At 50.9% G+C, this 68,047-nt stretch overlaps 1 protein-coding gene across 1 annotated transcript; it reads left to right on the top strand.

The window, feature by feature from the left end:
• The first annotated feature begins 12,500 nt into the window (after positions 1 to 12,500).
• On the top strand, positions 12,501 to 45,776 carry LOC122691324 (proto-oncogene tyrosine-protein kinase receptor Ret-like). Its single transcript, XM_043897939.1, has 19 exons — positions 12,501 to 12,641; positions 18,727 to 18,853; positions 20,658 to 20,945; positions 23,309 to 23,550; positions 24,840 to 25,035; positions 26,316 to 26,515; positions 28,642 to 28,900; positions 29,615 to 29,740; positions 31,260 to 31,370; positions 32,187 to 32,309; positions 33,253 to 33,518; positions 35,998 to 36,145; positions 37,566 to 37,673; positions 38,863 to 39,077; positions 39,160 to 39,282; positions 41,402 to 41,472; positions 42,743 to 42,880; positions 43,928 to 44,031; positions 45,505 to 45,776. The coding sequence occupies exons 1-18, from the start codon at positions 12,501 to 12,503 to the stop codon at positions 44,010 to 44,012; spliced, it is 2,967 nt and encodes a 988-aa protein (XP_043753874.1). The 3' UTR covers positions 44,013 to 44,031; positions 45,505 to 45,776.
• The last annotated feature ends 22,271 nt before the right edge of the window (positions 45,777 to 68,047 follow it).

Genomic DNA, 68,047 nt, shown 5'->3' with positions numbered 1-68,047 from the left:
TCTGCAAGCAGAGAGCAAATGGGGAAGTTTATTGAGACCATTGCAAAATTGCCTTTATTCTGCAGAATTGCATTAAGGATGGCTAAGTAAATCACTGTTTCCTTGGTGGTGTGAAGAAAATGGGATTCTTTTACCTAATGGGGTGCTAATGGCCTTTTAGCCAGGGGAGGAGAAAACAAATGAAAAATTATGGGATCTGTTAACCTGAAGTATGGGGTGCCAAGCGGAAGTGGGGGGGGGGCAGGAAACTGCTGCCTTGCCTGAGGGCTTCTCCCCCTGTGACCCAAAAGAGGTGCCCTCTGCCTATTGGTCTTAACTGGATAAGGTGATGCCAGCAACAGCCACCCCAGGGGGCCCACAGCATGCTGATCCTGTGCTCAGCACCGCCTGTCTGCTACTCACTGTATCCTCCTGAAACCCTGAGGGATGTGGCCTTGTATTCCCATTTCATAGGTAAGAAAACTGAGGCTCCCACAGCCCGTGTACCTGAGCCCGTGAAGAGGACTTCATGACTCTGTGGCCCTGGTCCTCTGGTTTTCAGCAAGCCCCTCCTCTGGGCCAGCGGTGGTGGGGACCTGCAACAGGGCTCAGGAGGAGTCCGGGGATGGGTGTGGGGAAGGTGGCCCTGAGTCTGCTCACCCACTGGTCACCCTCTGGTGGGGTGCTCCAGGGGCCCGAGGGACAGCCTGGCCTGGGTCTGGGACGGAAGTGTGCTGCCATGCTCCCCAACACCTGAGTCAGGAGCCCGCAGGACTCTGGCTGATTCTCAGATGGGACTGCTACTGTAGCTGATGTCTGGGAGTCCTACAGGTCCAGGAACTGCCTCCAGGTGGGATCCTGTCATAACTGGCCCCAGGGGAGGGAGCGTGCTAGTGGTGTAGGCTGAGAGTGTGACCCTTGTACCCGCCTCTGCCTGGGGACCTAGAACCTGACAGAAGCCACTGTGCTGAGGAGTGGGGGAGGGCAGGGGCTGGGCTTCAGGGCACATGGGTATGACTGTGTCTCCTTACCTGGACTCCAGGACATTCTGGGAGAAGAAAGTGCCCACTGGGCTCCCCAGGAAAGAGGCAGAGCTGGAGAAGTGCCCCCCAACAGCGGTATTGCTTCCTTCTATCCTGAAGAAGTGGCTAGTCTCCACTCTGGAGACCCACCCCCTTCCTGTGGATGTGGGGGAGGACACTTCCTCCTGTGGGGGTTGTGTTCAGGCTCCAGTCCCTCATCTTCTCCTCTTCATTTCTTTCTCTTCTTCCTCCTGGTTTCTGCAATTGTTTTTCTGAGAGAGTGACTTAATAGTAACAATAACAGTACTGGTGAGCAGCCCACATACACGCTCCGAGGGACCACCTGCCACCCAGGCAGCTTCTCCAGGACTAGGGGTGCACCCGGGGAGAATGCAGAAGGTGACTTTGACCTCAGAGCTATCTCCATGTAGGAGAAATGGGCAGTAAAGGAAGCGCCAAGCTGTCATTTATCTCAAATGTGTGTGTGTGATATCAAATGGAAGTGCATGGCAGAAGGCAGGCTGTGGGGCCGGGTGGAAGCAGGGATGGTGGGCTGCCAGGCAGGAAAGGGGCCCTTCTGGGCTTGGGCCACAGGGTGTGAAGGCGGTGGAGGACATCCCCCTCCCTCCCTCCCTCCTGCCTTCTCACTTGCTTCCCCTGGGTCTTCAAGGGCAGAGTGCTATGCTTTATGGGTGGGCATGCTTCAGCTCCTGGAAGACTGGGGGGTTGGTGTGACTCAGAGAGATCACCCAGGGCCATGACCTGGGTAGTCTCAGAGGGGCTTGAAGGGGTATGAAGACTCAGGCCTCCAGAGCCCACATGGCTTTCCCTCCCTACCCCAGAGCAGCGGACTGGCAGCGCAGGTCCCCCTCCCTGACCCCCGTGTTCCCATGCTCAAGGGAGGCTGTGGCTCCCAAGACAGAGCTCCGCCATACCTGAGAGGACCTGAGGGTATTGTCCTCTTTGGGCTGAAGCCCTGGGAGCCCCTGTGGACGGGGCCCACTTCCTGCCTGGCTTCACCTCCCAATCCTCCCACCATCCGCCTTCCCAAGCTCTGGACCAGACGAGACCTGGGCTTCCATCAAGCTCTGGCCTCACAGCTGGGTAATTGTGGGAGCCCCTGGCACCTGTCCCTGAGGCTGGAGCCTGAAAGCCAGTGGCCCTATCAGCTGTCCACTGCAAGACCCTGGGCAAGGTAGGGTGGGGCGAGAGAGAGCAGGGAGGTAGAACTGATACCCCCTAGAAAGCGTGGTTGTGGGTGTGATGACGCCAGCAGGAGCTTGGGGAAGGCAGATCAGGCACCACCTGGGCCCTCAAGGAGAGCAGGTGGCCAGCCCTGAGCAAACACCTCTGTTTGCTTTTGCCTGGTGAGTGGCTCCACAGAGTATAGCAGCCAAGGCACCACTGTAGAAAGGTCACCTGTGCACCTGGACAGGTGTGTGCCCACCTGTTGGTCCGGCCGATGCAGGCTCTCCATGACATCAAGGATACCTAGTGGGACTGGGGGCCTCTGTGGCAGGCAGGGATCAGTTCTGGGACCCACTCAGGGAAGACACCCCTGCCCCTGCAGACCCACGTCCTGGGGGCCCCAGCCCACTGCCCCCAGATTCAGGTACTGGGACTTTACTTTATCCCCATCTTAAGCCTTCACTCTTCTGACCTGGGAGCTACTGTCTGGGTTCCACAGGGCCCTGGGCTCCAGAGAAGTATCTAAGGGGCAGGGTGGCCGGGAGAGGGAGGCAGAGCTCCAAGCTGTGCCCTGATTACCAGCTCTGACTGCCCTGTGATTGAAGAAACAATTTGGCTTCTGAAACAGTCAGAACCTCTCTGGTGAGATAATGGACATCAGAACTGGTTCTAGTCCCCCATTCCTGCCTATGGGATTGCCAGAAAACTCCAGTGGTTCTTAGTCTTAGCAAAAGGGGGAAAGAAACCATGTAAGTTCCTAAGCTTTAATTAACAAAAAAAAAAAAAAAAAAAAAGGAAAAGAAAAACTATAAGTTCCTAAGCTTTAACTAACAGCCTGGAAAATGCTTGGGAAGATATATGTTCTGTGTGCCAGAACCTGAGAGTGAGACAGGTGTGGGGGTGGGGGGCGATCTGGGGTGCACAGCGTGGTGGTGGGAGTCCGAGTGGAGGGAAAGAGTTTATGGAGTTTCTTTCTCAAGTTTTTCTACCCCTGAAACAGTCAAAGACACAGATACGGTGAAACAGGGAAAGACCCAGAAGCTGGGGGGCTGGTTCAGAGTGTGCTTTCTCCTTCCCTCCTCCCCTATCCTGCCTTTCCAGCATTGCCCATGGTGCATCTGATGCTCTTTTTTTTTCTTTCTGGGAAGGAGAAAGGATGGAATCAGCACTCCATTCCACCACCTCTTGGCCATGACATGGGTGCAAGGTGACCGTGTACTCTGTGCTGTGAGCACATGCTTTGCCACTGGGTTGAGCCTCCTCATCAGATTGGCACCTGCAGGGGATCTTTACAGGAGATCACACATGTGACTCCACAGAGCCTTGAGAAGTTTCCGCTGGGACCCTCTTGAATCTTCTTCTGCAGCCACCTATCCCCTGTACCTATGTGAGCAGGAAAGACTATGAACTTGGGGGTGACAGAAACCCCCAGTCTCAACGTCTCAACACTGTTCATTTGTCTCCTGCTCCCCGCCCCCTGCCCTTGGCAGCCACTCCACACCTGACTGTGTGCACAAGAGGGGCCCAGAGCTCTGAGGAGTCGGGTTTCTAGGGCCCTGGGCTCTTTGCCCATTTCCACAGGCTGGAATCCCATCACAGGGTCCTTTTCTCTGCAAGAGAAGCCAGTGTGCAGAGGAGAGCATGGTGGTTTGGTGGGATGCACACTGGGGCACCTGTGCAGGCTCCTGGGGTCCGCTCTGGACTTGTGCCCCTGCCTCTTCCAGGGTGGTCTCTCCTGCGGAGATGGGGGGAAGAACAGGGTGGTAAACAATTAAAATTCACTTCTTTTGAGGTATGAAATTCACATAACAAAATTAGAGTGAACAGTTGAGTGGGATTTAGTACATTCACAGCATTGCATATTCATCACCCCTGTGTAGTTCCAGAACATTATTGTTAACCCCCCAAAGAAAACCCCATACCCATTAGGCAGTGCGCCTAGTCCCCCCACACTAGCCCCTGGTAACTGCCACTCTGCACCTGTCTCTATGGGCTTGTCTATTTTGGATATTTAAAATAAATTGACCTTTCATTTGTATCAGGCTCCTTTTACTTGGTTGGAGGTATATCCGTGTTGTAGCATGTATTGGTATTTCATTCCTTTTTAAGGGTGAGTAATATTACATTGCATGTATTGGGTTGGCCAGGAAGTTTGTTTGGGTTTATGAACTTTAGGGCCAATGCAACATGTATCACATTTATTTATTCATTCATCTCTTGGTGGACATTTGGGTTGTTTACATCTTTTGACTTTTGTGAATAATGCTGCTGTGGATATTTTTGTGTGAGTATCTGTTTGAATCCCTGTTTTCAGTTCTCTTAGGTGTTTATTTTGGAGTAGAATTGCTGGGTCATGTGATAATTTCAACTTTTCTGAGGAACTGCCAAGCTCTTTTCTGAGGAACTGCCAAGCTATTTTCTGATAACAACTGAAACATTTTACAATTTTACCAGCTGTGTGTGAGAGTTCTAGTTTTACCACATCCTCACCAACACATGTTAGTTTCTGTTTATATTTTTAAATTGTATCAATTTTCTTGGATACAAGCAGTGTCCTCACCTATGGTTTTGATTTGCTTTTTCTTAATTATCAGTGATGCTGAGAGTCTTTTTACTTCCTTCTCGGCCATTTGTATCTTTTTTGGGGAAGCAACTATTTTGCCCCTGTTTCAATTGGGTGGACCTTCTTTTGTTGTTGAGTTTACTTTGCTTTATCAAATTTCCACCAGGTGTTCCCACCTGCTCAGGGTGGGAAGATCTTGACTAGGGGGTTATCAGGAAGCCTTTGTGGGCCCAAGGAGGTCTCATTCAGGAGTCAGGGAGGAGGCGGCTCCTTGCCAGGCTGTCCTGTGGATGCTTCTGGGACTTTGTATGCTTCCCTTTTTCTTCCTCTTCCCACACAGTATCTGGAAGATTTTTGCTCTTTATTCGGACTCCTGGTTATTTATTGCGGGTTGGCAAGTGCTTGGTTTGGAAATGAAGGGTAAGGCTGGAAAGGAGGAAGCAGGTTGGAGACATGGTCTTCCTGACCTTCCAGAGTCAGTCAGCATCCTCTCTCCCTGCCTTCTGGGACCTTCTTGGTTTTCCAGAAGGTCCTGGCTGGGGGAGCTCTGAGCTCTGTGGTAGAACTGAGTGTAAGGGAGAACTAGTGTGTAAAGACACCACACCAGTATGAGGCAGAAACACACATCCTCCCAGCAGCCTGGGTCACCCTTGTACCAGAACTCGTCTGCTGGTGGTCAGCCCCTGCGTGATCCCTTCACAGCCCGAGGCTGGGGCCGCAGCCTGTGACCCAGCAGACACTGACCAGGACCCCAGTGCATTCCCTCTCGCCTGTCCCTCTGCCCTCCTCTTTCCTGGGACCATCCTGCATCACTGCATCTGATTTGCCTCAGTGGCAGACCTGGGTCCAGTGTCCTCTCCTTGACTTTGTGATGAAGGTCAAAAGAGCACAGGGACCATACCCAGGTTAGACTGAACTCCTCCAAAGGGAAGAATTACCCTTGGCAATTTCCACGCCCCCACCCCCCGGCAAGACTCTCAAGGGAGGTGCCAAGAGACCCCGAGACTCCAAGGCTTCCTCCTTGGGAAGCTGCCCCTAGGACTCTGGACACTGGGCTGAATGAATTCAGTTAGTCTCACTCTAAGGGTCAGAATGTTAGTCTGCTTTTATTTTTTCATTTGTTTTGTTCGTTGAATAAATGCTGCTGACGACAAGTTGTCTTTAATAAACCACAAGTTCTTTGCAAAAAAAAAAAAAAAGAGAGAGGGAGAAAAGAGGAGAAGTGGCTCTGGCTCCCACCAGTAGGTGCTTGGTCCCAGCAGCCCTTCCAGGGAGGGTCCCTGTCCCTGTTCACAGCTGGGAACAGACGCAGAGAGGCTGAGCACTGAGTGGGCCATGCAGGAAGACAGAGAAGGAGCGTGGCCTGGGCCTGGCTCTGCACTTGTCTCTCTGCTTTCACGAGTCACACTGAAATCTCTCCTTTGTATCTAGACTCACTTCTGAAGGTGAAATGTGTGTGTGTACGTGCATGCATGTGCACGTGTGCACGCACACATGCTCAGTTGTATCCTACTCTTTGCAACCACATGGACTCTAGCCCTCCAGGCTCCTCTGTCCATGGGATTCTCCAGGCAAGAATACTGGCGTGGGTTGCCATTTCCTCCTCCAGGGGATCTTCCCAACCCAGGTATCGAATAGTAGGATCTAACAGCAGCAAAGAAAAGGACCCCTCAAGGCTCAGTCCTGTGTCCAGGGGGCATGGGCACATCAGGCCCCCAGCATCCCCAGGTACCTGCACACTCAGCAGCCTTGACCATGTCTGTCCCTGTTGGACAGCGCTGGCCGAGCAAACTCCCCCCTGTTCATGCCTTCCTGGGCCTTTGCTCTGTTTCACTGAGATATGAAAGAGCAAATTTCCACGAGGAGACTTTTAAGGGCACCTGCATTTTTGAGGAGACTGAAGAAGACTATGGAGGATTATTTAGGTTGCATTTTCCACCTGGTCAGCAAGCAGGTGGATGGGTGGCCTGGAGTCCCAGGTCATGGTGCCCTGGCTTTTCCACATGTGTGTGCACAGCCGTCACCGAGCAGAGGAGCCTGGTGGCCATGTATACCTAAGAGTAGAACCCTTAAGTCCTGGCTCACTCACTCTGTACAGCCTTGGGCAAGGTAGCCTCTCTCTGCCTTGGTTTCCTTGCTCTAAGACAGGAACCAGAAGTTGTCCTTACCTCTGGCAGTTGTCGTGTCCATTAGTAGGGTGATGCACGTGAAGCATTTGGAATAGAGCCTCTCGGGAAGAATGCATTGGCTTGCCAAAAAGTTCGTTTGGGTTTTTCTGTAATATCATGCATTAAAAACTCAAACGACCTTTTTGGCCAACCCAATAAAGAAGTCTCACTCTTGCTGAGTTAAATCCAACTCTTTGCAACGCCATAGACTGTAGCCCATCAGACTCCTCTGTCCATGGGATTCTCCAGGCAAGAATACTGGAGTAGGTTGCCATTTCCTCCTCCAGGGGATCTTCCCGAGCCAAGGATCGAACCTGTGTCTCCTGCATCGCAGGCAGATTCTTTACCTGATGAACCTTCGGGGAAGCCCTTGCTGGTTAATGGTAAACCTGGGCTGGGCGAGACCGGTGCTGGGGGGAGGGGCAGAAAGGGGCAGGACCATGGCTGTTCAAGGAGGTCCAATGAGGTGACACATTTGTTGAGATCTGAGTCATAGTGCCCTGCTGGGTGAGAGGGGGACAGTTGCTGGGCAGCAGCAGCAGAGTCAAAGCCTGGGATGTCCTGGCCAGTCGCCAGGGCTGACCTGACCAGGCCGGGGCTGATACACCTGCCGTTGGCTGGGGTTACAAAGCACAGGAACCCCAGAGCCAAGGGAGCCTGGTGACCTGCAGAACAGTCATCATCAGGCCACTTGGGTGGCCAGTCTTTTTCCAGTCAGGCTTTGCCCTGGGTAAAGAAATTAATTGTAACCTAATTCGCAGTTTCCTTTGCATAGAAGCTGGAAGGAACTGCTAGTGAGGCTGGTGAGTAACTCAGTGGCAGCTGGGAAATCACATTTGGGCATGAGTGTCCATCATCTGAGCGAAGCTGTTGCAGCTGGTCCGGGTGGTTGGGGATGTGGGTGGTGGCCACGGGTGCCTGCTAGGTGCAGCCTGGCCCTCAGGCCTCTGGGAACAGAAGGTTGGGGCCTGGGCACAAGGGAGGAATTTGGGCTGCTGGCTCCATGCAGCTGGGCTGCAGATCTCGTCTGCACACCTCACTACCCCAAACTTCAGCCACACCCTGACCCCTTCCTGCCCATCAGCAGAGGACTACGTAGATGGCATGGCAGAGGAGGGGGTTGTCAGGAGACCTAGGCCTGGTTGCAGTTCCATTCTGAGAGCAAGAAGTGAATTCTCTTCCTCAGAATTGGGAAACAGACGGGGAGACTGAGGTCTACAGTAAGAGCTCGGGTAAGGTGGGCAAGTCAGAGCTTTTCACGTGTGGAGGAATGTACCTGTACGTACAGGTCTGTGGTGCCTCTGAGGCAAGGCCTGGTCCTCGGGTTTCTCCTCCTCTCTCCAGGCCACCAGCCACCCTGTCCAGGCAGGGCCCACGCAGACAGGTGTGTGGGGAGACACAGTACCCCTGCATGTGATCGCCTGCCCTGCCCACCGTGGACCACACGATGAGGCTCAGTCTGAAGGGATGATGGAGGGAAAGCCTGCAGAGCTGGGCTATGTGTGAAGTCCCTGACCAGACAGGCAGGCAGGTGCCTGGGCTCTGCACTAGACAGAATCCTCAGGAGCGTGGAGAGCCCCAGGCATCCAGGGTGTGCCAGGGTGGCTGCTCACTCCTCCTTGTGTGCCAGGCCTTTGTGCCAGCTGGCCTTTGTTGTGTGCCCAGTCCGGGCCAGGAAGGCCACTCAGCCTTGTGGCCACAGTGGCACACAGGCTGTCCACTGAGGGCTGCTGGCAGCATTTGGGAAGAGGGAATTTAAGACTGGAATTGAGGCTGCTCTCATGGTGATTAGTGTCCTCACTGGGCACCAAGTAAAGTAGCTAGCCCTGGCTTGTATTCACCACCCATGTATGCACTTAGCTGTTCAGCTTTGGGTACACCTGCACAGGCCAGAGTTTTCTTGATGATTTTGTAGAGAGGCTTCAGTTCCCAGCATGAGGACTGGGGCAAGCTGTCATATTCCCTGCAAGGAGGCACTGGCTTGTGACATCTAAGCTGAGCCCAGGACCCGTGAACAGAGGTGGCTGGCTCTCAAAGGGCCACCCAGGCCTTCCCTTCTCGCCTGCTCTGTGCCAGGCATCAGGCAAGGTTCTGGGAATGCAGCAGTGAACAGGACAGGCCCGGGCTGGCTTTGTGGGTCTTTCCAGTCCAGCTTTCTTCCCACATCTTATGTGGGTCAAACCTGGCAAAGCTGCTTCATTTGGAAGCCTCTGGATGCCTAGCAGAGTGATGATGGTGGCGATGGTTGGAGGGTGGAGTGATGGTGGGTGGTGATGGTGTAGGCATGGTCAGCAGTAGTGGTGAAGCTGGTGGGTGAAGGTGTGAGGTGATGGTTGTGGGGAGGGTGGTGATGGTGTCAGTAGTGGTTAGGGTGTGGGGATGATAATATAGTGGGGGGCTGGAGTTCAGGTGAAGTTAGTGATGGTGGTAGTGATGCTGTGTAGGTGAGGGGGGTGAAGGTGATGGTGCTTGTGGGGAGAGTGGTGATCATGGTAGTGGTAATGGTGTAGCTGGGGGTGGTGATTGTGGTTGGGTAATGGTGGTGATGGTGGTGATGGTTTTATGGCCACACACAGGAGGTACTGAGCATACCATCAGCCCCATTTATGGCCAAAGTGGGGCTGGCCTGCAGGGCCCTCTCTGCGCTCATAGGCACTGGTTCTCCTGACCTGTGCTTTTTTCCTAAAAAGCCAAAATTACATTACAATCCCTTGCAAAACCAGCCTCCATCTGGGACAAAAAATGGAGATCGTGGGGTGTGTGGAGCATCCTACAGGGTGACCCTGCCTGAGAGTGCACATGAGTGTGTGTGCATGTGTATGTCATTCTGCCTAATGTCTCCCAGTTGGCAGTGTTCCTCAGTTACCAGGCCATCATTTCCTGAGCCGTGGTCAGTGATTTTGTTCTTAGGTGTCCTCAGGGTTTCTTTGCTCAATGCCAACTCTGGCCTCACCCAGGCAGGTCGTGCACTAGAGAGTGCTGTGTGCCCCACGTGAGCCTCATGGGGTGGGGAGGGGCATCCGTGAGGCTCCATTGCACTCATCCTGCCACTGGCCACCCACCTGTGGCTCCCTGTGCCTGTCAGACCAAGCCAGGGGGTCTTGACCAAGGTGATATCACCCATCTCTCTGATACCCTGCCCCCTCTCCTATCCCAAAGTCTCACTGTTTTCCAAATGTGCCCAGCTGTTAACCTCCCGCCCACCTTCCCCCCGCCACTCTGTGCTTAAAACCATTTATGTATTAGTTTGTTCCTTCCTGGATTCCTTTGTTGTTTCACTCACTAGTTTGTTGTTTCAGACAGATTGTGACATGATCTGACTGACCCTGGCTGCTCTGGGGCAAGTGGCCTATGGGGTCAAGAGTGGTCTCAAGGAGGGACTTCCCTGGTGGTCCAGTGACTAAGACTCTGTGCTCCCAAAGCAGGGGGCCTGGCTTCAGTCCTGGTCCAGGAACTTAAATCTTGCATGCCACAACTAAGATCCAGTACAGCCAAAAAAAAAAAAAAGAGTGGGCTCAGGGAGGCTAGGTGGTCCTCTAAGCTGAACTGAGATGAGGGAGAGGATGGAGCGAGTTGGTACGGATGTCTCTGGTACTTGGGTGGAGGTCAGGGCTGGTGAACGTGGCATTCCTTGGCCCAGAGGCAGCCATTCGAGCTGTGGGACTGGCTGCCATTTGCTTAAGGACGCTCTGGAGAGAACACCTAGAAGATAAGCTGAGACGGAGGAAACCCACATGGGGGTGAGCAGGCTGGCTCATCAGAATGAAATAGGAAAGCACCAAACACAGGAGGTCCTGAAGCAACCAGAGAGAAGAGAGAACCAAGAAGGGAATCATCAGAATTGAGTACAGACCTCTCAGAAGCAGGACAGCAGAATCACGCTTTTGAAGGACAGAATAACTGTCCTGTAGAAGTCTCAGGGCTTCCCAAGTGGGCTTCCCAGTTGGCACAGTTGATAAAGGGTCTGCTTGCCAATGCAGGAGATGCAGATTCAATCCCTGGGTCGGGAAAATCCCCTGGAGGAGAAAATGGCAACTCCCTCCAGATATTCTTGCCTGGAAAATTCCATGGACAGAGGAGCCTGGCAGGCTACAGTCCATGGGGTCACAAAAGAGTTGGACATGACTGAACACTCACACACACAGAATTCTCTGCCCAGCAGAAGTGCCTTTCAAGAATAAGGTAAAAGTGTTTTAAAAAGAGGGGCAAGGGAAACAAAGACCCAGATTCATGTTTCTGTGAGTGTATGAGGTGGAAGGGGCGTGTGGGAGGGGCAGCACTGTTGCTAAACGTCCAGTTAAGTTGGCCACAGGTTCATGAGTGTTTGTTGCAGAACACTATTTTGACATAAATGTTCTGCAAAATATACTGCTTGTACATGTCAAATATTCAACTAGAATAAAGAGAAAATGTGAACAGGATATGAGAGGAGGGGCATGGGGTGGACGAGGAGAGGATAATGGTGCCAAAAGTTGCTGTCTGGGCGGTGGGGCTAGGGGGACCCTCCACAGGGACAGCTGGCCCTCAGGGAGAGGGGCAGTCCCTGGGGAGGAGTCCATGAGGTCTGCTTCCTGTTCCTGCAGAAGTGATGGCATTAGGAAACCACCGTCTGTTAAGGAGATTGTGCTGGGCCATAATAAAGCTGTCATCTGCAGGATCTGGTGCTCGTCACAGGCAGGAGCAGGGCTGCCCGGTGAGTGGATTCTGCGGGAAGGTACTGCCTTGCACACACATGTGGGCACTATTGTCACCCCACTCAGTTCTTAGATCAGACCATCTTGCCATGTGTTTTTTTCTTGAGAGCCCCAAATTCTGGCTTTTACATTGCAGTCCTAGGACATTGGTTGTCTGGGGCCTTGTGTGGGATGACCACGGTGACTGCCACTCACTCTAGTCAAGGGTGCCCAGTTAGGAAGCACCTGCCTGGATCTGGGTTGGTATGGTCAGACTGGCAGCACATCCTCAGTCGAGGGTAGCAAGGAGGTCAAAGGAACCTCAGGGGAGTTGTGCATGGCCTCTCATGGCCAGGGCTGACCAGGGGGCACTGGTGAGGTGAGCCTGCAGTTAGGACTGGGTAGGCTCGGTATGTCTCACTAAATGAGCAAGAAGATGGGGGAGGTGGGGGTGGGTCTGCAACAGTGTGAGAGAATGTGCATGTGACATGCTAAGTGTAAGAGAGATGTGTGTATCAGTCTGGGTCCAATCCAGAGACACCCACACAGCGACTGGACCAGAGGAGGTTAACATAAGAGTTGATCGGCAGTGATGAGTGTAAGAGAGCTGTGGGCCACCCTGAGGCAGAGGGCAGGAGCTTGGGGAAGGGGCTCCCTCCCCAGAGTGGGGTCACAGCTCACTGCATATTGAGAAGTTGGCTGGGTTGCAGGGGCCAGGACTGGTCTGCAGCCTCGGGGGCCAGCGGGAGGTGACCCTCCAGTACACGGGGGAGCTGAGGCTGGTGCACAAAGGCTGGTGATGGGTGCATCTGGGGGCTATGGGAGGTGATCGCGGGGCAAGGGCGTGGGCTACATTGGCGCCAAGGGGCTGCGTGCATTTGGCATGGACTGAGGCAGAGCATGCAGGATGTCCCCACAATGTGCTGCAGAAGTGAGGGATGACAACCAGAAACCCTCGTCCACCTGTGTGGTTCTCCACCGCACAGGAGGGCACTCACAGCTTCTGTGTGGGTCTGAGAATGTGTACGAGTATGACCAGTGTTCATGTGTGAGTGTTCACACAGGGCTGAGCTTGTGGACAGTTGAATGAGTGAAAGTGAAGTAGAGACTTGGGCCTGCTTCTCTCTGCATACAAATGTGAGTAAATGACACATCCAGCCAGGTGTGGAGCATTGAAGACTGCCTTTCCAGGATACAAAAAGGCTGGTGACTGCGTGTGCCGAATGAGACCATCCATGCCTGGTGGCTCTGCTTGTAAAGATGCTGGAGGAGGCCCTCCTTGGAACAGGACAGCCCGCTGTCCCCACTGAGTGTTAGTTGCACATCTTCTCCTGCAGGGGTGGGGCAGGGTGGGAGCATATGGGGCCTTGGGCCCACATGCCTGTCTCTGTTTCCATCTGCTGCATACCTGTGCATACACATTCATGCATATACACACACATGCCATGAAGGGGGCCTGGGGTCTCTGCAAATGCGAGCAGCAGCCAGGACCTTTGGCAGGTATGTCATGAGCAGTGTGGGACCCATCCCCACTCCTGTGAGAGCAAAGCCCAGCTCCTCACCCTCTGGTGTGATGCCAGGGCAACTTGAGGGGCCAGAACCCCACGTGGTGCTGGCAATATCTGTCGAGGCAGAAACGTGGGACTAGGTGTTGGGGGAGGACCCTGTCACCCAGCAGCATTCGGGGTGGAAGGTGTGGGTGGGGCAGGTTTTACAAGTCCTGCTGTGTCGACCTGCCCCAAGTTCCAGGGGAGACTCTCATCAGAGGTTGGTCAAAAAGCCCTTCCTGGCAAAACGGTGCCAGCAGGGAGGGGTGGTCAGCTGGCAAGGCCTGGGGCTTCCTGGTGGGGCCAGCATCTGCCTTGCTCCTGAGTCCCATCGCCGCTTTGTTAGTCATCGTCCAAACCCCAAGATGCCCACCCTCCAGCTGTTTGACCATGGGAAGTCTTCTCACCTCCCAGCCTCCGTGTTCTTACCTATTTAATGGGGCAGTGAAGAGGTTTGCCCAGTGATTATAAATCGGAAGTGTGAACTTCATACCGCGTGTACCTGTGCAAAGGTGAGGCCTATACCAGCTCCTCCTCTCCCCAGCCTGCCCTACTCTTGTTCACAGTCAGAGAAAGTGAGGCCCAGAGGAGGCTAGAACTTTACAGAGGCTGCACAGCCCCAGGAAACTGGACACCTCTGATGGCCCTTTCCGGGCTCTTCTCCTTCACCCTCTGGGGTTGGCCCCATCATCTGTAGGGCCCACCATAGAATGCAGATTGTTCTAGAATTATGAATTATTTTAGGACAATGACAGGAGAGCATTAAACCAAGTATGGGGAACTGTGGTCTCCCCAGGCTACACCCCCCTGAGGCCAGCCCTGCACCCACACCCTCGTTCCCTACCTTGGACCATGTGTTTTTCCATCTAAACGTGTCTGTGACAAGGAGGAGCATTAAGGCGGCCATGCCCTGAGTAGGGACCACCTGGGAAGCATTTTAAGTGCATTTAAGACTGTTTCTGCTCACAATCATCGCCCAACCCACAAATCACTTTTGGCAGCAACAGACCAGGCCCCACATGGATCCTGTAGGACCTGGCTCGGAGATGAGAGCAGGCAGTGCTCTCATCCTGCACGTGAAGTCTGTGTGGTGGTGACTGGACCAGCTCGGAGGTGGGGGCTCCCTGGAGCTCAAGGCACCTCCCAGCCCCTGGACCATTGAATGTACATGTGCTCAAGGGGGCCCCAGGGGAGGAGCCCTATTCTGGATCTGCTCCTCACTACCTGGTAGGTGGAGTGAGCATCTCGCCCCCGCTTAGAAGACCGATCTGCAAGCCCTACCCCCCATGGGTGGCTCCCAGGGCTGCCAGTTCTTGCACAGCTGACCGAGGCCACAGGGATTATATCCTGAGAGAATAAGAAGGCAAAAGTCGCGATATTCTGCTGATGTGGGTGCAGGCGTCCCACACCATCCTTGACAGTACTCCGGAGACCAGAATGCAGACCTCACTTCTCCACGGAGAGCTCTGGCACACCAAGGAGAGCTGGTGGCCAGGCAGGCTGGCAGACACAGGCTGCCCTTGGCTGTGTGCCATCTGGGGGACCCACCCACACCCACCCTGGGCTTTCCCCCTCCCCACCAACTGAGTCTCCTGCAGCTCTGGGGTTGGGGCCCTGAAGGCAGCATCTCAGATCGCTAGTGGTTGGCGCTCACCTTTCTGCCAGGATGAGAAGGAGGCTGGCAGCACAGAGCCCCCTTCCCATCCAGCATGGTGTCACAAGCCTGGACTGCCACCAGGTCACCACCCTGTCAAGCCACTGGGAAATCTCTCATTCTCTTTGTGGCCAGAAAGTCAACCTTCCCGAAAGATGGTGCACCCTCCGGGGCTGCTTTCTACTGCAGGCCAGTGTCCCTGACTTGCGGTCACTGCCCAGGACTTGGGGTGGGGGTGGAGGGTGGGCACAGTAACCGTGGGTTCTGGACCATGTGACATGGGGTTGAGCAGGCCGGTGAGGGCTATGCTGCTGGAAAGACAGCCCTCCAAATCCCAATCCCCTGGCTGGCTGCACATGTGCCCTCGAGCATACAAACAACTTTCTTTCTGTCCTGCCCAGGTGTCTGTTTGCAAAGCAGTGATCCCATCAGCAGCTCCATCTGGGGCTGCGAAGAAAATGCAGGGTCACCATGTGCCACGGGGCCTGGCCTCGTGCTGTGTGAGTCCACCTGGCCGTGCTCACCCCACTCTGCACCTTTGAGAGGCGGGGTGGGTGAATGCGGTGGGCCAGGTCCTCTGGAGAAGGTGGCAGTGGAGGGAAAAGCAAGCCACTCCTCTTGCTGTCCGCAGGGCTGTGAGCATCAGCTTCTGCGCTCCTTCCCCAGCCCCCCACAGCCCACCCCAGAGCTCCCCCTAGACTCTTTGACTTGCAACCTTCATGGAGTGTTGGAGGGAAAGGAAGCTGGGCTGCTGCTTATGAATCAGGCACTTGTTTTGGGGCAGCAGGGCTGTGTCTGGTGTTGACCCCCACTTTGAATCTGCCTTCCCAGACCCGGCCTTACTGGGGCAGGACAGGGGGCCACCGTGGGCTCGGAGCCCTTCTGATTTCTGTGAGGAGTGCAGACCCAGGTTTATTACTCTGCCAGGCAGTGCAGTGGGGCTTCAGTGCACTACAGGTGGGGAGCAGCTGCCCCTTCCCTCTCGTTGGCTGAGGAAACACCACAGGAACCCTCCTGCCTTTGTCACAAGAGCAGTATGAGCAGTGCTGTAGGGTCCTCTTTGGGACCCCGAACTGTGTACTTCTCAGGAAGCGTGAGCCAGTGGAGTGCATCCCAGCTGTGCAGGAGGATCTGTCAGCTGTGGCCTGTCACTCTGCCCAGCTTGTAAAAGGCCTGCTCCGAGCTAGTGCCATTGGCTGCCTTTTCACAGAAGCATCAAGGCCAGTCTTGAGGCCATTTGGGGCTGACACAGTTCTCTGAGCTGCCACCCATCCCTGCTAGGGTTGGCTACTAAATCCCGAAGAAATGAACACTCTGAGTGTATCTGAGAGGCAGTCCATGTCCTCGTGGCCAGTTGGGAGGCTGTGGGACAGGAGGGTGGCATCCAGCCATGTGTGGGTGGCTCCTGTCGTGGTCTCTACCAGTGAGACCCCCGGCAAGGGAAGTCAGGTCTCAGTGCTCCCTCCCCAGAGTTCCCCAGAGTGACTTCTTCCTAGGGCTCCTGGAGCTGCCACCCCCTTGGATGGCAGGCAGCATGATGCTCTGGGTGGATCCCTTCCCCCAAGAGGTGGCAGGGCAGGAAGGCCACACGCAGAGCCTGACTTGGGCACAGGGCCAGCTCCTTGGAGTTCAGCTGCCCTTCCCAGTACCTCACCTGCAGAGACCCAGTGATTCTGGGTCCCACTCCAGGGACAGCACTCCTAGGGAGCAGTTTTCCGAAGGTCTAATAAGTCAGCTCCGTACCTGCAGCCCCCTCCTTCCATCTCTGTCTTTAGTGCCGGGTGTGCAGTAGCCTTTGACTACTGGCCAGAGCATCTCTCCCCTCCATCCTCTCTGCCTTACTTACCTTTGTCCTTAGCCCCATTTGTCTTTTCCCTCCTTCCCTCTCTCTCCCTCTGTTTCTCTTCCTGTTCCCTCCCTCTCCTGCTGGCTCCGTGGTCCAGCCTGTTTGGCAGGGCAGCACCCACACTGGGTGGGTGGGACCCAATCAATGCACACTTCAAGTTGGCATTCCCAGCCGGGTTGCCTTTGAAGTCATCCTTGGGAAGCCTGGCACAGTGCTGGCAACCTTCCAGTTTTCTTCTGTTTCACCACTTTGGGATCCAAAAGGTCTTCACCAGTTCTCCTCACCTGACTCTAGTTGGCTCTTGATTGTTTCCCACACACAAGTGTGTCTTCAAGGACCCAGGCAGCCCCAGGGTATCTTCCACTGGTGTGGAGTGGACCAACCACTCATCTTGGTGGCTGCAAGAGAAGCAGAATGTAGGTGGAAACAAATTGATTGAAAAGAGAAATCGCTCACACACAAGTACAATGTTTCTCATGTTTGCTTTGTGTGTTAGTATTTTTTATGCTTTGTAGAGAATATTGGCAGGTTTTCAGTTTTTTTTTAAAGCATCACCTGCCCATTTATCCATCTTTTTAAAATTTCTTACTATTTAAAAATAACTGTTTATGATGCAAAATGTTGAACATACACCAAGTCAAGAGAGTAGTAGGATGAGTGCCCCATTGGTTCACCCAGCGTGGCCATGGTCAGCATCCCTCTTCCTCATGGCATTTACAGCTCTACCCACAGCCTCTCAGTGATAAATTTAGGCCACAATTACATACGTTGAAATGCACAAATCTTGGCTGTATGTTGTTGACAAATGGATGTCCCTGTGTGACCCACACCCCATCAAGATATGAAACATGTATGTTTCCCAGAATATGCCCCCTGCTTTTCCAGTCTATTACCTCCCCTACCCCCAGCTGGTACCCAGTTTGATTTCTGTCACCTAAAATCAGTCTGGAATGGTGCCATGTGATTCTTTTGTGCTGCTTCTTCCACTTAGCAGGATGTCTATGAGATGTGTCCAGGCTGTCGTGTGTATCAATAGTTTGTGCCCCATCCTAACTGCATAGGGTTCCATGGTGTGATGGACTGAGGTTTGTTATCTGATAACCTGCTGGAACACATCTGGGTTCTTCCCAGTTCTTGGCTCTGTGAATAACCCCAGCATTTGTGAACAAGTCACTAGACGGACATATGTTTTCATTTTTCTCAGATAAATGGAGTGGAATTTTTCGGTACTATGGTAGGAGCATGTTTGACTTTAGATGAAGATTTTGTTACTTACAGGGGCTTCCCAGGTGGAACTAGTGGTAAAGAACCCACCTGCCAATGCAGGAGGTGTAAGTGATGCAGGTTCAATCCTTGAGTCGGTAAGATCTCTTAGAGGAGGGCATGGCAACCCACTCCAGTATTCTTGTCTGGAGGATTCCAAGGACAGAGGAGACTGGAGGGCTATAGTGCATAGGGTTACAAAGAGTTGGACACGACTGAAGTGACTTAGCATGCACGAATGTTGTTACTTATAAAGTGCTCTAGTTCATCTTTGGGGACCCCTGCCTGCTCTGCTTGTCTGGCAGCGTCTTGTACACTTCAAAACTCTGGCTCCAGGTGATTTGCTCAGAAGCTTGGGTGAAAGCCGAGTGGTTTACGTGCTTATCTATCTCAGGTAATCGAGGATGATATTGCAACTGTTTATGCTTCCTCACTTCCTCCTTTTTCTGTTTTAAAGCAGTGTATTTGCAGCTAGTGTTTAGCTATACAGATAACTGTGTGTTGATGTTCTTAGGAATACAGATGAGAAAGACCTAAGTTTTCTTTTTTGGCCCACAAGGAAGCTATTACTAAAATGTGAAGTTAGGCCGCTGGGAAAGGTGATCTGCCTGGGAGGGCTGCTGGGCTCTGCACCGTGGTCGTCCCTCAGTCCCTCCTTCCCTCACGTGTTTCCCTGCCTCCCACAGCCCCGCTGGGACTCTACTTCTCCAGGGACGCTTACTGGGAGAAGCTATACGTGGACCAGCCGGCCGGCACGCCCCTGCTCTATGTCCATGCCCTGCAGGACGTGCCAGAGGAGATGCCCAGCTTCCGCCTGGGCTAGCACCTCTACAGCGCCTACCACACGCGGCTGCACGAGAATGACTGGGTCCGCATCCAGGAGGACACGGGGCTTCTCTACCTTAACCAGAGCCTGGACCACAGCTCCTGGGAGAAGCTCAACATCCGCAGTAAGGGGGCGGCCCTGACCCCACCCCCACATGCCTCATTACCCACCCCGCCCTGCCCTCACCTGGTCCTTCCTTAGAGCCCATCACACAGCTCCTACGACTCCTGCTGTGTAAGAGTGGAGCAAGTGAGATGGGGCTGGCCTGTCCTCTTTGTCCAGCCCGTGAGGGAGCCAGGATGAGCTTGAGGACCACTGATGACCCTCAGGCCTCCTGAGGCTGTTGGGATTTTGGAGAACTTATGTGGAGGACTTGAGGGGCTCTCTCCATGCTGGCTCCAAATGTCTTCCAGTTGGATTAACAGAGATGTGGGGTTGTGAGAGAAGAGTTAAGAAAGGCTAGAGACATCCCAAGATCTTGATTTAGTGGATGATCTGGAACTTGGTGGAGAAGCAGCTGTTTGCACAGAAAGCCCACCTTACCATCAGCAGCAGGCTGCTCTTGGCACCTGGTGAGGACTGGGGCCTGGTGCCGGGGAGGAAAGTGGAGCAGGAGGAAGGCCTGGACGGCTTCTCAGAGCAGGGGTCCAAGCTGGAGTGAAGGCCATGTGTGACCCTGGTACTGGGAGGAGGTTGTTTGTGGAGCAGAGTTCTGCCTTGTGGCACCAAATGGTGATCACAACCCCACCTCTTGCTCTATAGACATGGCCTCCCTGGGCCCTCACGCCAGCTCTGAGCTCCTGTGAGTGCTGAGAGGCAGACACTCTGCTGTGAACAGTACTGCCAGAGTGAAATTTGCCAAGGGTCTGAGTTTCATAGGAGGCCTGTTCTGTTCGTGATTGGAGAGCAGCCTCATGCACCTGCCAGCTCTAGTCAGGAGAGAAATCACAGTAATTAGAACAGAGAAAGTTTATACGGAGAATTATTAACCACAGCAGGGGACTGGAGCAACAGAGGACAGGCTAGTAAGAAGCAGAGAACTGATGAATATGGGAGGAGTAGATGTAGCAGGGGGACACTTACCTAGAGCTAAGATAGAAGGCCCAGGAAGAGCCCCCGCCCCAGCTGAGATCCAGATGGGTTGGACGGGGGTTGCTATGGTGCCTCCATGATGGAATTTGCCAGAAATCCCCTCTCTAGGTGCTGGGGAAGTCTGTGTCTCTGCAGGGGTGGCATGGAATTCCCTGGGGGTCCCGTGGTTAGGACTCTGAGCTTTCATTGTTGAGGTCTTGGGTTCAGTCCCTGGTCAGGGAACTAAGATCCCACAAGCAGCAACACTGGCAAAAATAGAATAGAATAAGTGTTTTATTTATTTTTACTTGAGGGATAATTACAGTATTGTGTTGGCTTCTGCCATACATCACAATGAATCAGCCATAGGTATACATATGTCCCCTCCCTCTTGAACCTCTCTCCCCCCTCCCACCCAATTCCACCCCTGTAGTGTTTTTAAAAGTGAGAAAAGAAAGAAAGTGGTTGGGGTAGTGGGTGAGGGAGGGAAGGGAGGTCACCTGAGGTGCCAAGAGCCTGCCTTGGGGAAGCACTCCATCTTAGACCCAGGGTTCAGCGCACCTCTCTGAGGAAGGGTATTTGAACTGAGATTTGGAATAATCAGAGAGATGGACCTGTGAGGCACCCCCCAGGATGAGGGAGCAGAGCCATAGGGCCCTGAGGCTGCCAGATCCCAAGTCCAGGGCCGTAGGGGGCAAGCAGGAGGTAGGGGGCAGGGCGGGGTTCCCAGCAGAGCCCTGCTAGCCTTGGTGAGGACTAGGCTTTGCACCAGCCCGGAGCTCCTGCCCTCTCCCCATTCAGATCCCAGCTGGGCAGGTGTGGCTGACACCCTGGCGGGGCCTGACTTGTCTCTGCAGAGGGCGGCTTCCCGCTGCTTACCATCTACCTGCGGGTCTTCCTGTCACCCACATCCCTACGTGAGGGCGAGTGCCAGTGGCCAGGCTGTGCCCGAGTGTACTTCTCCATCATCAATGCCTCCTTCCCAGCTTGCGGCGCCCTCAAGCCCCGGGAGCTCTGCTTCCCTGAGTCAGGCCTGTCCTTCCGCATCCGGGAGAACAGGCCCCCTGGCACCTTCCACCAGTTCTGCCTGCTGCCCGTGCAGTTCCTCTGCCCCAACGTCAGTGTGGCCTACAGGCTCCTGGGAGGTGAGTGCCAGCCGCATGGAGCCTTCCTCGATGCCTGCCGAGTGCCAGGCATGGCCCTGCAGTTCCTCTACATGAGCCGTCCAAGTTGACTACACCACCCCATCATCCATTCATTCAGAGGTCCACGTGTATCTCATGTATGCTGGCCACAGGCCAGGCATGGTTCTAGGGACCAGGGATGAAACAGTGAACAAGTTCAGGCCCAAATCCTGCCTGTCTGGACCTTCAATGCCTGGGGCAGGTGGAGACCACACAGGCGCTAAGGACGTTGGGTGGCCTCTGAAGGGACCAGGTGGGAGGTAATGCTGAGAAGGCACGGACTGGTGGAGACCACTGTCCTAAATCAGGTGGCTGGAGCAAGGTAAAGGAGGGTGCCCAGCAAGCAGGGCGAGCTCATTCAAAAGTGCGGAGGGGGAGGTGCGGCTGGAGGGGAGGGCAGAGGCTGCTGAGGGCAGAAAAATGCAAGGGAGGGGGCAGGACTTCCTGATGAGGGGACTAGGGAGCCATAGAAGGTGTTTTCAGGAGTGGGGGGAGGGTGTCATTGACAGGATATAACTTACTTTAAAAGGTTAGTCGGGCTGATGTGTTCGAAATGATTTGGGGCGAGTGGTTTGGAGGAAGCAGGAAAACTATGAAGAGGCAGGAGACATCCTTGAGTGAGAGGATGAGGACTGGGGTTGAGGGTGAAAGCCTTTAGGCCACAAGAAGCAGGCAGATTCTGGGCATGTTTTTGCAGGAAGATCCAGCAAGATTTTCTGGGGAGTTGAATGTGGGGTGTTGAGAGATTCACAAGGGGACCAAGCATGGTTCCAGGATTCCGCCTGAGCCACTGTAAGGACAGTGGACCTTGTCACAAGATAGTCCTACCACACGATGGCCCTGGGGAAGCCACATGGATATGGGGTAGGGGAAGGGCACTGGATCCGAGTGGAGATGAGAGAAGGCAACTGAGCCGCTGTGTGTGAGGTGCCATTGGACAGTTTAAAGGGGACTTAAAGGGGACACTTTTATGCTGGATGGCTGGTAAGTGAAGCCTGGATTCCCCCCAGGTTGATGGCACCCACACATGGTCATAACGTTAAAGGAGCACTCAGTAGTGTAAGGAAAGTAGTCACTCACACTTCCACATCCCTTCATTTATCCTGCCACAGGGATGGATGTCTTTGTACAAAATTGTCCCCAAAGCATATGGTTTAGTGTGCTGCCTTTTTCGCTTAAAAAGAAAAGCCATTTTTGTAACCATAAGCAATACAGGGAAATGTGTAGTTCACATGTAATATGTGGCTCTGATGTGATTTTCCACCAAGTGGAGTTGACAGCCCTCCTGAGGTTGGCTATGGGGTGGTCACTGTTGACCTTCAAGCGTTCAGCTTTTCCCCCTTTCTGGGTCCTTTCTGGAGGATGAATTCGAGGACAGGCTTGGGTTGAAGAGTATATTGTTATTACTGGTCCTCCCCTCACCAGGTTGCAGTTAGTCATTGAACTTACAGCAGTGTCTGGCGATGAACACACACAGCATCTCATCTTCTGGGGCTTCCCTGGTGGCTCAGCTGATAGAAAATCTACCTGCAGTGTGGGAGACCTGGGTTCAATCCCTGGGTTGGGAAGACCCCCTTGGAAAAGGGAACGGCTACCCACTCCAATATTCTGGCCTACAGAATTCCATGAACTGTATAGTCCATGGGGTCGCAGAGTCAGACATGACTGAGCAACTCTCACTTCACTTCATCTTCTGGCGAGGAAGCTGAAGAACAGAGACAGAACCATCAGCCTCAGGCCACGCAGCCTGCAGGTGTATAGGGCAGGGATCCAAACCAGGCAGTCAGAAATATTTGTGTGTTAACATGAAATTACACCAGATGTCCCCAATGTTGGTTTTCAAGTGGTGGAATTGTGGCTTTTTTCTCACATTCTCTAAAATGAGCATGTCTTGCTTCCACAGTTAAGAAAATTCCTGACAGTTTTTCAGATACCAGCAAACGCTAGGAGCTGGATCTCTGGGCCTGCAGCGTGACTGGTGCCAGCCCTCGCCACAGAGGAGGCAGGCAGGGTGTGTGAAGGGGTGTGCCCTCCTAGGTGATTGGGTTGAGGACCTGAGGCAGACCTCCTGGTCCCTGCTCTTCCCTATCAGCACCAGTGCAGGCTGCAGGCACAGTGATGCTCAGAGCATAATCTCCACTGCAAACTGTGCTTGGAGGCTGTGCTCCACTGTGGAAGCTGAAGAGGGGCCATGGCCCAGGCCCAGCATGCACCCCAGCTCTGTCTCCTCTTGCACACTGCTCCCTGTGGGGCCCTGAGGAAGGCAGCTCACCCTCCCCTCAGCTCAGGGTCATCCTGGGGTTGCTGGTCTGTTTGGTGCTCAGGTGAGAGTCTGCCTTTCCGCTGCGATCTGGACAGCCTGGAGGTGAGCACGCGCTGGACCCTGGACCGTGAGCAGCGGGAGAAGTATGAGCTGGTGGCCGCGTGCACGGTTCGCATGGGCATGCGCGAGGAGGAGGTGATGGTGCCCTTCCCTGTGACCGTGTACGACGAGGACGACTCTGCGCCCACCTTCTTCGGGGGCGTCGACAGTGCCAGCGCGGTGGTGGAGTTCAAGCGGAAGGAGGTGCCTATGCGTTTGTCTGGTGCTTCTCTAGTGTCTGTCATCTCTTTGTTGTGCATCTGGGTCTCTCCATTCGTCATTTGTTCCTCGGTCTATTCAGCTGTCCATCTAGCCATCCAGACATGTGGCTGACCATCACTGTGGTTATTCGTCTTTCATTTGTCCATCAGTCTGTCTGTTGGGGTTTTGTTGGTTTCCAGGACAGCTGAGGAGGAGAGAGGACCAGCCCCGCTGGCCCCGAGCTGACCTCTGCCCTGGGAAGCGGGTGAGGGGAGGGGTTGGGGTGCCGGTGGGGTTGAGGGTAAGGGTGCCCAGCCTCTGACTCAACCATCAGGGCTCGCATCAGAGGGGCACAACTGTGGTACTGCAGAGGCGGGGCACACTGCCCCAAGGAGACGGAGAGGACATCTGCCAGGAGGGTGTTCCCTTCTTCGGGCTGTCAGCCCCTCAAGGGAGGGCCAGTGAGTTCAGGGAGGGTACCCCGGAGTGGAGGAAGACAGGCCAGTGGATCCGGCAGGGGTGTCCCTGCGCCGCCCCTCCCATCGGGGCCCCGCCTTCCTCTTGCCTGTGCAGGCGGAGCGTGACTGCCACCTGCTGGGCCCTGGGCTGTCCTGCAGCCGGCAGGCTGGCGGGAGCAAGGGGAGGGTCGGGGTCGGATATGCTGTGGTTGCCTGCTTCTCTGGACACCCAGGGAGCAGGTTTGGTGGATGGATGGGCAAGAGGAAAGCACATGGAGTAGGGAAGTGTCCCATGAGCCTGGCGGGGCAGCTCCATGGTAACACTGTGGAGCTTGGCCAGGAGTGAGAGCAGAGATGACATGTGGCTTTACTCAGAACCCCCCTCATGACCCCATCTAGCCTGGGGTACAGAAGAAGCTGTAGGAGAGCATTCTGGTGGACACTGTGCTTAGGTCCCAGCTCTGTCATCTGTCACTGCATGACATTGAGCTAACTTCTCCACTGTGCGGGGCCCAGCTTCCTGGAAGGAGAGTGGGGGTGCCCACTCTGCACTGTGGGGACCTGAATGAGGTCTTCCACAGAGCACCAGGGCATCTGTTCTAACCCATAATCATGGGAAGTCTGGAGATGCCATTGCACCTGTTGCAGAGGTGAGGTGCAGTGGCCCAGGAAGGGTGACAAGCAGGCTGGCTGGGGGCCCCTTGCAGCTTGAACCCTGGTCAGGCTGTCCCTGGAGCCAGCTCTGACCGCACACACCTGATCCACCTGCAGGGCACATGCCCTCCTATGGGCTCTGGCTTTCGGGGCCCTGACTGGCCCCCATATTCTTTGCAGGGCACAGTGGTAGCCACGTTACGTGTCTTCGATGCAGACGTGGTGCCAGCCTCTGGGGAGCTCCTGAGACGGTACACGAACACGCTGCTCTCTGGGGATGCCAAGGCCCTCCGGACCTTCCGAGTGGAGCACATGCCCAATGAGACCTTGGCCCAGGCCAACGGCAGCTTTGTGCGGGCAACCGTGCATGACTACAGTAAGAGGGGACCAGTGTGGCCTGACAGGGCCCCCTGGGGAACTGGCGACCTGCTTTCCTTGGGCAGGGCAGCACCCTGCACAAGTAGACACCTGTCCTGGCCCTCTCAGCCCCAGGTGGCCACCCCTTCCAACCCTCTTCCCAGCCTTTGTCTCTGCTGGGCTCACCTTGGCCACCTTGGTGGGTGTTTACAGGCTGTCCTTTCTCGCTGAACTGCCCCAAGGCCAAGGCTGACCCTGGCAGGACCCCCACCACACTACCCTGTGCTGACCACGCCAGGGCTCACCGCAACCTCCTAGGTGCCCAAGTGCCCAGGGATCCTTAACCACCACCCCCCCAGCAACTCTCCACTAACAGGAGTTGATGTCCAGTAGCAGCTCTGTGCCCTCAAATTGGAGGGTTCTGGGATGACTGTCCTGTCTGACTTCTGAAATGTGCCCACCCTCAGGGCTAAGCACCACGTGCCCCCAGGGCTCACCTGCAGGATTGGGTGTCCTCATCAGTTGCCAAACCTCCCCACCTCCCTCGCCTGCTCTCCTGCCTATGTTTTGTAGGATCACCTTTCAAATATGCCACTTGTGCTTGGATCCTTGTTTGGAGGCCTGCTTCTGGGGAACCCAGGATCACTGGTGCCTTTACCCCTTTCTGCCTGACCTAATCCTATTTCCTGTCTTCTTCCTCACCAAGCTCTGATGACCTCTATTCTGTGCAAGGGAAAATGTCATCCTTGCCCCTGCACACTCACTCTGTATGCCATGTGCACCCAGAGATCCTCGCCTCCTTTGTACTCCACTAAATGGGGATCTTAGCCTTGGCACACGGTGACTGCTCAGGAGTGTGGAAGCTCCTGGGTGCTTGAGGCCTGTGGAATCTGAGGGTCCATAGGAGGCTGGTACTGTTGCGAGAAGTTCTCAGGGGCCAGGACGGTCTTTCTGGGACCTTGCTGGTGGTGGTGGTGGGTCTTTACCTGTGTGTCCTTGCCCTGACATGCATCTTTCTTATACACATGCACACACACACACACCTCACTGAGGTTACCTCCCAGCTGAGGAGGGTCTTCTGGGCTCAGCTCAGCACAGTGACTCACATTTAAAATATTTCAACCTTAGTGCCTACAGCCAGGTCTGTTGTCTGTGTACCGTGTGGGTAGAAGTACCTGTTGTCACACGTATGCCCATGTGTCCAGGGAATGCTTTGCAGGGGAGATGTGCAGCATCGTGGGGCAGTGGTCTCCACCCTGGGCAGGGCCCCTACCTATCATCACATGCCTCCACCTGCAGGGCTGGTTCTCAACCAGAGCCTCCCCATCTCGGAGAGCTGGGCTGTGCAGCTGGCCGTGCTGGTCAACGACTCAGACTTCCAGGGCCTGGGGGAGGGTGTCGTCGTCCTCCACTTCAATGTGTCCGTGCTGCCCATCAGCCTGAGCCTGCCCAGTGCCTACTCCTTCTCCGTGAGCCGGCGGGCCCACCGCTTTGCCCAGGTGAGCTCCTGGCCTCTTGCCAGCCTGGGGAGGGGAATGGAGGAGCAGGGACTCCCAGGATGGGGTCACATGGGGGACACCACCTCCCTGAGCACACAGAGTGGCCCTGGGGAGCAACAGGCACAAAGCCAAGGAGGCTAAGGCCGTGGGAGAAAGGAGTGGGGCTGGTGGGCTTTGTGGGCCCCTCTTTGCCCTCTCCCTTCTCAGCATGTTTACATTTTTTACTAATGAAAGAGCAGTGCCAGTTAAATCTATGCTGACTTGGAAAGACATTCCTGGTGAATGAAGTGGGAAAAGTAGTTTGCAGAAGTATTGGTCTTAGGTGGCTCCATATGTTCAAAACCAAGTCTTCATTGCCAGAAATTTCCAAGTGTGCAAACATAGGCATTAGTGGAGACCTCTGCAAGGAAAGACAGGAAGTGCTTCTATTTCCTACTTTCCTGCAAGTCTGTTTGCTAGAGCTTATTTTGCATTTGTCATCAGAAAATAGTGATTAGAAGTAGAAAAAAAGGGAAGTGGTAAGAATTCATCAAAAGGATATAAGGGATAGATAAGAGTGATCTCTTTTCCTCATATCAGCCAGTGTTTAACGTTTTGGTGCAATTCTTTCTAGAATGTTTCTCTGAAGCACTTTTTAAAGTTTACTTGCAGTTATGGCAGGCATGACTTAACATACTGCATTCTCCTAATGGCATAGCTGTGGCCATGTGCCCTTTAGAATATCCCATTTAGGGTCATCTCCTAATTAGGACAGTGGCTTTGCCAGTTTCTGTGGTTGGTTCCCATGCCACCTCCGCTCCTGGCAGCCACTTAGGACCCAGCACAAGAAGAGCCACATCCTTGGACGTGGCCAGGCCACCCCACTTGCCACCCCCGCCAGGCCTTTCCTGGAAGCAGAGGGCAAGGCTGGTGAGAGGTGACGAAGCAGGGGGCCCTGAGGGGTGTCCAGGGGGGCTGAGGCAGGCATAGGCATTGCCAGGGGTGTGTCAGCAGAGCCAGGCAGTGGGGAGGGTGATGAGGGCTGAGTGGGAGTGGGGTCTGAGAGGGCGGGCCCTGCCAGCCTCTGCAACACCGCCCACCCCTGACGACTAAGTCTTTCCCTGTGCCTGGACTCACGAGGGTGCAGAGACCCGAGTCTTGGCCCAGCCTTACACACACTGCTGTCTCTCACCAGCCCCCCCTTAGTATTCATGATTATAAATTGAAGGTGGTGATCTCAGGCAATTTTGAGGATCACAGGAGAAAGTGGAAGTGAACCTGCTCTGTACAAGGAAGTGCTCGGAGCCTAGGAGGTGGTTTTGTTGTGGTATGAGGAGTGGGCTTGGTGGAGCCTGGCTCTGCCCTGGGCCTGAGCAAGGCTGAGCAAGGGCCTGGCCTGTGGCTGCAAGCAGGGGGCCCTGTGCCATCACTGCCGCCAGGCCCGCAGCCCTCGACCTTGACTGGTCAGAGCTTCTGATCTCAAGCCCCAGCAGCCCTAACTCCACCTTGGGTGGTGAGGGAGGGAAAAGGAGAGTTCAGGCCCCAGTGACCACTGTGGCCATGAGGCATCCCTGGAGAAGTATCCCTTCTCTCCCAGGGGTTCCGGCCCAAGTCTCGGAGGAGGCTCCAGGACCTGGGTGGGACAGCAACCCTGCTGTGTGAATTATGGCCCGGGTGCTGTGCTCTGGCTGACCAGGCAGGTGACCCAGGCAGGACACTGAGGATGGACCCTAGTGGTGCCCAGAGCACGACGGCCCCTGCCCAGAGGGGAGGGAGGTGTGTGGGAGGCATCCAGGCTGCCTCTGTGCCCAAATGAGGGAGCAAGTGAGGGGTGAGCCGGGCAAGCCAGCAAGCGCCTCCCTGGAGGGCCAGTCCCTAAACCAAAGCCCGGCACCCTGTGTTCTTTTCACCTCCGGCTCCCAGGAGCAGGGATGAAGGGTGGTGTCACGGTCTGCGCAGGGCCAGGCCAGGCCAGGCAGGCAGATGGGTCTGCAGATTCCAGGGGCATGGAGGATGGGGAGATTGGGGGCCACCATCTCTGGGCTGAGTGGGAAACTGTCCTGGGACTCAGCTGGCATGGAGCCCCTCCAGCCACTGTCCCAGGTGGTCTACTCACCTGGCTAAGGGTTCCGTGATCCCATGCCTAGATTGGGAAAGTCTGCGTGGAAAACTGCCAGGAGTTCAGCGGCATCCAAGTGCAGTACAGGCTGCAGCCCTCCAGCGCCAACTGCAGCGCCCTGGGGATGGTCACCTCAGCTGAGGACACCTCGGGGACCCTGTTCGTGAATGACACGGAGGCCTTGCAGCGGCCCGAGTGTTCCCAGCTCCAGTACACAGTGGTGGCCACCGAGAAACCAACCCACCAGCAAGCCCAGGCCCTGCTGCTCGTTACCGTGGAAGGGATGTGTGAGTGCCCGGCTGCGGGAAGGGTCAGGGTGGATGGGGCGTGGCAGAGCCTCGGGCTGTTCCTGCAGAAGGGTGCCGTCCTATACCCCGTCACTGACCAGTGGGCTTTCTTGAGCCTCCTTCTCTGTAAGATGAGAAAACAGCGCACAGCTGCACTGGAAGGATGATGGGGGAGGTATGACACAGTTTAGTCCAGTGTGACAGCATTGTGGGTGGCCGCTGCTGCCCATCGCCTCTGTCAGCAGGACCTACCTGTGCACTTGTTTTAGGGCTGCCAGGTACAATATAGGACCCAGGTTGAGTGTGAATTTCAGGTAAACAACAAGCAATTATTGTGGTGTAAGTACATCTCGTGCAGCCTTTGCAGTGAATTAGAAGACAAACTCCCCTATGTCCCTGTGATATTAGGGCCATATTTACACAAAGCAGGTATTCACTGTTCTCTGAAGTTCAAGTTTAATTGGGTGTCCTGCGTGTCCCTGGATGAGTCTGGCCACCTCCCATCCCCACTCCATACTCAGCCCCTTAGCTGCCCCTGCTGTGTGACTATGATGCCACCCCTCCCCCAGCAGCCCCCTCACTACCCTGCGCCCCCAGAGTTTAGTGACTGCCTCCTCTCTGGGCTCAACTCGGGACAGCTCCAGCCAGTGCTGCCTGCACCCATGGGTGCCCATGGCAGGCTGGCCCCCCATGACTGCTTTCTGCCACCCCTAGACATGCCTGAAGAGCCTGGCTGCCCCCTGTCCTGCGTGGTCAGCAAGAGGCAGCCCGAATGTGAGGAATGCGGTGGCCTGGGCTCTCTGACAGGCAGGTGCGAGTGGAGACAGGGAGATGGCAAAGGTAGGCCCTGGGCAGAGCCAGGCGGTGGGGAGTGTGATGGGGGCTGAGGGGGAGTAGGGTCTGTGCATGCAGGCCCTGCCAGCCTCTGTGACACCCCCCACCCCTGCCCATCTAGTCCTCCCCTGCGCTTGGTCCCTGCCGTGGCTCCTGATGCCAGGAGAGGGTGGTCACGAGCGCAGGGAACAGAGAACCTTCCAACTGTTTATCACCGATGGGATCACAGGTGCCTGAGACTGAGCTCGCTCTGGACTTGAGAAGGTCGGGGCCAAAGTTGAGATGTGTGTGTTTTCTTTTTACTTTATTCTAAAATTCTGAATTTCTGTATTGGTGCCTAAACCAGATGGTAATTAACATGTATATATCCATTTCTCTACCCATATACACATAAATACATGTGCAGTTGTGAATGTGAAATTGAAAGTGTTAGTCGCTCACTCGTGTCTGACTCTTTGGGACTCTGTGGACTGTAGCCCACCAGGCTCCTCTGTCCATGGAATTCTCTGACAAGAATACTGGAGTGGTAGCCATTTCCTTCTCCAGGGACTGTCCCAAGCCAGAGATCAAACTCAGGTCTCCAGCATTACAGGCAGACGCTTTACTATCTGAGCCACTATATTCACCCAATGCCTTCTCTTTTTTTTTAACTTTTTATGTTATATTGGAGCATAGTTGATGAACAATGTTGTGTCAGTTTCCAGTGTACAGCATAGTGATTCAGGTATACATATACGTGTATATATTCTTTTTCGAATCCTTTTTCCGTTGAGGTTTTTATAGCATATTGAGCAGAGTTCCATGTGCTATACAGTAGGTTCTGGTTGGTTATTTTAAATATAGTGTGTATACATGTGTATCCCAAACTCCCTGACTATCCCTTCTCCCCACTCTTCCCCCATTCACCCAATGCTTTTAAACACATAGTTCACAGACACTTTTCGAAGATCTCTTGGTAATATTACTGTGCATCCAAGAAGTGGAGGAATTAAGGTAGACTACACTGTTGACATGTCATTTATGGTTGGCTTTACTTCATGAAAACACAAACCTTAAAATAATTCAAAATATCCAAAGTGGTCTTCAGAGAGGCTCTACCCAGGAGTTCCCAGCCCAGGGGACATGGACCCAAATAGGAGGGACCTGAGCAGCCTTGGGTGTGGACAGTAACTGGCTGCCAGCTGGGCCCACCAATCTGAGGGTCCCACCCACAGTGCAGCCTAGAGAGGGTCCCAGCCTCATCTGGTCTCTTCTGGCCTCTCTGATGTGAGCCTGGCACAGCTCTGGGACTGCCTGGCTCCTCTGGCCCCCACCATCCTGGCTGCCCTGTACCTCAGGGATGCCCTGCTGGTAGGGCTCTGTGTGTGATTCTTCTCTGCTCAGATCTCAGTTTGCTCTTCCTTGCAGGGGATGGGGTGGGGTACAGGGTTGACCTGGAAGGCCCTGGGGTATGACCCTCCTGGCTCTGCAGTCTGAACAGGGCAGCTGCTCCCTTGTGGTCATAACTGCCCACTCTTTGTTGTAGGGATAACCAGGAACTTCTCCACCTGCTCCCCCAGCATCAGGACCTGCCCCGATGGACACTGTGATGCCGTGGAGAGCAGAGACCCCAACATCTGCCCCAAGGACTGCCTCCGTAAGCAGCCCGATGAGCCTGCACCGTGACTCTGAGCGAGCAGGAGCCTGATTGGGTGGGGGGAGTAACAAGCTAAAGGGGCTTGGACTCTCACCTGCATTTCAGCCAGACCAGCCAAGCTTCTGGGTTTTGCGTGCTGAGCCCTTTCCTAACATTTTTTTTTTAATAAAGGCGCTCCTCCCCCCAAATTAGAGCTTGCTGGCTTGACCCACACCCTTCCAGTGTTGCTCTAGCCAACTCATGGGGCACGACTCCCTGTCCCCCGTTTTGCTGACTGCCAGCTGCCCCCTCTGCCCCTTTTCTGCTTCTGAAAAGTAACCAAGTGTGGACCTTGACCTGGGCCCAGGGCAGCCTGTGGGTTCCTCCTCTCACCTGCTGCAGCCAGGGAGCTGGTTTGGGGGCTCATCATGCTGCAACTGGGGCTTCCCAGATGGCGCTAGTGGTAAAGAAACCCACCTGCCAATGTAGGAGATGCGCAGGTTTGATCTCTGGATTGGGAAGATCCCCTGAAGAAGGGCCTGGTGACCCACTCCAGTATTTTTGCCTGGAGAATCTCATGGACAGAGGAGCTTGGTGGGCTACAGTCCACAGTGTTGCAAAGAGTCGACCTGACTGAAGCAACTTAGCACACATGCATGCATGCTGAGGCTCTTGCCTGGGGTGACCTAGACTTCTGATCTCACTGTGCTCCCTGGGCGTGAGAGTGCTGACATCAGGTGGGGAGGGGCCTCTCATGATCCTGTCTGGTGGTCCTGGCTGGCCAGGTCCCCCTGGAGGCTGAGAGTGGGCTGCTGAGTGGGTGGTGTCTGTCCTCAGGGGGCGGCAGCATCATTGGTGGGCACGAACCTGGGGAGCGCCGGGGGATTAAAGCTGGCTTCGGTATCTGCAACTGCTTCCCTGAGAAGAAGAAGTGCTTCTGCGAGCCGGAGGATAGCCAAGGTGCATTGGGGGTGGGGGGGTGGGGGGCACAGCTGGCCGGGATCCCCACACCTCCCTGAGCCTCCAGGGAGCAAGGGAGAAGATTGCAGGAAGGAAGAGAAACCTAGGAGATCTTCCTCCTTCCCTGGGGTCTTGGTTCCCCCATGTGTGCAGACAAGGAGCTGGCTCAAGGCTACTAAGACTGCCTTGTGGCCCGAAGTTCCTTTTTTTTTTTTTTGGCAAGGCTTATGGGATCTTAGGTGCCCAACCAGGGATTGAATCTTGGCCACAGCCGTGAAAGCTCCTTGTCCTAACTGCTGGACCACCAAAGAATTCCCTGGCCTCAAGTTCTATAATAAAGATTGGGCTGGAAAACTAGTTATTCCACCAAATAGCTCAGCATCTCCTCAGACTGTGCCTGTGTAGAGCCTTTCCTGGGCCTGTGGCATTGGCCAGCTGGGTCCCCCCTCCCAGCACCCTCCAGGTGCTTCTTCTAGAACAGGGGGGCCCCACTGAACACATGGGGAGCTTTTCTGGCATTTGGGTGGTCATTGCATGGCCCAGATCCTGGGCCACTTGTCTTTCCTCTCCACTATATATTGAACATGAAGAAAATACAGAAGATATTAGGAATGCAGGAGAAGAACTTCTCCCACCCCCCGGGCCCCTGGGCCTCTGGCTTCAGTGCAACGTTCCAGGGTGGGGGAGGTGCAGGGGTGCACAACCTCTGGTGTGTGACCTCAGGCAGGATGTTTATAAATGCTCATTCCTTCCAGAAAAGGGCAATAATAGTCTCTTGTAGCAAAAACATACAGAACAGTACCTGCCATGGGTCAGGAGTGTTGGCAGGCAGCTCACAGTCGGTCACAGCAGCCACTTCCTGGCTGTCACAGGTGTGGCTCTGTTGGGTATTGGGGGTCCCCCTTGTGGGGTGTCTACTCTCACAGCCCCTACTCGCCCGCAGACACCCTGCGTGATGACCTCTGCTGCACAGTGATCACGGCAGCTGTGGTCTTCTCCATCGTATCTGTGCTGCTGTCTGTGCTGCTGTCCACCTTCTGCATCCACCGCTACCGCAAGAATGCCCACAAGCCGCCCATTGCCTCGGCTGAGATGACCTTCTGTCGACCCGCCCAAGCTTTTCCGGTCAGCTACTCCTCATCTGGTGCCTGCCGGCCCTCTCTGGACTCCATGGAGAACCAGGTCTCAGTGGACACCTTCAAGTTCCCGGTGAGGTTCTCCATGTGGCAGCAGGGCCAGGGAGGCAGCCCTTCCAGGTAGCCATGTGGGTAGCCTCTGGTCTAGGGCAGCTGGGGAAGGAGGGGGGGACAGAAGGGGCAGGGCCCTTGGGGTTGTTGCATCCTTGCCTGCCAGGAGGACCTCGTGAGCTTCCAGCTGTCTTCTAACCTCCACCGAGATGTCTTTCAGGGAGGGCAGAAGGCAGGGGTGGGGCAGAGAGCGTGAATCAGTGTGGAAAAGGATGGGTGTGGATTTAAATGACTGAGATCTGGGCCATTAGGCTCCAAGGAGAGGGCAGGCCATGCTGTACCCACCTAAGATATCTCCTACGGAGGCCCCAAGTGCTGGAGGATGCAGCCTTGGGGGAGGCCCTGAGGAGGAGTGTGTGGGTTTTATTCTCAGAAGGTAGGACCACCCTAGGGCTGGAGGCTGATGTTCTGCCTTCATTTCCACGGGTCGCTCTGCTGGGGAGTCTGTTGGGTAGGAGCCCCATGATGAAACACTGTCCCCATCCAGGCGAGAGAGACTGGCAGGTGGGGGGCCTGGCCGCAGCCAGGAGGGGATTCTGTCTGTGGCTTGGAGAGTGGGGTTGCTGAGAGGCCTCTCAGGCACCATCAGGGGAGCCTGGCCCCAGGACTCTGTGACTGGCCTGCCAAGAGGGGAGAATCAGCCCAAGCCTCCTCCTCCATGACATGGTCTGGGCCTGCAGTTAGTGTGGGAGGCTCAGACACCACCTCCTGCCCGGCCAGGCTGCTCCTCCGCCTGTCTGCCCTCCAGTGTTTTTGCTGAGGAGACTGAAATACTATGGGGACTGGGGGCTGGAGACCTCCCACCTGCTGAGTGTTTGGAACCAGCAAAGTCAGGAAGGAGGCCTCTGTGGCCACCACATCTGGGAATGGCCCTCGTGGCCCAGGGACGAGCCATTTGATTCCCTTATATGCCCTGACGGTTTGTGCTGAGACACACAATGAGAGAGGTTCTTCTGTGGGGGGGGGGGGGCCACGGACCACTTTCAGCCTCTAGCCCAGAGTGCAGAGAAGCCAGAGCTGGGCCGGAGGCCCAGGACCACACTGACCAGCTCTGAGGTCTTAGACACATTATTCGACCCTTTGGCCTTAGTTCTGTCTTACATAAAGTGGGGAGGACACTTTGGGGTTTTAGCACTTTTAAAGAGAAACAAATGAGAGATATCCCCTCTTAGCCCAGTCTTTATGTGCAGTCAGCTGTTATCCAGTGCAGTGTGGACACCAGGGTGGTGGTGACTCTGTTGTCACCTTTGAGCCTGACTATGGATTCTTGGTAGAGGAGGAAATGGCAACCCACTCCAGTATTCTTGACTGGAGAATCTCATGGACAGAGGAGCCTGGCTACAGTCCATGGGAGTCAGACACGACTGCCTCTTTTGCAACTTAAAGAACAAACAACATGGGTTATTGGGGAAGCTGAGACACCAGGACACCTGGGGAGCTGGCTGGAAGGCGCCCCTGGCCGTGGTGCTTAGAGGAGCCTGCCTCTGCTCCCAGACGTAAGAACACAGGGTTCTGGTCCCTGGGGGGGGGGGCAGTGGGTCACCAGTGTGTGTCTGTGGGTTAGGCGAGCCTGCCAGGCACATCATAAGCAGCCCCTGGAGCCATGCCCACACCCAGCCACAGCAAGACTTGGGGACCTGGGCATCCAGTGCTGACGGGAAGGCAGGTTCCAGACAGGCTTCAGCATCCCCAGAGTTCAGGTCTTCGAGCCAGTCTTGGGGTCTGGGAAGACCCCACCCCAGAGGGGTCTTCAGTGGGCATGGTGTGTTGGGAAGGCCGGTGTGTGCAAGTTCTGGCCAGTGGCTGGGCTGTGGGAGGAGCAGACTTCCACACATTGTCAGGGAGGGATGGGGGGGTACCTGAGGGGCACAGTGGTAACTTTCTAGAGGCTGCCACACCAGGAAGGTGTTCTTGACACCCCATCCTGTAGCTGGGAGTGCAGGGCTGGTAGGCAACTGGGGCCACAGCTGCCACTTGAGTTCTCTTGGAAGTCCTGGAGCCTGGGCCACTGTCAGTGCCTGGTGTCCAAAACAGAGGTGGTGCCATGAGGCTTGGGCCTGAGTCCCAGGGAAGAGGCTGTGGTCCCCCTGTGAGCACCTGTGGGTGCTGAGTAAACCCTGACTCTCTCACTGGAGATACCAGGCCCTGGGCCTGAGGTGGCCCAGGGCATCTATAGTAGATGGAGGCCAGTGAGGGTATGAGCATACGGAGTCCAGCCAGTCTGTGGCAACACCTGCCTTCCTGTGGGGGGACGCATCTTGTCATGGCACCTCAGGGCCTGACTGTGGGGTCTTGCCCTTGGACATGGTGACTGTCACCTGTCACTTCAGGTGACAGTCGGCCGTCTGCACATGGAGCTTGTCCGCCGGCTCTTGCCTTCTTCCTTTCTTCTTACCTTCGCCATCTCTCTTCCCTCTCTTTTTCCTTCAAACCCAATGTAGGAGGATCCCAAGTGGGAATTCCCACGGAAGAACTTGGTGCTTGGAAAAACTCTGGGAGAAGGTGAATTTGGAAAAGTGGTCAAGGCCACAGCCTTTCGGCTGAAAGGCAAAGCAGGGTACACGACTGTGGCTGTGAAGATGCTGAAAGGTACGTGCCCAGGCAGTACACAGGGGGCTCTGCCACTCACACCTGCGGGGGCCCCAGTGGGTGGATGAAGCCCTTATGACAGCCAGGACTCTGGCAATCAGCCTGCTGCCTCCTGAAGAACCAATACGCCTCCCCTGCTCTTCTTGAGTGGCTGCAGTCTAGGGACCTCCACCATGGATGATGTGGGCTGGTGTGGTCCCTGGAGAAGCAGGGTAAGACATTCCTCCCTTGAAAGCTTTCAGAGCCATGTTGCTTGTGTATCAATGTTGGGTAAAGATCCGAGTTTAAATTAAAAGCCCTTAAGTTCAAAACCGACAGCTCTCCCCACCTCAGTCTGCCCCATTAATTTCTTTCGCCAAGCGTCCACTGAGGTCCTGGTGAAGAGACCACCTGTAAGGACTGGCCCCTGTCCCCCAGGTCCCTGCCTTTCCCAGTCCCCATCCCCCCCAGCCCTTAGTGGGCCAGCACTGCCCCAGTCTTAGCACATGCTGGGTATCCTCACTGCTGCTTCTCAGCAGGGACTGGGTAGACAGTCCTCTGCCATGGCTGAGTTCTGCCTCAGCTTGACCAACTGAGGGCCCAGTGGCCATGTGATGGGCACATTTTAGGCTGATGCACTCTGATGTTCAGCAGTCGGGGAGCCATGCAGTGCCGGGTACTTTTGTGTACTTACCCAGGCCCTCAGACTGGGGTTGCCCCTTGTCTATGAGACCCCAGGCCCTAAGAGGGCACAGTGAGACTGGCCCTGGGTCACTCATGTGTGGTCCAAAGGGTTCCAATGCCCCATCTTGCAGCTGTCTTCTCATTTCCAGACAAGTCTACAGCCAGAGGCAGTGGCACAACTGGGCAGTGGGATGTGGGGCCATGACCCAGGAGGACAGTTGGCCAGGAGACCTCCACACCCAAGCTCCTGAGCACAACTATCTCTGCCCTTGGAAAACACACACTCAGCATGGCAAGACGACTTCTGTGAAGTCTCATGGCCTTCACCTTTCTCCAGGGCCTCACCCCCCTTTGCCAAGTGCTTGGTTGGCAGGTGTTTGGGGACACCAGGGAGTCCCTTTACCTCCCCAGAAGGGTTAATGAAGGGTTAACGCCACTGTCTTTGAGAGATGGTGATTGCAGGGAAATAATGCCATTTGCATGCATAGCCCAGCCCAGAAGGCTTTCCATGGAAAGACTCTGCTCACATGGAAGTGCGCTCCTCTGGTTCTTACTCCCTGTAGGCAATTGAGGCCGCTGTTGACCCTCCCATGGGCTGAGAGTAGCTCCAAGCAGTGAGGTCCTGGCAGGCCTCAGTCTGAACCTGAGTAGGATGTCTGGGAAGGAGACAAGTCTGTGTAGACCCCTCGTTTGCGCCTGTGACCCAGCATGGTGGTAGCAGGGACTTTGTGACCTGCTTTGTTTCTGTGCATTTCAGAGAATGCCTCCCCAAGCGAGCTGTGGGACCTGCTATCAGAGTTCAACCTCCTGAAGCAGGTCAACCACCCGCAAGTCATCAAGCTGTACGGGGCCTGCAGCCAGGATGGTAAGACCAGCCGGGGACTAGCAGCTGCTGGGCACAAGCCAGGGGCTCTGGGCTGCTCCATTCTGCATTCTCCCTCATCCCCATCCTTTTCTTCTCTGGCACCTGTCCTCTCTCTTCCTGGAAGCATGGTTTCTCTGGCTCTTGCCTGAAACTTGTGTGTCAGTGGACCATGAGGGCTGCCACAGGAGTGTTCCCTGGGGTCTCTGGCGACATCCTGGTTGTCAGCACCCTGCCCCAGGCTGAGCCCTTAAGACAGGGAAGTCCAGAGATGAGCAGTGTCTCCTGGGCACCTACTAGATATGCCATAACCTCCAGGTGATCTCAACCCCACCCCAGCCTGGGGTGGCAAAGGCAATGGCAGATCATTTTTCACATAAGAGCATTTTGCTCTATTAGTCTTCCAAAACTGCTTTGCCACCCTGGGGGCCTCCCACTTTGTGTGTGTGTGTGTGTGTGTGTGTGTGCATGTGCGCGTGGGTGCATGTGTATTTCGGGTGTGAGGGAGATGGGAGGCCGACAGGGAGAGAGCAGCAGGGGCACCAGTAGCACTCAGGGCCGGGCCTCGGGGAGGACTGTGGCCTGAGAGCAGGCAGGGCAGGGAGAGGGTGGCCAGGGGCAGTCCAGAACCTCTGCCTCCATCAGCTGTCCCCAGGCCATACTGTGGCAAGACCAGGGGTACAGAAAGTTCCTGACATCCGAGCAGCAGTGGTTATCTCCCAGGGCAGCTTCAAATGCAGTGACTGCTTGCCCTGGACACCCAGGAAAGAGGTTGTGGTCAACTGTCCAGGCAGCTGGCTTTGGAATCCAAAGCCCCTGCAAGATGGAGGAGCTTCCCAAGTGGCACTAGTGATAAAGAACCTGCCTGCCAATGCAGGAGATGTAAAAGACTTGGGTTCAATCCCTGAGTCAGGAAGATCCCTTGGAGGGGGACATGACAACCTACTCCACTCTTCTTGCCTGGAAAATCCCATGGACAGAGGAGCTTGGCAGGCTACAGTCTATAGGGTCACAAAGAGTCAGACATGACTGAAGTAACATAGTGCTGCAAGGTGGAGAGCAGAGTGATGGGAGAGTGAGCTGAGGCTTGAGTCCTCAGGCTGCTGGAAGCGATTGCCCCGTGCTGGCCCAACTTCTGCCTGCCCAGGGTCACCTAAGCAGCCAGCCCACGTACCTACTGCTCTGCCCCTAGGGCCACTGCTCCTCATCGTGGAGTATGCCAAGTACGGCTCCCTGCGGGGCTTCCTCCGAGAGAGCCGCAAGGCGGGACCTGGCTACGTGGGCAGCGGGGGCAGCCGCAACTCCAGTTACCTGGACAACCTGGAGGAGCAGGCCCTGACCATGGGCGACCTTGTCTCCTTTGCCTGGCAGATCTCACAAGGGATCCAGTACCTGGCTGAGATGAAGGTGCGTGCCGCCCCAGCCCCGCGCCCCCTCCGCCAGCGATTGGCCCGGGGTTCAGGGGTCCCTGCTGTTGTCTTTTCCACAGCTTGTCCATCGGGACTTGGCAGCCAGAAACATCCTGGTAGCCGAGGGCCACAGGATGAAAATCTCAGATTTTGGTCTGTCCCGAGATGTTTATGAAGAGGATTCCTACGTGAAGAGGAGCAAGGTACCAGGCTCTGGGGTGTGATGGCCTGAGGGCAGAGGGCATGGTCAGGGAGCCCACAGGGTGGGGACAGATTTTGATCTGAGGAAGATAAAGCGGGTTTTTAGAGTGCAAACTTCCAGTCCTCATCCCCGAACTCTTTCCTAGTCCTGGGTCCCCAGAGACCCAGAGCAGGACTCAGTCTTGAGCCTGTTCCTTCTCTTCCTCACAGCCACACGTGCTGTTTTGGAGCTCCCTGCTGGGAGTGGGGTTCCTGCAGCTTCTCTCACTTTTCATCACTATCACTTCTAAAGGTCACCCACCACTGCAGAAATAACAATCTTCTTGTCTGCAGTTGCTCCTCTCACTGCTGCAGAGTGAAGGTCACTGTTTTACTTTCTGTGTAACTTTAGTCCTTTGCTTGGGGAAAAGAAATGAATTAAACCCAAGCTTGCTAGTCATTCTTTACAGAAAGGATTGAACCACTTTACAGCAGGGTATGCTCCTGGTCCAAGGGCCTAGGAACGGCTGACTAAGTGAGTTTGGAAGGCAATCAGGAGGATCCTGGAGACAAAGTCCAGAGTTACAGTGTAGAGATTTGGGAAGCTTTTTCCAAGTCACTAAAACAGGTGGTTCGGGGACCTTCTTGGGAAACCTGGTTCCCTGGTATGGTCCCCTTCCCTGTGACATTGGTCTTGACTTTCTTGGTGCTGCTATCCTCCCAACCCCTTTCTAGTAGCCTCCCTGTGACAGACTAGACAGGGAAGATCACAGGCCCCCTCAAGACACACAGCTAAGCTGGCATTCAGAACAGATGCTGCTCAAAAAGAAAAACACAGAAAGCCACGACATACACTTCAGCTTTGCTCTGAGGGGCGAGTGAAGCCCAGGTGCTCCTGGGGCTGTGAGGATGACATTTGATTTCTTGTGGGGTTTCTGTTGTGACAGCACATCTTAGAAGTGCTGAAGGGGAAGTGGAGAGGGGTGCTCCCTACCCCGTGGAGGGGGCTGGATGGAACTTCCTGTTGATGCACTGGTCCTCGGGAAGGCCCTGTGTCACCCAGCAAGGAAGCACAAGGTGCCCAAGCTCGGCCCCTGAGAGCACAGCCTGCAGGTTGCATTGTTAGAAACACACACCCTCGAAGCAGTCACACTTCATGTAGGGTATGAATCCTAAATAGTACTTTAAAAAAAAAAAAAGAAGTACAATAAATGCATTAAAATCCAAAGCAAATGCCTTTTTTTTAATTGATTGTGCCTTGATGCTGACCTGTTTGTTGTTGTTTAATCGATCAGTCGTGTCTGACTCTTTGCGACCCATGGACTGTAGCCCAGCAGGATCCTCTGTCTATGGAATTCCCCAGGCAAGAATACTGGAGTGGGTTGCCATTTCCTCCTCCAGGGTATCTTCCTGACCCATGGATCAAACCCGCATCTCCTGCACTGCAGGTGGATTCTTTACCACTGAGCCACCAGGAAAGCCCGCTGATCTATTTGTACCAAAAAGCTATTTCTTAAGTTGCATTAGAAAGGATTTGTTAGGTTGAACTCCAGCCTCTCCATGGTGGAGGACAGTCTTTTAGAGGATGCTAAAAGGGCCCTGGGATAAAATAAGGGAAAAATCAGACTCAAGACACTCACATTGATTTCTTCGCTCAGAGCTTCTTAGAAAGGCCTTTAGTGTGTTCATTTGTGTCAGAAATTCCCAAGATGGAAACACTGGATGTTGGCTTCCCAGACCCCTTCACCCTCAGAAATCAGGGGAGATCTTGATGGAAGTGCTTCCAGCCTACCCACTGGGCAGCACCCAGGGTGCAGTGCCCCTGATCTCCCGAGAAGTGACCACAGTGGGGCCTGGCTTGCACTTAGCATCAATTCCTTGGGATGTGGTGCATGACCAGCACACCTTGTATAGCTGTGGGCAGGCCGACTGACTCCCTCGGGGGTCTCAGCCAAGCCTAGGAAGGCGGGGCTAGGACTCCAGCCCCTGTGAGGCTGGGCTGCTGGCCTCTACCCAGGAACACACTGGAGTCATTACTCAGTGTTCCCTAAGAGCTGAAAGAGCCTGAGATGTGTCCCCCACACACACCAGTTCCTAGGATCTCAGAGCAACGTTAATGCCTTTCTTTCACTCCTTCCTTAGGGTCGGATCCCAGTCAAGTGGATGGCCATTGAGTCCCTCTTTGATCATATCTACACCACCCAGAGTGATGTGTGAGTCTGGGTGTTGCCTTCCTGGGGTGGAGGTTACATGTATGCACCTGTCTGGGCAGCTCTGCTGGGGAACAGAGTTGCCCTGAGTCCCTGTCAGCTCATTCCAGCCGTCCAGAGTGACCTCCCCAAACTGGGGGGCTGTGGATGGGGAAGCTTTGTGTACTCACACAGCAAATGGCAAAGGCCCAGGCAGTAGTTCTGAGTGCCACGGTGGAATGCATGAGGATGTGAGCCATAGCTGCAGCCCCCTTGCCTCCCCCACCTCCCCTGCCCTCTCTTTGGACATCTCAGTGACACACAGTCCCAGCTGAACAGTTCCCTCTCTGTGAGCCTGAGTGTGAGCGGGCTTCAAGCAGGTCCCTGGAGACTGGTCCCCACCCAGAGACAGGTTTAGGGTGGAGTGACCTTGAATGGGTTTCCGGTACCCAAACTGCTCCAAGACCAAAACTCAAGTCTTCCAAGTCCAACTGCATTCTCAATTGTTTTGAAAACCACAACAGACTTGTTTCCAAATGTTCTGCTGTAAACAGCCTTGCATGTTTTAAATAAAGTAGGCTGTGAAAAGGCAATTCTTAAACAGTTTTAACAGCTGTGTTCTGATTACCAAGTGGACTGTAAAACAACTGGAAATGCAGGGGAAAGCATAATGAGACTAAAAGTCAATGGGGCCCCACCATCCCAAAATAACTACGGCCAGCACTCACAGGCCTTGCCTAGAGTTGTCCGTGGCATGCAGGCATTCTTTATTACTGTAAACAGGCTTGTGTGATAATGCTGTTTTGTGATGATTTTGTCCCCACTTGACAGTAAATTTTCCCTCACAGTTGATATTTTCCCATTGCAGTGTTTTTTCCTTTTAACATCTTATGAAAATTTCCAGGCACACAGAAAAGGTGAAGGGGTTTTGCAGAGTGCCCTGGTGCCCTGTGGCCTCAGTTTGACCTGCTTTTCACTGTGCTCATTTGCATTCCCTGTGCCGTCTCTGATGCTACAGAGCTTCACCTCAGGGGTCAGCCACCTGCCCTTTTTGGATATGGGGGCTGAGCTTGGGCAGCAGCTTGCCAGGGGGTTGGGGCAGGGCAGGCAGACACCTGGTCCCGCCTCCATTCCACTTCCATCTGTCTGGTCAGCCTAGGCTGAAACTGTGGGCACTTGGACCACTCTCTGTACAGGGAACTCGGGTCCTGTTGCTGCCCAGGGGGAGGATATCTGGGGCGCTGAGGATGCCACAGACTCAGTGCAGTCGCTCATTGGCCCTCTGGTTCTGCAGGTGGTCCTTTGGTGTCCTGCTGTGGGAGATTGTGACCCTGGGCGGCAACCCCTACCCTGGGATTCCTCCAGAGCGGCTCTTCAACCTTCTGAAGACAGACTATCGGATGGAGAGGCCAGACAACTGCAGCGAGGAGATGTGAGCATGCTTTCTCTGGTCCAGCCTCCCCAGCCACTGACACTCCAGGTTTTGGAGGGGTGGGGTCATGCACACTCATCCTTTCCCACTGCTGGGCAGCCCTGGGTGCCAGCCCTAGGCGAGCTGGGCAGCTGGAAGCAACGGGCTAAGACAAAGGCACAGATGACAGAGAACCACCCTTGGGCATGATGGCAGATGCTGGGGACCCAGATTCCACTGGGGGCTGGGTGGGCCTCCTGGGGGGACTTACAAGCTGAGGGGGAGCAGGACCCCAGGAGAGGTGGTGGAAGGATGAGGGAGCAGCTTCAGTCTAAGGCTAGAGACCTGTCCCAGGATGCTTGGGGAGGGGCAGGTAATTCAGAATGGCCCCAGGGGTACATACAGGGGAGCGCCCAAGTGGAGACACCAAGGCAGACAAAGAGCAGGCAGATGGCACCTGGACTTCAGCTTGAGGGCACCAGAATCTTCTCATCAAATGGTGGTTCCATCAGATGATCCTTGGAGAACAGGTTGAGAACACATGAGAAGGGGGTCATCCATAGTTAGACACACACTGGTCCATTCATTCTACAAAGTCTGTCATGCACCTGCCATGTGCCTGGCTCAGGGCTGTGGGAGTGCAAGGGTGAGTAGGTGCTGCCTCCCTGGGCACCCTAGACTGGCAGGCACAGGCCCAGCACTCACCCACAAGGTGGCCCCTGCAGCCCTGCCAGAGCCCCAGGGGAGGGAGGGAGGGAGGTGCAAGACAGAGTGTGCTTGGCAGGTTTTTGTGTTCATACACAGTTCATCCTTCATAAGAGTTTTAAGGACTGGCATTTCTGCGTTAGCTGCCATAACAAGCATGGCTGGACCACAGCGCCAGACACTGTGAGCCCCTGCTGACCCATCATACCCTGGCCCAACTCAGAGAAGGATGTCAGTGACACAGGAACAGCTTTGGGATTTTGGACCAGAGCCTCTGGGGCCCAGGTGCACTGTACTGGGTGTGGTGGTTGTGACTGGGCAATCCTTGCTGGATTGTCACCACCCACCTGTTTGTCTCACCAGGTACAGTCTAATGCTGCAGTGCTGGAAGCGGGAACCAGACAAGAGGCCAGTGTTTGCCGACATCAGCAAAGACCTAGATATCTAAGATGATGGTTAAGAGCAGAGTGAGTACCCGGAGCCAATCCCTGGTGCCACTTCCCTCACCCCAGTTCATGGAATTCCCAATACAAAGGCAGAGTGCGGCTGTGCAGAGTGAGATGGTCATGTCGTCTCCTGGTAGGGGGCAGGGCAGACTGGGGGCAGGGGGCGGGGCGGGCACGAACCTTTATCCTTAATCCAGGCCTCTTGGACTTCTTGAAATTAGGGAGAAACCAGGATTTTTACCTTGACACTTAGGAAGAGCCCTCCACAGACAGGGGTGGGAAGAAGATATGCCAAAGCCAAACAAAATTATTTTCAATAATGGAACTTGAGGAAGTAAAGTTGGAATGAATGTGTCCTAAATTCAGATTCTATGAAGGGTCTGGCTAGGGGTGGGAAGTGAAGGGAGCAGTGGAAACTGTGACAAATAGTAACCTACCAGCTGGCTCTGAAGGACCTGTTACCATAGACAATGTAACCTGTAGGAATAAGAGTGCCAGCATGCCAGGGCTTTTTAAGGGATGTTTATGTTTCCCAGTTTTTATAGCAATTTCCAAAAGCTCAGTGTGGGCCAAACAACATATCTGTGTGCCTCCAGTTTACAACTCTAGGTGATAGAGGAAATCAACACAGTTTTCACTAATATTGATTGGGCAATGGGCTGCCTCCTGTATTCTGCCTTAGATGCTGGGGATGCAAGTAAAGAAAATAGACACAGACCTTGCTTGCCCTCTGGTGGTTTCATCCTTAAATTGACACAGTTACTGAAAGTTGTCATTTCTCCAAACATGGAAGGCAAGATGCATGGACTGGGCCCCTTGGAATAAAACCCAACCTTGGTGTATCGTTTGGGCACATCCTATGATTTGCCCTAAACAGAGGTAATAGCTGATGCCTACAAACAGCTTTCCTAGAACAGTGCTGAGAACCAGCCAGAAACACACTGGAAGCATTCTTGACACCTTTAACCAGGGCAGTGGAAGTAGCCGGTCCTCACAAATCATCCTGCTTGGGAGCTGAAGCCTCTAGCAGCATCTTATGCAAAACCCACACCGATGACTCAGATTTCTTGGTCCTGACTTGATATTGGAGATGGCAGGAGTGCCTGGAGGGAAGCCAGAAAGTGTGGAGCAGATGGGGAATGTGTCTTGGCCTTCCCACATGAGTCACGGGACTGCAATCCCAGAGCCTCAGGTTTTATAAACAGGCCTGTTCTCCAGTGCTGGGCCTGGTGCCCCTAGCGCTGCAGAGAGAGGACCAGAACAATGAGGGAACACATTTCTGCCTCCAAGAGGTGATTTTCTGTGATGAGGACCAGAGGCTGGGGGAACTCATGCTGACAGACCTGGCCAGGGGCTCAGATCTGGCGAGAGGTTGATAGGTGCGGGGTGGGACTCGGCTGGGGCTTCTGCTATCAGGCAGGGCGGGGGTGGGGAGGGGTGGGCATGTCCAGCAATGACCTGCTCCAGGAGTGACCAGGTCTCTCTCCCTTCCAGGACTACTTGGACCTGGCCGTGTCCACCCCATCCGACTCACTGTTGTATGATGATGGCCTGTCAGAGGAGGAGACACCCCTGGGGGACTGTAATAATGTTCCCCTCCCTCGCACCCTCCCCTCCACATGGATTGAAAACAAACTCTATGGTAGAATTTCACATGCATTTACTAGATTCTAGCCACGTTGTTCCTGCTCTCTGCACTGTCCTTACTCTCTGTAATGCTTTTTAAGAGTGTTTCTGGTTTGAATGAAACCAAAGTCTGCTCTGAACCTTTTTGTTTGTAAATGTCTGACTTTGCATCCATTTACATTTAGGCATTTTTTTTAAAACTATGTTTTTTTTAAAGGATGTGAAAATATGTGTGATGATCACATTGCCCAGCAGCTTAAGATGATAGAGGAGAGGGCGGGGCAGAACTCTCAGGGGATTTTTTTTTTTTTGGCTCCTCGCATTTTTCACACCTTTTCATGCTCCTCGCATTTTTCACACCTTTTCATGCTCCTCGTCTTTTTTTTTTTTTTTTTGCTCCTCGTATTTTTCTCCCCTTTTCCTGCTCCTGGGATTTTTCACACTTTTCTTGCTCCTCGTATTTTCACACTTTTGATGCTCCTGTTATTTTTCACACTTTTCTGCTCCTTGTATTTTTCTGTTTTTTTTTTTTTTTTTTTGCTCTTCGTATTTTTCTCCCCTTTTCCTGCTCCTGGGATTTTTCACACTTTTCTTGCTCCTCGTATTTCCACACTTTTGATCCTCCTCTTATTTTCCCCCCTTGTCTGCTCCTCGTATTTTTCTTTTTTTTTGCTCCTCGTATTCTTCTCCCCTTTTTCTTCTCCTCGTGTTTTTCCCGCTTTTCTTGCTCCTCGTATTTCCACACTTTTGATCCTCCTCTTATTTTCCCCCCTTGTCTGCTCCTCGTATTTTTCTTTTTCTTTTTTTTTTTTTGCTCCTCGTATTCTTCTCCCTTTTTTCTTCGCCTCGGGTTTTTCAAACCTTTCTTGTTCCTCGTATTTCCACACTTTTGATCCTCCTCTTATTTTTCCCCCTTTTCTGCTCCTCTTTTTTTTTTTTTTTTTTTTTTTTTCGCTCCTCGTATTGTTCTCCCCTTTTTCTTCTCCTCGTGTTTTTCCCACTTTTCCTGCTCCTCGTATTTCCACACTTTTGATCCACCTCTTATTTTCCCCCCTTTTCTGCTCCTCGTATTTTTCTTTTTTTTTTTGCTCCTCGTATTGTTCTCCCCTTTTTCTTCTCCTCGTGTTTTTCCCACTTTTCTTGCTCCTCGTATTTCCACACTTTTGATCCTCCTCTTATTTTCCCCCCTTGTCTGCTCCTCGTATTTTTCTTTTTCTTTTTGCTCCTCGTATTGTTCTCCCCTTTTTCTTCTCCTCGTGTTTTTCCCACTTTTCGTGCTCCTCGTATTTCCACACTTTTGATCCTCCTCTTATTTTTCCCCCTTGTCTGCTCCTCGAATTTTTCTTTTCTTTTTTTTTTTGCTCCTCGTATTGTTCTCCCCTTTTTCTTCTCCTCGTGTTTTTCCCACTTTTCTTGCTCCTCATATTTCCACACTTTTGATCCTCCTCTTATTTTCCCCCCTTTTCTGCTCCTCGTATTTTCTTTTTTTTTTTTTTTGCTCCTCGTATTGTTCTCCCCTTTTGCGTCTCCTCGTGTTTTTCCCACTTTTCTTGCTCCTCGTATTTCCACACTTTTGATCCTCCTCTTATTTTTCCCCCTTGTCTGCTCCTTGACTTTTTCTTTTCTTTTTTTTTTTGCTCCTCGTATTGTTCTCCCCTTTTTCTTCTCCTCGTGTTTTTCCCATTTTTCTTGCTCCTCGTATCTCCACACTTTTGATCCTCCTCTTATTTTCCCCCATTGTCTGCTCCTCGTATTTTTCTTTTTTTTTTTTGCTCCTCGTATTGTTCTCCCCTTTTTCTTCTCCTCGTGTTTTTCCCACTTTTCTTGCTCCTCGTATTTCCACACTTTTGATCCTCCTCTTATTTTCCCCCCTTGTCTGCTCCTCGTATTTGTCTTTTATTTTTATTTTTTTGCTCCTCGTATTGTTCTCCACTTTTTCTTCTCCTCGTGTTTTTCACACTTTTCTTGCTCCTCGTATCTCCACACTTTTGATCCTCCTCTTACTTTCCCCCCTTGTCTGCTCCTCAAATTTTTCTTTTCTTTTTTTTTTTGCTCCTCGTATTGTTCTCCACTTTTTCTTCTCCTCGTGTTTTTCCCACTTTTCTTGCTCCTCGTATTTCCACACTTTTGATCCTCCTCTTATTTTTCCCCCTTGTCTGCTCCACGTATTTTTCTTTTTCTTTTTTTTTTTTGCTCCTCGTATTGTTCTCCCCTTTTTCTTCGCCTCGGGTTTTTCACACCTTTCTTGTTCCTCGTATTTCCACACTTTTGATCCTCCTCTGATTTTCCCCCGTTGTCTGCTCCTCGTTTTTGTCTTTTGCTTTTTTTTTCTTGCTCCTCTTATTCTTCTCCCCTGTTTCATTGCCTCGGGTTTTTCACACTGCTCTTGCTCCTCGTAGTGCCACACTTTTGATCCTCCTCTGATTTTCCCCCCTTGTCTGCTCCTCGTTTTTGTATTTTGCTTTTTTTTTCTTGCTCCTCCTATTCTTCTCCCCTGTTTCTTCACCTCGGGTTTTTCACACTGCTCTTGCTCCTCGTAGTGGCATACTTTTCATCCTCCTCTGATTTTCCCCCCTTGTCTGCTCCTCGTTTTTGTCTTTTGCTTTTTTTTTCTTGCTCCGCGTATTCTTCTCCCCTGTTTCTTCGCCTCGGGTGTTTCACACTGCTATTGCTCCTCGTAGTGGCGTACTGTTGATCCTCCTCTGATTTTCGCCCCTTGTGTTCTCCTCGTTTTTGTATTTTGCTTTTTTTTTCTTGCTCCCCGTATTCTTCTCCCCTGTTTCTTCGCGTCGGGTTTTTCACACTGCTCTTGCTCCTTGTAGTGCCACACTTTTGATCCTCCTCTGATTTTCGCCCCTTGTGTTCTCCTCGTTTTTGTATTTTGCTTTTTTTTTCTTGCTCCTCGTATTCTTCTCCCCTGTTTCTTCGCATCAGCGTTTTCACACTTCTCTTGCTCCGGGTAGTGCCACACTTTTGATCCTCCTCTGATTTTCGCCCCTTGTGTTCTCCTCGTTTTTGTATTTTGCTTTTTTTTTCTTGCTCCTCGTATTCTTCTCCCCTGTTTCTTCACGTCGGGTTTTTCACACTTCTCTTGCTCCTCGTAGTGCCATACTGTTGATCCTCCTCTGATTTTCGCCCCTTGTGTTCTCCTCGTTTTTGTATTTTGCTTTTTTTTTCTTGCTCCTCGTATTCTTCTCCCCTGTTTGTTCGCCTCGAGTTTTTCACACTTCTCTTACTCCACGTAGTGGCATACTGTTGATCCTCCTCTGATTTTCGCCCCTTGTGTTCTCCTCGTTTTTGTATTTTGCTTTTTTTTTCTTGCTCCTCGTATTCTTCTCCCCTGTTTCTTCGCATCAGCATTTTCACACTTCTCTTACTCCACGTAGTGGCATACTGTTGATCCTCCTCTGATTTTCGCCCCTTGTGTTCTCCTCGTTTTTGTATTTTGCTTTTTTTTTCTTGCTCCTCGTATTCTTCTCCCCTGTTTCTTCGCCTCGGGTTTTTCACACTTCTCTTGCTCCTCGTAGTGGCATACTGTTGATCCTCCTCTGATTTTCGCCCCTTGTGTTCTCCTCGTTTTTGTATTTTGCTTTTTTTTTCTTGCTCCTCGTATTCTTCTCCCCTGTTTCTTCGCCTCGGGTTTTTCACACTTCTCTTACTCCACGTAGTGGCATACTGTTGATCCTCCTCTGATTTTCGCCCCTTGTGTTCTCCTCGTTTTTGTATTTTGCTTTTTTTTTCTTGCTCCTCGTATTCTTCTCCCCTGTTTCTTCGCCTCGGGTTTTTCACACTTCTCTTGCTCCTCGTAGTGGCATACTGTTGATCCTCCTCTGATTTTCGCCCCTTGTGTTCTCCTCGTTTTTGTATTTTGCTTTTTTTTTCTTGCTCCTCGTATTCTTCTCCCCTGTTTCTTCGCCTCGGGTTTTTCACACTTCTCTTACTCCACGTAGTGGCATACTGTTGATCCTCCTCTGATTTTCGCCCCTTGTGTTCTCCTCGTTTTTGTATTTTGCTTTTTTTTTCTTGCTCCTCGTATTCTTCTCCCCTGTTTCTTCGCCTCGGGTTTTTCACACTTCTCTTGCTCCTCGTAGTGGCATACTGTTGATCCTCCTCTGATTTTCGCCCCTTGTGTTCTCCTCGTTTTTGTATTTTGCTTTTTTTTTCTTGCTCCTCGTATTCTTCTCCCCTGTTTCTTCGCCTCGGGTTTTTCACACTTCTCTTACTCCACGTAGTGGCATACTGTTGATCCTCCTCTGATTTTCGCCCCTTGTGTTCTCCTCGTTTTTGTATTTTGCTTTTTTTTTCTTGCTCCTCGTATTCTTCTCCCCTGTTTCTTCGCCTCGGGTTTTTCACACTTCTCTTACTCCACGTATTGCCACACTTTTGTTCCTCCTCTGATTTTCGCCCCTTGTGTGCTCCTCGTTTTTGTATTTTGCTTTTTTTTTCTTGCTCCTCGTATTCTTCTCCCCTGTTTCTTCGCCTCAGGTTTTTCACACTTCTCTTACTCCACGTAGTGCCACACTGTTGATCCTCCTCTGATTTTCGCCCCTTGTGTTCTCCTCGTTTTTGTATTTTGCTTTTTTTTTCTTGCTCCTCGTATTCTTTTCCCCTGTTTCTTCGCCTCGGGTTTTTCACACTTCTCTTACTCCACGTAGTGCCACACTTTTGATCCTCCTCTGATTTTCGCCCCTTGTGTTCTCCTCGTTTTTGTATTTTGCTTTTTTTTTCTTGCTCCTCGTATTCTTCTCCCCTGTTTCTTCGCCTCGGGTTTTTCACACTTCTCTTACTCCACGTAGTGGCATACTGTTGATCCTCCTCTGATTTTCGCCCCTTGTGTTCTCCTCGTTTTTGTATTTTGCTTTTTTTTTCTTGCTCCTCGTATTCTTCTCCCCTGTTTCTTCGCCTCGCGTTTTTCACACTTCTCTTACTCCACGTAGTGGCATACTGTTGATCCTCCTCTGATTTTCGCCCCTTGTGTTCTCCTCGTTTTTGTATTTTGCTTTTTTTTTCTTGCTCCTCATATTCTTCTCCCCTGTTTCTTCGCCTCGGGTTTTTCACACTTCTCTTACTCCACGTAGTGGCATACTGTTGATCCTCCTCTGATTTTCGCCCCTTGTGTTCTCCTCGTTTTTGTTTTTTGCTTTTTTTTTCTTGCTCCTCGTATTCTTCTCCCCTGTTTCTTCGCCTCGGGTTTTTCACACTTCTCTTACTCCACGTAGTGGCATACTGTTGATCCTCCTCTGATTTTCGCCCCTTGTGTTCTCCTCGTTTTTGTATTTTGCTTTTTTTTTCTTGCTCCTCGTATTCTTCTCCCCTGTTTCTTCGCCTCGGGTTTTTCACACTTCTCTTACTCCACGTATTGCCACACTTTTGTTCCTCCTCTGATTTTCGCCCCTTGTGTGCTCCTCGTTTTTGTATTTTGCTTTTTTTTTCTTGCTCCTCGTATTCTTCTCCCCTGTTTCTTCGCCTCGGGTTTTTCACACTTCTCTTACTCCACGTAGTGCCACACTTTTGATCCTCCTCTGATTTTCGCCCCTTGTGTTCTCCTCGTTTTTGTATTTTGCTTTTTTTTTCTTGCTCCTCGTATTCTTCTCCCCTGTTTCTTCGCCTCGGGTTTTTCACACTTCTCTTACTCCACGTAGTGGCATACTGTTGATCCTCCTCTGATTTTCGCCCCTTGTGTTCTCCTCGTTTTTGTATTTTGCTTTTTTTTTCTTCCTCCTCGTATTCTTCTCCCCTGTTTCTTCGCCTCGCGTTTTTCACACTTCTCTTACTCCACGTAGTGGCATACTGTTGATCCTCCTCTGATTTTCGCCCCTTGTGTTCTCCTCGTTTTTGTATTTTGCTTTTTTTTTCTTGCTCCTCATATTCTTCTCCCCTGTTTCTTCGCCTCGGGTTTTTCACACTTCTCTTACTCCACGTAGTGGCATACTGTTGATCCTCCTCTGATTTTCGCCCCTTGTGTTCTCCTCGTTTTTGTATTTTGCTTTTTTTTTCTTGCTCCTCGTATTCTTCTCCCCTGTTTCTTCGCCTCGGGTTTTTCACACTTCTCTTACTCCACGTAGTGGCATACTGTTGATCCTCCTCTGATTTTCGCCCCTTGTGTTCTCCTCGTTTTTGTATTTTGCTTTTTTTTTCTTGCTCCTCGTATTCTTCTCCCCTGTTTGTTCGCCTCGAGTTTTTCACACTTCTCTTACTCCACGTAGTGGCATACTGTTGATCCTCCTCTGATTTTCGCCCCTTGTGTTCTCCTCGTTTTTGTATTTTGCTTTTTTTTTCTTGCTGCTCGTATTCTTCTCCCCTGTTTCTTCGCCTCGGCTTTTTCACACTTCTCTTACTCCACGTAGTGCCATGCTTTTGATCCTCCTCTGATTTTCGCCCCTTGTGTTCTCCTCATTTTTGTATTTTGCTTTTTTTTTCTTGCTCCTCGTATTCTTCTCCCCTGTTTCTTCGCCTCGGGTTTTTCACACTTCTCTTACTCCACGTAGTGGCATACTGTTGATCCTCCTCTGATTTTCGCCCCTTGTGTTCTCCTCGTTTTTGTATTTTGCTTTTTTTTTCTTGCTCCTCGTATTCTTCTCCCCTGTTTCTTCGCCTCGGGTTTTTCACACTTCTCTTACTCCACGTAGTGGCATACTGTTGATCCTCCTCTGATTTTCGCCCCTTGTGTTCTCCTCGTTTTTGTATTTTGCTTTTTTTTTCTTGCTCCTCGTATTCTTCTCCCCTGTTTCTTCGCCTCGGGTTTTTCACACTTCTCTTACTCCACGTATTGCCACACTTTTGTTCCTCCTCTGATTTTCGCCCCTTGTGTGCTCCTCGTTTTTGTATTTTGCTTTTTTTTTCTTGCTCCTCGTATTCTTCTCCCCTGTTTCTTCGCCTCAGGTTTTTCACACTTCTCTTACTCCACGTAGTGCCACACTGTTGATCCTCCTCTGATTTTCGCCCCTTGTGTTCTCCTCGTTTTTGTATTTTGCTTTTTTTTTCTTGCTCCTCGTATTCTTCTCCCCTGTTTCTTCGCCTCGGGTTTTTCACACTTCTCTTACTCCACGTAGTGCCACACTTTTGATCCTCCTCTGATTTTCGCCCCTTGTGTTCTCCTCGTTTTTGTATTTTGCTTTTTTTTTCTTGCTCCTCGTATTCTTCTCCCCTGTTTCTTCGCCTCGGGTTTTTCACACTTCTCTTACTCCACGTAGTGGCATACTGTTGATCCTCCTCTGATTTTCGCCCCTTGTGTTCTCCTCGTTTTTGTATTTTGCTTTTTTTTTCTTGCTCCTCGTATTCTTCTCCCCTGTTTCTTCGCCTCGCGTTTTTCACACTTCTCTTACTCCACGTAGTGACATACTGTTGATCCTCCTCTGATTTTCGCCCCTTGTGTTCTCCTCGTTTTTGTATTTTGCTTTTTTTTTCTTGCTCCTCATATTCTTCTCCCCTGTTTCTTCGCCTCGGGTTTTTCACACTTCTCTTACTCCACGTAGTGGCATACTGTTGATCCTCCTCTGATTTTCGCCCCTTGTGTTCTCCTCGTTTTTGTATTTTGCTTTTTTTTTCTTGCTCCTCGTATTCTTCGCCCCTGTTTCTTCGCCTCGGGTTTTTCACACTTCTCTTACTCCACGTAGTGGCATACTGTTGATCCTCCTCTGATTTTCGCCCCTTGTGTTCTCCTCGTTTTTGTATTTTGCTTTTTTTTTCTTGCTCCTCGTATTCTTCTCCCCTGTTTCTTCGCCTCGAGTTTTTCACACTTCTCTTACTCCACGTAGTGGCATACTGTTGATCCTCCTCTGATTTTCGCCCCTTGTGTTCTCCTCGTTTTTGTATTTTGCTTTTTTTTTCTTGCTCCTCGTATTCTTCTCCCCTGTTTGTTCGCCTCGAGTTTTTCACACTTCTCTTACTCCACGTAGTGGCATACTGTTGATCCTCCTCTGATTTTCGCCCCTTGTGTTCTCCTCGTTTTTGTATTTTGCTTTTTTTTTCTTGCTCCTCGTATTCTTCTCCCCTGTTTCTTCGCATCAGCATTTTCACACTTCTCTTACTCCACGTAGTGGCATACTGTTGATCCTCCTCTGATTTTCGCCCCTTGTGTTCTCCTCGTTTTTGTATTTTGCTTTTTTTTTCTTGCTCCTCGTATTCTTCTCCCCTGTTTCTTCGCCTCGGGTTTTTCACACTTCTCTTGCTCCTCGTAGTGGCATACTGTTGATCCTCCTCTGATTTTCGCCCCTTGTGTTCTCCTCGTTTTTGTATTTTGCTTTTTTTTTCTTGCTCCTCGTATTCTTCTCCCCTGTTTCTTCGCCTCGGGTTTTTCACACTTCTCTTACTCCACGTAGTGGCATACTGTTGATCCTCCTCTGATTTTCGCCCCTTGTGTTCTCCTCGTTTTTGTATTTTGCTTTTTTTTTCTTGCTCCTCGTATTCTTCTCCCCTGTTTCTTCGCCTCGGGTTTTTCACACTTCTCTTACTCCACGTAGTGCCACACTTTGGATCCTCCTCTGATTTTCGCCCCTTGTGTTCTCCTCGTTTTTGTATTTTGCTTTTTTTTTCTTGCTCCTCGTATTCTTCTCCCCTGTTTCTTCGCCTCAGGTTTTTCTCACTTCTCTTACTCCACGTAGTGGCATACTGTTGATCCTCCTCTGATTTTCGCCCCTTGTGTTCTCCTCGTTTTTGTATTTTGCTTTTTTTTTCTTGCTCCTCGTATTCTTCTCCCCTGTTTCTTCGCCTCGGCTTTTTCACACTTCTCTTACTCCACGTAGTGGCATACTGTTGATCCTCCTCTGATTTTCGCCCCTTGTGTTCTCCTCGTTTTTGTATTTTGCTTTTTTTTTCTTGCTGCTCGTATTCTTCTCCCCTGTTTCTTCGCCTCGGCTTTTTCACACTTCTCTCACTCCACGTAGTGCCATGCTTTTGATCCTCCTCTGATTTTCGCCCCTTGTGTTCTCCTCATTTTTGTATTTTGCTTTTTTTTTCTTGCTCCTCGTATTCTTCTCCCCTGTTTCTTCGCCTCGGGTTTTTCACACTTCTCTTACTCCACGTAGTGGCATACTGTTGATCCTCCTCTGATTTTCGCCCCTTGTGTTCTCCTCGTTTTTGTATTTTGCTTTTTTTTTCTTGCTCCTCGTATTCTTCTCCCCTGTTTCTTCGCCTCGGGTTTTTCACACTTCTCTTACTCCACGTAGTGGCATACTGTTGATCCTCCTCTGATTTTCGCCCCTTGTGTTCTCCTCGTTTTTGTATTTTGCTTTTTTTTTCTTGCTCCTCGTATTCTTCTCCCCTGTTTCTTCGCCTCGGGTTTTTCACACTTCTCTTACTCCACGTAGTGCCACACTTTGGATCCTCCTCTGATTTTCGCCCCTTGTGTTCTCCTCGTTTTTGTATTTTGCTTTTTTTTTCTTGCTCCTCGTATTCTTCTCCCCTGTTTCTTCGCCTCGGGTTTTTCACACTTCTCTTGCTCCTCGTAGTGGCATACTGTTGATCCTCCTCTGATTTTCGCCCCTTGTGTTCTCCTCGTTTTTGTATTTTGCTTTTTTTTTCTTGCTCCTCGTATTCTTCTCTCCTGTTTCTTCGCCTCGGGTTTTTCACACTTCTCTTACTCCACGTAGTGGCCTACTGTTGATCCTCCTCTGATTTTCGCCCCTTGTGTTCTCCTCGTTTTTGTATTTTGCTTTTTTTTTCTTGCTCCTCGTATTCTTCTCCCCTGTTTCTTCGCCTCGGGTTTTTCACACTTCTCTTACTCCACGTAGTGGCACACTTTTGATCCTCCTCTGGTTTTCGCCCCTTGTGTTCTCCTCGTTTTTGTATTTTGCTTTTTTTTTCTTGCTCCTCGTATTCTTCTCCCCTGTTTCTTCGCCTCGGATTTTTCACACTTCTCTTACTCCACGTAGTGGCATACTGGTGATCCTCCTCTGATTTTCGCCCCTTGTGTTCTCCTCGTTTTTGTATTTTGCTTTTTTTTTCTTGCTCCTCGTATTCTTCTCCCCTGTTTCTTCGCATCAGCATTTTCACACTTCTCTTACTCCACGTAGGGGCATACTGTTGATCCTCCTCTGATTTTCGCCCCTTGTGTTCTCCTCGTTTTTGTATTTTGCTTTTTTTTTCTTGCTCCTCGTATTCTTCTCCCCTGTTTCTTCGCCTCGGGTTTTTCACACTTCTCTTACTCCACGTAGTGGCATACTGTTGATCCTCCTCTGATTTTCGCCCCTTGTGTTCTCCTCGTTTTTGTATTTTGCTTTTTTTTTCTTGCTCCTCGTATTCTTCTCCCCTGTTTCTTCGCCTCGGGTTTTTCACACTTCTCTTACTCCACGTAGTGCCACACTTTGGATCCTCCTCTGATTTTCGCGCCTTGTGTTCTCCTCGTTTTTGTATTTTGCTTTTTTTTTCTTGCTCCTCGTATTCTTCTCCCCTGTTTCTTCGCCTCAGGTTTTTCTCACTTCTCTTACTCCACGTAGTGGCATACTGTTGATCCTCCTCTGATTTTCGCCCCTTGTGTTCTCCTCGTTTTTGTATTTTGCTTTTTTTTTCTTGCTCCTCGTATTCTTCTCCCCTGTTTCTTCGCCTCGGGTTTTTCACACTTCTCTTACTCCACGTAGTGCCACACTTTTGATCCTCCTCTGATTTTCGCCCCTTGTGTTCTCCTCGTTTTTGTATTTTGCTTTTTTTTTCTTGCTCCTCGTATTCTTCTCCCCTGTTTCTTCGCCTCGGGTTTTTCACACTTCTCTTACTCCACGTAGTGGCATACTGTTGATCCTCCTCTGATTTTCGCCCCTTGTGTTCTCCTCGTTTTTGTATTTTGCTTTTTTTTTCTTGCTCCTCGTATTCTTCTCCCCTGTTTCTTCGCCTCGGCTTTTTCACACTTCTCTTACTCCACGTAGTGCCACACTTTGGATCCTCCTCTGATTTTCGCCCCTTGTGTTCTCCTCGTTTTTGTATTTTGCTTTTTTTTTCTTGCTCCTCGTATTCTTCTCCCCTGTTTCTTCGCCTCAGGTTTTTCTCACTTCTCTTACTCCACGTAGTGGCATACTGTTGATCCTCCTCTGATTTTCGCCCCTTGTGTTCTCCTCGTTTTTGTATTTTGCTTTTTTTTTCTTGCTCCTCGTATTCTTCTCCCCTGTTTCTTCACCTCGGGTTTTTCACACTTCTCTTACTCCACGTAGTGGCATACTGTTGATCCTCCTCTGATTTTCGCCCCTTGTGTTCTCCTCGTTTTTGTATTTTGCTTTTTTTTTCTTGCTGCTCGTATTCTTCTCCCCTGTTTCTTCGCCTCGGCTTTTTCACACTTCTCTTACTCCACGTAGTGCCACGCTTTTGATCCTCCTCTGATTTTCGCCCCTTGTGTTCTCCTCGTTTTTGTATTTTGCTTTTTTTTTCTTGCTCCTCGTATTCTTCTCCCCTGTTTCTTCGCCTCGGGTTTTTCACACTTCTCTTACTCCACGTATTGCCACACTTTTCTTCCTCCTCTGATTTTCGCCCCTTGTGTGCTCCTCGTTTTTGTATTTTGCTTTTTTTTTCTTGCTCCTCGTATTCTTCTCCCCTGTTTCTTCGCCTCAGGTTTTTCACACTTCTCTTACTCCACGTAGTGCCACACTGTTGATCCTCCTCTGATTTTCGCCCCTTGTGTTCTCCTCGTTTTTGTATTTTGCTTTTTTTTTCTTGCTCCTCGTATTCTTCTCCCCTGTTTCTTCGCCTCGGGTTTTTCACACTTCTCTTACTCCACGTAGTGCCACACTTTTGATCCTCCTCTGATTTTCGCCCCTTGTGTTCTCCTCGTTTTTGTATTTTGCTTTTTTTTTCTTGCTCCTCGTATTCTTCTCCCCTGTTTCTTCGCCTCGCGTTTTTCACACTTCTCTTACTCCACGTAGTGGCATACTGTTGATCCTCCTCTGATTTTCGCCCCTTGTGTTCTCCTCGTTTTTGTATTTTGCTTTTTTTTTCTTGCTCCGCATATTCTTCTCCCCTGTTTCTTCGCCTCGGGTTTTTCACACTTCTCTTACTCCACGTAGTGGCATACTGTTGATCCTCCTCTGATTTTCGCCCCTTGTGTTCTCCTCGTTTTTGTATTTTGCTTTTTTTTTCTTGCTCCTCGTATTCTTCGCCCCTGTTTCTTCGCCTCGGGTTTTTCACACTTCTCTTACTCCACGTAGTGGCATACTGTTGATCCTCCTCTGATTTTCGCCCCTTGTGTTCTCCTCGTTTTTGTATTTTGCTTTTTTTTTCTTGCTCCTCGTATTCTTCTCCCCTGTTTGTTCGCCTCGAGTTTTTCACACTTCTCTTACTCCACGTAGTGGCATACTGCTGATCCTCCTCTGATTTTCGCCCCTTGTGTTCTGCTCGTTTTTGTATTTTGCTTTTTTTTTCTTGCTCCTCGTATTCTTCTCCCCTGTTTGTTCGCCTCGAGTTTTTCACACTTCTCTTACTCCACGTAGTGGCATACTGTTGATCCTCCTCTGATTTTCGCCCCTTGTGTTCTCCTCGTTTATGTATTTTGCTTTTTTTTTCTTGCTCCTCGTATTCTTCTCCCCTGTTTCTTCGCATCAGCATTTTCACACTTCTCTTACTCCACGTAGTGGCATACTGTTGATCCTCCTCTGATTTTCGCCCCTTGTGTTCTCCTCGTTTTTGTATTTTGCTTTTTTTTTCTTGCTCCTCGTATTCTTCTCCCCTGTTTCTTCGCCTCGGGTTTTTCACACTTCTCTTGCTCCTCGTAGTGGCATACTGTTGATCCTCCTCTGATTTTCGCCCCTTGTGTTCTCCTCGTTTTTGTATTTTGCTTTTTTTTTCTTGCTCCTCGTATTCTTCTCCCCTGTTTCTTCGCCTCGGGTTTTTCACACTTCTCTTACTCCACGTAGTGGCATACTGTTGATCCTCCTCTGATTTTCGCCCCTTGTGTTCTCCTCGTTTTTGTATTTTGCTTTTTTTTTCTTGCTCCTCGTATTCTTCTCCCCTGTTTCTTCGCCTCGGGTTTTTCACACTTCTCTTACTCCACGTAGTGCCACACTTTGGATCCTCCTCTGATTTTCGCCCCTTGTGTTCTCCTCGTTTTTGTATTTTGCTTTTTTTTTCTTGCTCCTCGTATTCTTCTCCCCTGTTTCTTCGCCTCAGGTTTTTCTCACTTCTCTTACTCCACGTAGTGGCATACTGTTGATCCTCCTCTGATTTTCGCCCCTTGTGTTCTCCTCGTTTTTGTATTTTGCTTTTTTTTTCTTGCTCCTCGTATTCTTCTCCCCTGTTTCTTCGCCTCGGGTTTTTCACACTTCTCTTACTCCACGTAGTGGCATACTGTTGATCCTCCTCTGATTTTCGCCCCTTGTGTTCTCCTCGTTTTTGTATTTTGCTTTTTTTTTCTTCCTGCTCGTATTCTTCTCCCCTGTTTCTTCGCCTCGGCTTTTTCACACTTCTCTCACTCCACGTAGTGCCATGCTTTTGATCCTCCTCTGATTTTCGCCCCTTGTGTTCTCCTCATTTTTGTATTTTGCTTTTTTTTTCTTGCTCCTCGTATTCTTCCCCCCTGTTTCTTCGCCTCGGGTTTTTCACACTTCTCTTACTCCACGTAGTGGCATACTGTTGATCCTCCTCTGATTTTCGCCCCTTGTGTTCTCCTCGTTTTTGTATTTTGCTTTTTTTTTCTTGCTCCTCGTATTCTTCTCCCCTGTTTCTTCGCCTCGGGTTTTTCACACTTCTCTTACTCCACGTAGTGGCATACTGTTGATCCTCCTCTGATTTTCGCCCCTTGTGTTCTCCTCGTTTTTGTATTTTGCTTTTTTTTTCTTGCTCCTCGTATTCTTCTCCCCTGTTTCTTCGCCTCGGGTTTTTCACACTTCTCTTACTCCACGTAGTGCCACACTTTGGATCCTCCTCTGATTTTCGCCCCTTGTGTTCTCCTCGTTTTTGTATTTTGCTTTTTTTTTCTTGCTCCTCGAATTCTTCTCCCCTGTTTCTTCGCCTCGGGTTTTTCACACTTCTCTTGCTCCTCGTAGTGGCATACTGTTGATCCTCCTCTGATTTTCGCCCCTTGTGTTCTCCTCGTTTTTGTATTTTGCTTTTTTTTTCTTGCTCCTCGTATTCTTCTCTCCTGTTTCTTCGCCTCGGGTTTTTCACACTTCTCTTACTCCACGTAGTGGCATACTGTTGATCCTCCTCTGATTTTCGCCCCTTGTGTTCTCCTCGTTTTTGTATTTTGCTTTTTTTTTCTTGCTCCTCGTATTCTTCTCCCCTGTTTCTTCGCCTCGGGTTTTTCACACTTCTCTTACTCCACGTAGTGGCACACTTTTGATCCTCCTCTGGTTTTCGCCCCTTGTGTTCTCCTCGTTTTTGTATTTTGCTTTTTTTTTCTTGCTCCTCGTATTCTTCTCCCCTGTTTCTTCGCCTCGCGTTTTTCACACTTCTCTTACTCCACGTAGTGGCATACTGTTGATCCTCCTCTGATTTTCGCCCCTTGTGTTCTCCTCGTTTTTGTATTTTGCTTTTTTTTTCTTGCTCCTCGTATTCTTCTCCCCTGTTTCTTCGCATCAGCATTTTCACACTTCTCTTACTCCACGTAGGGGCATACTGTTGATCCTCCTCTGATTTTCGCCCCTTGTGTTCTCCTCGTTTTTGTATTTTGCTTTTTTTTTCCTTGCTCCTCGTATTCTTCTCCCCTGTTTCTTCGCCTCGGGTTTTTCACACTTCTCTTACTCCACGTAGTGGCATACTGTTGATCCTCCTCTGATTTTCGCCCCTTGTGTTCTCCTCGTTTTTGTATTTTGCTTTTTTTTTCTTGCTCCTCGTATTCTTCTCCCCTGTTTCTTCGCCTCGGGTTTTTCACACTTCTCTTACTCCACGTAGTGCCACACTTTGGATCCTCCTCTGATTTTCGCCCCTTGTGTTCTCCTCGTTTTTGTATTTTGCTTTTTTTTTCTTGCTCCTCGTATTCTTCTCCCCTGTTTCTTCGCCTCAGGTTTTTCTCACTTCTCTTACTCCACGTAGTGGCATACTGTTGATCCTCCTCTGATTTTCGCCCCTTGTGTTCTCCTCGTTTTTGTATTTTGCTTTTTTTTTCTTGCTCCTCGTATTCTTCTCCCCTGTTTCTTCGCCTCGGGTTTTTCACACTTCTCTTACTCCACGTAGTGCCACACTTTTGATCCTCCTCTGATTTTCGCCCCTTGTGTTCTCCTCGTTTTTGTATTTTGCTTTTTTTTTCTTGCTCCTCGTATTCTTCTCCCCTGTTTCTTCGCCTCGGGTTTTTCACACTTCTCTTACTCCACGTAGTGGCATACTGTTGATCCTCCTCTGATTTTCGCCCCTTGTGTTCTCCTCGTTTTTGTATTTTGCTTTTTTTTTCTTGCTCCTCGTATTCTTCTCCCCTGTTTCTTCGCCTCGGGTTTTTCACACTTCTCTTACTCCACGTAGTGCCACACTTTGGATCCTCCTCTGATTTTCGCCCCTTGTGTTCTCCTCGTTTTTGTATTTTGCTTTTTTTTTCTTGCTCCTCGTATTCTTCTCCCCTGTTTCTTCGCCTCAGGTTTTTCTCACTTCTCTTACTCCACGTAGTGGCATACTGTTGATCCTCCTCTGATTTTCGCCCCTTGTGTTCTCCTCGTTTTTGTATTTTGCTTTTTTTTTCTTGCTCCTCGTATTCTTCTCCCCTGTTTCTTCGCCTCGGGTTTTTCACACTTCTCTTACTCCACGTAGTGGCATACTGTTGATCCTCCTCTGATTTTCGCCCCTTGTGTTCTCCTCGTTTTTGTATTTTGCTTTTTTTTTCTTGCTGCTCGTATTCTTCTCCCCTGTTTCTTCGCCTCGGCTTTTTCACACTTCTCTTACTCCACGTATTGCCACGCTTTTGATCCTCCTCTGATTTTCGCCCCTTGTGTTCTCCTCATTTTTGTATTTTGCTTTTTTTTTCTTGCTCCTCGTATTGTTCTCCCCTGTTTCTTCGCCTCGGGTTTTTCACACTTCTCTTACTCCACGTAGTGGCATACTGTTGATCCTCCTCTGATTTTCGCCCCTTGTGTTCTCCTCGTTTTTGTATTTTGCTTTTTTTTTCTTGCTCCTCGTATTCTTCTCCCCTGTTTCTTCGCCTCGGGTTTTTCACACTTCTCTTACTCCACGTAGTGGCATACTGTTGATCCTCCTCTGATTTTCGCCCCTTGTGTTCTCCTCGTTTTTGTATTTTGCTTTTTTTTTCTTGCTCCTCGTATTCTTCTCCCCTGTTTCTTCGCATCAGCATTTTCACACTTCTCTTACTCCACGTAGTGGCATACTGTTGATCCTCCTCTGATTTTCGCCCCTTGTGTTCTCCTCGTTTTTGTATTTTGCTTTTTTTTTCTTGCTCCTCGTATTCTTCTCCCCTGTTTCTTCGCCTCGGGTTTTTCACACTTCTCTTACTCCACGTAGTGGCATACTGTTGATCCTCCTCTGATTTTCGCCCCTTGTGTTCTCCTCGTTTTTGTATTTTGCTTTTTTTTTCTTGCTCCTCGTATTCTTCTCCCCTGTTTCTTCGCCTCGGGTTTTTCACACTTCTCTTGCTCCTCGTAGTGGCATACTGTTGATCCTCCTCTGATTTTCGCCCCTTGTGTTCTCCTCGTTTTTGTATTTTGCTTTTTTTTTCTTGCTCCTCGTATTCTTCTCCCCTGTTTCTTCGCATCAGCATTTTCACACTTCTCTTACTCCACGTAGTGGCATACTGTTGATCCTCCTCTGATTTTCGCCCCTTGTGTTCTCCTCGTTTTTGTATTTTGCTTTTTTTTTCTTGCTCCTCGTATTCTTCTCCCCTGTTTCTTCGCCTCGGGTTTTTCACACTTCTCTTACTCCACGTAGTGGCATACTGTTGATCCTCCTCTGATTTTCGCCCCTTGTGTTCTCCTCGTTTTTGTATTTTGCTTTTTTTTTCTTGCTCCTCGTATTCTTCTCCCCTGTTTCTTCGCCTCGGGTTTTTCACACTTCTCTTACTCCACGTAGTGGCATACTGTTGATCCTCCTCTGATTTTCGCCCCTTGTGTTCTCCTCGTTTTTGTATTTTGCTTTTTTTTTCTTGCTCCTCGTATTCTTCTCCCCTGTTTCTTCGCCTCGGGTTTTTCACACTTCTCTTACTCCACGTAGTGGCATACTGTTGATCCTCCTCTGATTTTCGCCCCTTGTGTTCTCCTCGTTTTTGTATTTTGCTTTTTTTTTCTTGCTCCTCGTATTCTTCTCCCCTGTTTCTTCACCTCGGGTTTTTCACACTTCTCTTACTCCACGTAGTGGCATACTGTTGATCCTCCTCTGATTTTCGCCCCTTGTGTTCTCCTCGTTTTTGTATTTTGCTTTTTTTTTCTTGCTCCTCGTATTCTTCTCCCCTGTTTCTTTGCCTCGGGTTTTTCACACTTCTCTTACTCCACGTAGTGCCACACTTTTGATCCTCCTCTGATTTTTGCCCCTTGTGTTCTCCTCGTTTTTGTATTTTGCTTTTTTTTTCTTGCTCCTCGTATTCTTCTCCCCTGTTTCTTCGCCTCGCGTTTTTCACACTTCTCTTACTCCACGTAGTGGCATACTGTTGATCCTCCTCTGATTTTCGCCCCTTGTGTTCTCCTCGTTTTTGTATTTTGCTTTTTTTTTCTTGCTCCTCGTATTCTTCTCCCCTGTTTCTTCGCCTCGGGTTTTTCACACTTCTCTTACTCCACGTAGTGGCATACTGTTGATCCTCCTCTGATTTTCGCCCCTTATGTTCTCCTCGTTTTTGTATTTTGCTTTTTTTTTCTTGCTCCTCGTATTCTTCTCCCCTGTTTCTTCGCCTCGGGTTTTTCACACTTCTCTTACTCCACGTAGTGGCATACTGTTGATCCTCCTCTGATTTTCGCCCCTTGTGTTCTCCTCGTTTTTGTATTTTGCTTTTTTTTTCTTGCTCCTCGTATTCTTCTCCCCTGTTTCTTCGCCTCGGGTTTTTCACACTTCTCTTACTCCACGTAGTGGCATACTGTTGATCCTCCTCTGATTTTCGCCCCTTGTGTTCTCCTCGTTTTTGTATTTTGCTTTTTTTTTCTTGCTCCTCGTATTCTTCTCCCCTGTTTCTTCGCCTCGGGTTTTTCACACTTCTCTTACTCCACGTAGTGGCATACTGTTGATCCTCCTCTGATTTTCGCCCCTTGTGTTCTCCTCGTTTTTGTATTTTGCTTTTTTTTTCTTGCTGCTCGTATTCTTCTCCCCTGTTTCTTCGCCTAGGGTTTTTCACACTTCTCTTACTCCACGTAGTGCCACGATTTTGATCCTCCTCTGATTTTCGCCCCTTGTGTTCTCCTCATTTTTGTATTTTGCTTTTTTTTTCTTGCTCCTTGTATTCTTCTCCCCTGTTTCTTCGCCTCGGGTTTTTCACACTTCTCTTACTCCACGTAGTGGCATACTGTTGATCCTCCTCTGATTTTCGCCCCTTGTGTTCTCCTCGTTTTTGTATTTTGCTTTTTTTTTCTTGCTCCTCGTATTCTTCTCCCCTGTTTCTTCGCCTCGGGTTTTTCACACTTCTCTTACTCCACGTAGTGGCATACTGTTGATCCTCCTCTGATTTTCGCCCCTTGTGTTCTCCTCGTTTTTGTATTTTGCTTTTTTTTTCTTGCTCCTCGTATTCTTCTCCCCTGTTTCTTCGCATCATCATTTTCACACTTCTCTTACTCCACGTAGTGGAATACTGTTGATCCTCCTCTCATTTTCGCCCCTTGTGTTCTCCTCGTTTTTGTATTTTGCTTTTTTTTCTTGCTCCTCGTATTCTTCTCCCCTGTTTCTTCGCCTCGGGTTTTTCACACTTCTCTTACTCCACGTAGTGGCATACTGTTGATCCTCCTCTGATTTTCGCCCCTTGTGTTCTCCTCGTTTTTGTATTTTGCTTTTTTTTTCTTGCTCCTCGTATTCTTCTCCCCTGTTTCTTCGCCTCGGGTTTTTCACACTTCTCTTACTCCACGTAGTGGCATACTGTTGATCCTCCTCTGATTTTCGCCCCTTGTGTTCTCCTCGTTTTTGTATTTTGCTTTTTTTTTCTTGCTCCTCGTATTCTTCTCCCCTGTTTCTTCGCATCAGCATTTTCACACTTCTCTTACTCCACGTAGTGGCATACTGTTGATCCTCCTCTGATTTTCGCCCCTTGTGTTCTCCTCGTTTTTGTATTTTGCTTTTTTTTTCTTGCTCCTCGTATTCTTCTCCCCTGTTTCTTCGCATCAGCATTTTCACACTTCTCTTACTCCACGTAGTGGCATACTGTTGATCCTCCTCTGATTTTCGCCCCTTGTGTTCTCCTCGTTTTTGTAGTTTGCTTTTTTTTTCTTGCTCCTCGTATTCTTCTCCCCTGTTTCTTCGCCTCGGGTTTTTCACACTTCTCTTACTCCACGTAGTGGCATACTGTTGATCCTCCTCTGATTTTCGCCCCTTGTGTTCTCCTCGTTTTTGTATTTTGCTTTTTTTTTCTTGCTCCTCGTATTCTTCTCCCCTGTTTCTTCGCCTCGGGTTTTCACACTTCTCTTACTCCACGTAGTGCCACACTTTGGATCCTCCTCTGATTTTCTCCCCTTGTGTTCTCCTCGTTTTTGTATTTTGCTTTTTTTTTCTTGCTCCTCGTATTCTTCTCCCCTGTTTCTTTGCATCAGCATTTTCACACTTCTCTTACTCCACGTAGTGGCATACTGTTGATCCTCCTCTGATTTTCGCCCCTTGTGTTCTCCTCGTTTTTGTATTTTGCTTTTTTTTTCTTGCTCCTCGTATTCTTCTCCCCTGTTTCTTCGCCTCGGCTTTTTCACACTTCTCTTACTCCACCTAGTGGCATACTGTTGATCCTCCTCTGATTTTCGCCCCTTGTGTTCTCCTCGTTTTTGTATTTTGCTTTTTTTTTCTTGCTCCTCGTATTCTTCTCCCCTGTTTCTTCGCCTCGGGTTTTTCACACTTCTCTTACTCCACGTAGTGGCATACTGTTGATCCTCCTCTGATTTTCGCCCCTTGTGTTCTCCTCGTTTTTGTATTTTGCTTTTTTTTTCTTGCTCCTCGTATTCTTCTCCCCTGTTTCTTCACATCAGCATTTTCACACTTCTCTTACTCCACGTAGTGGCATACTGTTGATCCTCCTCTGATTTTCGCCCCTTGTGTTCTCCTCGTTTTTGTATTTTGCTTTTTTTTTCTTGCTCCTCGTATTCTTCTCCCCTGTTTCTTCGCCTCGGGTTTTTCACACTTCTCTTACTCCACGTAGTAGCATACTGTTGATCCTCCTCTGATTTTCGCCCCTTGTGTTCTCCTCGTTTTTGTATTTTGCTTTTTTTTTCTTGCTCCTCGTATTCTTCTCCCCTGTTTCTTCGCCTCGCGTTTTTCACACTTCTCTTACTCCACGTAGTGGCATACTGTTGATCCTCCTCTGATTTTCGCCCCTTGTGTTTTCCTCGTTTTTGTATTTTGCTTTTTTTTTCTTGCTCCTCGTATTCTTCTCCCCTGTTTCTTCGCCTCGCGTTTTTCACACTTCTCTTACTCCACGTAGTGGCATACTGTTTATCCTCCTCTGATTTTCGCCCCTTGTGTTCTCCTCGTTTTTGTATTTTGCTTTTTTTTTCTTGCTCCTCGTATTCTTCTCCCCTGTTTCTTCGCCTCGGGTTTTTCACACTTCTCTTACTCCACGTAGTGGCATACTGTTGATCCTCCTCTGATTTTCGCCCCTTGTGTTCTCCTCGTTTTTGTATTTTGCTTTTTTTTTCTTGCTCCTCGTATTCTTCTCCCCTGTTTCTTCGCCTCGGGTTTTTCACACTTCTCTTACTCCACGTAGTGCCACACTTTTGATCCTCCTCTGATTTTCGCCCCTTGTGTTCTCCTCGTTTTTGTATTTTGCTTTTTTTTTCTTGCTCCTCGTATTCTTCTCCCCTGTTTCTTCGCCTCGGGTTTTTCACACTTCTCTTACTCCACGTAGTGGCATACTGTTGATCCTCCTCTGATTTTCGCCCCTTGTGTTCTCCTCGTTTGTGTATTTTGCTTTTTTTTTCTTGCTCCTCGTATTCTTCTCCCCTGTTTCTTCGCCTCGGGTTTTTCACACTTCTCTTACTCCACGTAGTGGCATACTGTTGATCCTCCTCTGATTTTCGCCCCTTGTGTTCTCCTTGTTTTTGTATTTTGCTTTTTTTTTCTTGCTCCTCGTATTCTTCTCCCCTGTTTCTTCGCCTCGGGTTTTTCACACTTCTCTTACTCCACGTAGTGGCATACTGTTGATCCTCCTCTGATTTTCGCCCCTTGTGTTCTCCTCGTTTTTGTATTTTGCTTTTTTTTTCTTGCTCCTCGTATTCTTCTCCCCTGTTTCTTCGCATCAGCATTTTCACACTTCTCTTACTCCACGTAGTGGCATACTGTTGATCCTCCTCTGATTTTCGCCCCTTGTGTTCTCCTCATTTTTGTATTTTGCTTTTTTTTTCTTGCTCCTCGTATTCTTCTCCCCTGTTTCTTCGCATCAGCTTTTTCACACTTCTCTTACTCCACGTAGTGGCATACTGTTGATCCTCCTCTGATTTTCGCCCCTTGTGTTCTCCTCGTTTTTGTATTTTGCTTTTTTTTTCTTGCTCCTCGTATTCTTCTCCCCTGTTTCTTCGCGTCGCGTTTTTCACACTTCTCTTACTCCACGTAGTGGCATACTGTTGATCCTCCTCTGATTTTCGCCACTTGTGTTTTCCTCGTTTTTGTATTTTGCTTTTTTTTTCTTGCTCCTCGTATTCTTCTCCCCTGTTTCTTCGCCTCGCGTTTTTCACACTTCTCTTACTCCACGTAGTGGCATACTGTTGATCCTCCTCTGATTTTCGCCCCTTGTGTTCTCCTCGTTTTTGTATTTTGCTTTTTTTTTCTTGCTCCTCGTATTCTTCTCCCCTGTTTCTTCGCCTCGGGTTTTTCACACTTCTCTTACTCCACGTAGTGGCATACTGTTGATCCTCCTCTGATTTTCGCCCCTTGTGTTCTCCTCGTTTTTGTATTTTGCTTTTTTTTTCTTGCTCCTCGTATTCTTCTCCCCTGTTTCTTCGCCTCGAGTTTTTCACACTTCTCTTACTCCACGTAGTGGCATACTGTTGATCCTCCTCTGATTTTCGCCCCTTGTGTTCTCCTCGTTTTTGTATTTTGCTTTTTTTTTCTTGCTCCTCGTATTCTTCTCCCCTGTTTCTTCGCCTCGGGTTTTTCACACTTCTCTTACTCCACGTAGTGGCATACTGTTGATCCTCCTCTGATTTTCGCCCCTTGTGTTCTCCTCGTTTTTGTATTTTGCTTTTTTTTTCTTGCTCCTCGTATTCTTCTCCCCTGTTTCTTCGCCTCGGGTTTTTCACACTTCTCTTACTCCACGTAGTGGCATACTGTTGATCCTCCTCTGATTTTCGCCCCTTGTGTTCTCCTCGTTTTTGTATTTTGCTTTTTTTTTCTTGCTCCTCGTATTCTTCTCCCCTGTTTCTTCGCCTCGGGTTTTTCACACTTCTCTTAC

This window comes from Cervus elaphus, unplaced genomic scaffold (assembly GCF_910594005.1).
Source record: "Cervus elaphus unplaced genomic scaffold, mCerEla1.1, whole genome shotgun sequence".
NCBI lineage: Eukaryota > Metazoa > Chordata > Mammalia > Artiodactyla > Cervidae > Cervus > Cervus elaphus.
The sequence above is the reverse complement of the archived record's forward strand: the minus strand, read 5'-3'. Positions and strand labels throughout refer to the sequence as shown.

Coding starts and splice junctions, on each gene's coding strand:
- LOC122691324 (XM_043897939.1), top strand. CDS start 12,501: ATGTCCCCACAATGTGCTGCAGAAGTGAGGGATGACAACCAGAAACCC. Junction 18,854..20,657: donor GGAGAAGCTCAACATCCGCA/GTAAGGGGGCGG, acceptor TTGTCTCTGCAG/AGGGCGGCTTCCCGCTGCTT. Junction 31,371..32,186: donor CTGCCCCAAGGACTGCCTCC/GTAAGCAGCCCG, acceptor GTCTGTCCTCAG/GGGGCGGCAGCATCATTGGT.